The sequence below is a fragment of the Microtus oregoni genome, unplaced genomic scaffold, assembly GCF_018167655.1.
Source record: "Microtus oregoni isolate MIOR12 unplaced genomic scaffold, Mior012 000193F_ref0000305, whole genome shotgun sequence".
Taxonomy (NCBI): domain Eukaryota; kingdom Metazoa; phylum Chordata; class Mammalia; order Rodentia; family Cricetidae; genus Microtus; species Microtus oregoni.
Window position 1 is genome coordinate 125251 of NW_024544852.1, and position 72089 is coordinate 197339.

The 72089-nt window shown below is 41.2% G+C and overlaps 1 protein-coding gene and 2 pseudogenes across 1 annotated transcript; 2 read left to right on the forward strand and 1 right to left on the reverse strand.

Annotated features, from left to right (window-relative positions):
• The first annotated feature begins 22380 nt into the window (after nucleotides 1-22380).
• LOC121445464 (activated RNA polymerase II transcriptional coactivator p15-like) lies at nucleotides 22381-22978 on the forward strand. The gene has a single exon (XM_041647605.1). It carries the CDS (start codon nucleotides 22431-22433, stop codon nucleotides 22812-22814), a length of 384 nt encoding a protein of 127 aa, XP_041503539.1. The 5' UTR covers nucleotides 22381-22430; the 3' UTR covers nucleotides 22815-22978.
• Nucleotides 22979-61565: 38587 nt separating this feature from the next.
• On the reverse strand, nucleotides 61566-63468 carry LOC121445468 (annotated as a pseudogene).
• Nucleotides 63469-70366: 6898 nt separating this feature from the next.
• On the forward strand, nucleotides 70367-70867 carry LOC121445470 (annotated as a pseudogene).
• The last annotated feature ends 1222 nt before the right edge of the window (nucleotides 70868-72089 follow it).

Consider the following 72089-nt stretch of genomic DNA (forward strand, 5'->3'; position numbering starts at 1 on the left):
TCCCAGCACTTGGGAGTCAGAGTCAAAAGATCTCTGAGTTTGAAGCCAGCCTGGTATATAGAGCTACTTTCAGGACAGCTAGGGCTACAAAGAAAAACCTTGTCTCCAAAAATAAACTAACAAAAATGAAAACAGTGGGCTATTAAACCACCTAGGCACCAAATAGCAGCTAATTCTACTGAATCTTGTGTGATTTAATGTTAGAATTTATGATGGTGGGGAAGTTATGACAGCAAAAGAAGAAAGCTGACTGATTAGTTTCAACCACAACATGGTAGGCACAAAGAACAGGAAATGGGTTGAGGCTACAGAAACTCATATTGTGGGATTCCCTTCTGTATGCTGTGATTATCATTGGTTAATACAGGAACTGCTTTGGGCTTAAGCAGAGCTATGGGAAAGAACTTAGCTAGGTGGGGAAAACGAAACTGAATGCTAGGAGAAAGAAGGTGGAGTCAGAGAGAAGACATGAAGCCCCTCCAGAGACAGATGCTGAGATCTTTACGTAAGCCACAGTCACATAGCAATAAACAGATTAATAGAAATTGGTTAAATTAATATGTAACTGTTAGCCAGTAAGAAGCTAGAGCTAAAGGGCAAAGCAGTGATTTATTAATACAGTTTCTGTGTGATTATTTCAGGGCTGAGCAGTTGGGAACTAACAAGTGGCTTCCCACAACAAACTGGTGCTTGTGTGGCCAACTAAAATCCACTTAAAATCTTAGAGGGCTTGGAAAAGGATTCTAGACACTAAAAAAATAAAGTTTAGCCACATTTATTTCCCCAAATGGGGTTTTCTTACTAGTGACATGCTGCGGTTCCTTTAAGAGAGTTTTTTCTGATTTAGAGATAGCAGGAAAAACCTGCACCATTTTGAAATGCCGGCTTTCTGGACTGTGCTGCCACCATGAACTCTGACTTTCTGGAGGACCAGCTATGGGATCTGTGAGCAGATTGCTACTGGCAACTTAGATCCCCTATATGCCTGAAAATGGGGCAATGTACATGGCTCTCAGAGGCAGCAAGCATGCCTCTGCCATGTTGGACTGGATGGAGCAAGCAGGCAGGCTGTATTTGCTCTACCAATGGCACAGCTTAAGTTCCAAAGTGCTTAGCATTTTAAGAAGCGCTCCTAAACAGTAAAGAATTACAGACACACAATAGGACAGATTCATACATAAAAGACCTCTAAATGAGACATGGTGTGTTTAAAAAATGTACATACGCTTGGGAGAGAGAAGAAAAATATAGAAAGTTATAAAAAGAAGTAAATGGTTTATAAAAATGAAACAAAGTCTTTAAAGAAACAGAATATAGACAATCATAAATTAAAGGAGTAAATATAATAAAATAAATATTAAAAAGTAATAGAATAAAATAATAAGCCACATAAACATGGACTATATACAGAGTCTCTGGATTATGTATATTATTGTGTTTTCTTTAATTTTTTTGGCTGTAAAGGAGCTAAGTAACCAACATATATATTTTAAAGGTATCATGTCTTCAGGATTTGGGTCTAAGGATTTGTTGCTTTGCAAAAGAGGTTCTCCTTTTTTTTCCACAAAGGATGAGAACCTGTGGAATCCCTCCAGACTAATGTGGTTTGATGAAGCAAGACCACCCAAAAGGTCACTATGAACACACCCAAAAAATTACTTCACCAAATAAAGAGCAGGAAGCAGTTTGAAGAGAACTATGCCCATATTCCCAAATACTGTTCATAAATGTTTGTTTATATTTAAAAGGGAATATGCTATAGAGATTTGCATTGGTATGGATCTTGGTTTATTGATACTAATTTAAGGTCAATTTTATTATATGCATTTCTGCTCTTGATTAAGGCATTGTGTTTGTCTAGCTCATTTAAAAATGTAATGTATAATTAAAATATAGGTAAATAGAGAGTCATCTAAAATAGTAATAGTTAGTAGCATATTAGTTAGATTTTCTCGATGTATAGAAATGTATTTCAGATAGATAGGGATTCTTCAAATCTTACAGAGACTTTCAGAATATGAACTTTAAAAAGTTTTAAGAGCTTAAGACTTTTCATGACAATGAGACACATCTGCTCCTGGCAGCACCAATCTACTTCAAGAGGATAATCAGCATCGAAGAGGCTCCTTATGGAGTTTGTTAGCCATTGGGGCAAGAAACTGCTCTAGGATGGACTGCTTGATGAACTAGACATGCAGGACTCACAGGGTTCCTGATTCATGAAAGCATCTGCCAGACATTCTGCAGGACACAGAAGAAGGCAACTGATGGACTTTTCCCATTGCAAGGCAGAACAGGTCTTCAAATTTCCTACTTTATGGAAAAGTCTGCTTGATAGTATGGACCTGTGAGCTGAAGATTGGATGCCCCCAACAACACAGAAGAACTTTGGGTGACTGTACAGGCAACAAGATGTCTTTGTCATTTCTAGAGTTTTGGAAGTTGCTTACAATATACTTCCTGTTTACCTAGGTAATATTATATCCTTCTGGAGTCTCTGATGGAGTTGAAGAATTGGGAGGTGATATGGAATTCCTCTCTCTATGCTGTGATTATCATTGTTTAATAAGGGAACTGTTTTGTACCTATAGCAGAGCTATAGGGCAGAACTTAGGTGGGGGGGGGGTAACTAAATTGAATGCTGGGAGGAAGAATGCGGAGTCAGAAAGAAGTTATGTAGCCTTGCCAGAGACAGATTCTGGGAACTTTAGCTGGTAAACCACAGCCACATAGTGTTATACAGATTAATAGAAATGGGTTAAATTAAAATGTAAGAGTTAGCCTTAAATAAGAAGCTAAAGCTAAAAGGCCAAGCAGTGATTTAATTAATACAGTTTCTGTGTGATTATTTCAGGGCTGAGCAGCTGGGAACAAACAAGTAGCCCTCTTTACTACATCATATCACAGCACCAATGAAAGATTCCATCCAGAGAGGCTCCTCCTACTAATAATTTCACAAGCAATCAAATGAAAGTTACCAAGAAGAGGCACATGTTAAAATACATCTTCTTATCTGGGAGGTTTTCATTCAATCAATTAAATTCTAACCTGGGTCACTAGAGGCTTATAGTCATCCAAGAAGAAAATTTAGTCATTTCAATGATACTCATAGTCTGCAATAGCCCCTACACTTTTCAAATGTTAAAAGTCTCTTCTGATGCTCAAAACAATCACTTGACAGTGACTTGTGGACAGAGGTTTCTGTCCTACCTGGTCTCAGTCATTCAATCCCAAAGAAACACACAGAGGTCTACATTAATTATAAACTGGTTGGCCTATTAGCTCAGGCTTTTTATTAACTAATTCTCACATCTTACATGGTTAGCCACATGGTTTGGTACCTTTTATCAGTGAGGCATTCTCATCTTGTTTCCTCTATGTCTGGGTGATGACTGCAGACTTAGCCTTTCCTCTTCCCAGAATTCACCTGTTCTCGTCACCCCACATATCCTTCCTGCCTGGTTACTGGTAATCAGCATTTTATTAAACTAATACAAGTGACAAATCTTTGCAAGGTACAAGACCAGTGTCCCACAGCAAATAACATCTTGTAAAAATCAGAAAACAAGTTACATCTTTCCAACATACAATGGTATAGAATATAGAATACTATTTACATTCCAAAATAGAGAAATGGAGACATAGTGAGAGAAGATTGAACCAAGGCAGGACTGAAGCACAGCAGAACAAATATCAAATCCTGTAGCTCTGTCTCAGATACACAAGGCTTCAGTTTCAAAGGGCTTAGACGGCCCTATCCCTGCATCTATTTTTCATTTTTTTTTTTTGTTTTTTTGAGACAGGGTTTTCCTGTAGCTTTAGAGCCTGTCCTGGAACTAGCTCTTGTAGACCAGGCTGACCTCAAACTCATAGAGATCTACCTGCTCTGCCTCCCGAGTGCTGGGATTAAAGGCATGCACCACTACCACCCAGCCCTGCATCTTTTCATATATCTCTGTGGTTAATTTCACTCCCTATATTCAGCTAGTTCTCCACAGAAGATGTTTTATAGTTTAGGCATCTCAATATCTTGTGGTATCAAAATGCAACCTAGGCTGTATCAAAATACAACCCTGGCTGTTGTGGAATATTATTGTAAGATGTGTTATATTTGTTTATGTTGTGAAACAATTGTTTCAATGATACAAATATGTGTTGCATTCTTTTATGTTGCATGTGTGTAATTCTGTGAAGCTATGATACTGGGCTGGTCTAAAATACCTATTTGGCCTAATGAACAGTCAGTAGCTTGGTAGAAAAGTATAAGAAGGGCTGGCAAGCAGAAAGAATAAACAGGAGGAGAAATCTTGGAGGAAAAAAAGGAAGGATGACCAAGAAAAGGGGAGAAAAGCATGGGCCAGCGACTCAGATGCACAGCAAGCCACAGAATAAGAAGTAAATAAAATTTATACAGAATAGAGAAAGATAAAAACCCAGAGGCAAAAGGTAGATGGGACAATTAGTTTAGAAATGCTGGCTAGAAATAAGACAACCTAAGACCAGAAATTTATAATAATAATAATAATAATAATAATAATAATAATAATAATAATAATAAGCCTCAGTGTATGTCACTTTTTGAGAGCTGGGTGGCAGACTTCCAAAAGAGTAAAAACAAAAACAACAGGTTTTGTCCTCATAGCTTCATGGTATGAACTCTCACAATCTCTTCACTGGGTTTCTGTCTCTGCCAAACATGGATGCCAGTAACAATGCTGAATTGTAACCACAAACTAAAAACCCAGTACCCTAAATTTTGATTCTTTCTTGTTTCCAGGACCAGCACATGATGAGTGGTCCTGAAAAGCTTAACTTCTTAATTGACAGACACTAACACACTTGGACCACAGGCGTAGCAGATTTTGTATGAAATTGCTTCCTGGGATTAGGAATCACTTTGCTTACTCCTTACATAAATTGAAGATTTATGTGGATGGAGTCTTACTCCTGGAGCACCTTGCTAGACTTCCATTCCATGGCAAGGGCCTATCTATAATAGTAATAAACTCCTTGAAAATCCCTGCTTCTTTCAGTAATTGGTTGCCATCCTGAACTACCTTTTCATTTTCATTTATTTCAGCCCCACGTGTTTTCTTTTTACTGTAGACCTGAATGAATCATCAGTAATAACCATCCAACAGATCCAATATTTTATTTAAGGAATCAGCCCATTTTTTTAAATTGTGCTTTACTAAATTTCCAGGTAATAGAAAGATTTTGGAGCCAAAATATCACACAAATGACCTCTAACTTAATCTGTTATGGAGTCTATAATTTCCAACTGAAATCCTATGATCTCAGTCTCTACTTTCTGGCATTCTTCTTAACATTTCTGTCTTCCTGGTCCTATAAGAACAGCCAATTTAGTTCTGTGTACTACTTTCTATATTTTTTTCACCACCTAAAGTCTAGATATCTTCTACACACTTTCAAGAGGCATCATTCCCAGGTTCTGCCTAGCAACAATATTACTTTTGGTTTTCCATTTCTTTGTCCTAACTTGCATTTATGTTGCTCTGATTAAATCCTCTAACCAAAACCAGCTCAGACAATGAGTGGGGTAATCTGACTTCATCATTTTCAGAGCTTAGGATAGAAAATCAAGTTAATAGTTGAATGCAAAAATCCATGGACAAAGATTTTTTCCTGACTTTCGCTCTTGCCTAGTCAGTCACTCTTCATTCATGCTAAGATAGCTCCCTTTTGTAGCCCAAGCCCACTTTCTTAGGGATATTGCCACCCTCATTGGAGGAGCCTTCCCACGCCAATCATCAACACAATCTCTCCCAGATACAGCAGTCTATGGCTTTTATGAACCACACCACTCTGAACACAGTTGAGCAAATGTCCTTGTGGTAGGATCTTTTGGATATATGTCCAAGAGTGGTATAGCTGGGTCTTGAGGTGAATTTACTCACAACTTCCTGAGGACTGCATGTTGATTTCCACATTGGCTGTACAGGTTTGCACTTGTACAATGAATCCCCTTGCTACATGTCCTTGCCAGCATTAGCTGCCCCTTGATTTATGGAGCTTAACAAATCGAACAGGTGTAAAATAAAATCTCAAAGTAGTTTTGATATTCATTTTCCTGATGGCTAAAGATGTTGAACATGTCTTCAAGTGTTTCTCGGTCACTTTAGATTCTTTTACTGAGAATTCTGTTTAGAGGTGTTCCCCATTATGGTTGGATTATTTGCTTTGTTGTTGTCTAGTTTCTTGAATTCTTTAATATCCTAGGTGAGGAAACCCAGAATCACATAGAAAAATATGATATTTACTCACTTATAGGTGAATATTAGCAGTTAAGTAAAGTATAATCACAGTTAATCGCAGTACAATCCACAGACACAGAGAGGCTAAGTAACAACAGCTCTAGGGGAGATGCATGGATCTCCCTTGTAGGCAGAAATAGAACAGATCTTGTAGGTATACTGGAGGCAGGGGGGATGGGAAGAGGAAGGATCAGGTGAGCAAGGAAGGGAGAGATGGGGAGAAGACAGGGAAAGATGATGGGAATAGAGGAGATTTTAACAGGGGATGTGGAAACTGTAGTGAAAACATTCTGGAAACTATAAAGGTGACCCTAGTGACTGTTCCTAGTAATCAAGAATATGGAGGTTGAACTAGCCATCTTCTGTAACCACATAAAGCTCCCAGTGGGACTGGGACACCAAGCCAGCCACAAAATATTCAACCCACTTGTACCACCTGCAAGATATGCTGGGGCACTGGTGACTCTGAGATTTCTTAATGGCCAATAAATGACTGGTCTAACTTGAAGTCCATACTGTGAGAGGAAACCCATAACTGACACTGCCTAGATGGCCAGGAACCAGAACTTGAATGGCTCAGAGAACAGGGGTAGAACCAAATAACAGCTGACCAAGAAAAGATATCAATAAAATGATTCTTAACTATTTCTTGCTATAATCATAGGTTGATACCTGGCCTACTTGTTATTAAACAGGCTTCTTCCAGGGGCTGATGGAAGCCCATCAGAGATCCTTACCCAAACATAAGCTTGAGCTGTATTGATCTTGTAGAAGGAGGGAGTGAGGATTGTAGCATTCAGTGGTTGAGGAAATCAGGAGAACATGGCCCACACAATGAACTACATAGGGCATATAGTGGCTCAAAGAAAACTGATGTAGCAATCACAGAGTCTTCATGGCTCTGTGCCAGGTCCTCTGCATACATGCTATAGTTTAGCTTGGGGTGTTTGTGAAACTCCTAACTGTAGGAGTCATGGCATCTCTGACTCTTTTGTCTGTTCTTAGGACCCTTTTCCTTCTATTGCATTGGCCTTGTCTAGCCTTGAAATAAGAGTCTGTGCCTAGTCTTATTGCACCTTGGTATGATTTATTTTGTTGATTTCCCTGGGAGGTCCGCTCTTTTTTTTTTTTTTTTGAAGGAAAAAGGAAGCAGTGGAGCTGGGACAATGGGATTTGGTGGGGGAGGAACTGGAATGAGTAGAGGAGGGTGAGAATTGAATCAGGATATATAGAATGAGAGAAGAATAAATACAAATAAAAATAAAATGTATTTAGTGTAAGTTCAATGATCCTTATAATCTGTAGCAGCCCAAACATCACAAATGTCCAAAGTCTCTTCTGACATTTTAGACAAGCTCTTGATTGTCACATGTTGTAAAATAAAAAAAAAATAAAGATTTACAACATATAATGGCACAGGGCATATTCCCATTCATAAAAACAGGAATATGACTGTGTTACACCTCCCATCTTAGGCAAACTCATGTGTATGTCACACCAGTGAGAACAGATAGGCAGACCAAAAACCCATGAAATTTCCACACTCCCTACATTCCCACAGACATGATCTTTCAGCAACCCTACAGATGCTACCCCCAAAACCATGTACCCACCCCTATATCAGATGCATAGCCTCTGCTCAAGTGCAGGCCACATCAGCCAAAAAAAAAAAAAAGAAAAAACAGGTAGGAAAACAGAGGTAAAGACTCTCTGCTGGACCAGAACATATGAAAGTCACCAGAAATTCACATGGGTTTCTTGTCTGTGCACCTCCTCCATTCTTTGAATAATCCCACAACACTATCCCCAATCCCACTTCCCTCCTCTTCTCTGTGTTGTAGCCTTGAACTTCAACTATCTGCAAGAAGTCTATGTAGGCCACCTTCCAACTGACCTTCCTCAGTCTCTCAGTCCCCATCAACACTATCTCCAAATTCTCTACGGTCTCCTTTCCTTTCATGCCCAAACATGGGTGGACACCATTTGTAAGATTTCCAGCTCTAACTTGGGATGAGAGCACCTGCTCAACCATAGGCCACATAAAGCAGAAAATTAGAAAGCAAATAGAAACCAAGCAAAAAAATACCCATGCAACAAAGACAAACTGAGAGATGAGTACCTAGATCCACAAATTCCTAAAACCCAGATACTTGGACACCAACATAAAAACACAATCAGCAACAGCCAGAGCAATAAGTCACTACCAGATTCCAGGTATCCTACTGCTGCAAGCTCTGAATATTCCAATAGAGTTGAAGCACAATTAAGTTAAGACCAACTTTATGAAGATGACAGAAGTCCTTAAAGAAGTAAATGAATCCCTTTTTTAAAAAAGGAGAGAAAGGATAAATGAAGTATTGGAGAAAATTAATATATCCCTTAAAGAAAACCAAAAAGCAAATGAAGAAACAGTTGACAGAAATGAAGCTGTTCGAGACCTTAAAATAGAAATAGGAGCAATTAAAAAATATGAACTGAAATAATTATGAAAATGAAAATCTAAGTAATCAAATAAGACATACAGAGGCATATTCACTAAAAGAATACAAGACATTGAACAGAGAATTTCAGACTTTAAAGGCATGATCAAAGAAATGGACATATTGATCAAAGAAAATGTTAAACCAAAAATTTCCTGAAACATAACATCCAGGAAATCTGAAACACTAGAAAAATACCAACCCTAATAATAACAGGAAATGGAGAAGTATCTTACCCCAAAAACACAGAAAATTCAAAAAAATTCATAGTCATAATCTTTTCTAACTAAAACGACACAGGAGAACGCAGGCCACAGAATCAACTAAGTAGGGCTCTTAGGAGCTCACAGAGGCTGAAATAGCAATCATGGAGCCTGTAGGAGTTTGCACCAATTCCTCTATATATATGTTATCATTTGTAGCATGCTATTTTTGTGCAACTCCTAACAGTGGGAGTGAGGAATGTCTCTGTCTCTTTTTCCTGCTCTTGGAACCCTTTTTCTCCTACTAGATTGACCCATGCAGTTTTTGATATGTGCCTAGTCTAATTTCAATTTGCTATGTATGGCTTTATTGATATCTCTTATGTGTCTGCTCTATTCTGAAGGGAAATGAAGACTGAGTGGATCTGGTGGAGAAGGGAGTAGTGGAGAGGACTGAGAGAAATGGAGAATAGAAAAACTGAAGTTGGGATATATTATAAGAAAAGTGATGTGTGATGTCTTTCTGTATAAGTGTTGCTTTTATTGGATAATGAATAAAGCTGCTTTGGCAAGGCAGAATATAGCCAGGTTGGAAGAGATATGAGTAGGCAGGATGTAAGAGAGGCCATGTAGCTGCCAAAGCAGAAAGACGCCCCAGAACCTTATCAGTAGGCCACAGCCTCGTGGTGACACAGAGATTAATAGACATGGGTTAAGATGAAAGAGCAAGTTAATAAGAAGCCTGAGCTAGTAGGCCAAAGAGTGCTGTAATTAATATAGTTTCTCTGTGATTATTCGGGTCTGGGTGCCTGGGAAATGAATAAGCAGCCTGTGTTTACAAGAAGAATAAATTTTGAAAAGAGAGAGAGAGAAATGTGGACACAGTGAGGGAAGATTGGTTCCTGGTAACACTAAAACTCAGTAGGGCAAACAACAAATCCTTTAGCTGTGCCTCAGAGAGGTAAGGATTCATTTTCAAAGAGCTTAGATAGCACTATTCATGAAAAATTATATATATATATATATATATATATATCCATATATACCTCCTATATGTAGTTCTCCATGGCAGATATCTCATAGCTTGGGTATCGCAACACCCTATCATCTAAAAATACAACTCTGTCTTCATCTTCACAACTTCATGTGATAAAGTTTCACAGTCTCCTCAGTGGGTTTCTGACTCTGCCAAACACAGATGGACAAAACCATGTTCAACTGAAACTAAAGAGGAAAAATTTATGACCTATAAATTTTGCTTCTTTCTTTTTTCCAGAAACAATACAACATGGGTCCCTCCACAACACACACAATTTGGCTTCTAAGTTGTTATGGATGCTACTATGCTTGGTTCAGAGTTCCAGCAGCTTCTGCATGAAGTTGCTTTCTAGATTAGGAATCAGGTTGCCTATTCCTTTGAGAAATTGAAGACTTAGATAGATGAAATCTTTCCCTAAGTTACCTTCCTAGGCTTCAAATAATAAGAAGGGCCTTCTCTTTAATGGTTCTAAACTTCTTGAAATTTTGTCCTCTTTCTCACGACAGGACTGCCATTTGAATCTTCCTAGTGTTTTTCTCCACAAAACTGACTTTTTGTTTCTATCCACATCACTCATTTTTTCCACTGTAGACCTAAATAAATCATCAGTAATAAATACCTAACAGAATCAATGCTTTGTCTAAGAAATCACCCAATTACTTTTTAAGTTTGCCTTACCCAACTTCTCAGGGAATGGAGAAAATTGGAATGATTTGGGAAGAAAATATTATACAAATGACCCATAGATAAATTTTTCATGAAGTCTATTTCCCACTGAAATCCAATGAACTCAAGCTCCACTGCGTGCATTACTTTCATTACCCCCATGTTCCTAGTCCTACAGGAATAGTTAATTAAGCTCTGTACAGTTTTCTATGCCTTTTGCCCTCTAAAGTCCTAATATCCTCCACATTCCTCCAAAAGACAACGTTCCCACATTCTACCCAGCAACAAAATCACTTTTGGTGTACCACATTTTGACCTAATTTATTCATTTCTTGCTGTGATTAAATTCTCTAAATAAAAGCATGTGAAGTAATAAACAGGTTTCTTTGACTGATATTTCCAGATCACAACCCAAAACTGTGGAAGCTTAGGATAGAAATTCAAGTTACAAAATGAAGGCAAGAGACACTAAGGAAAAATATTTACTGGTTTTTGCTCTTGCTTAGTCACTCTCTCTTGTTCAGCTAGCCTTCTTATCCCTCTCAGTCCCACTTTCTTAGGGTATTGAAACCATGAGTGGAAGAGAAGAGCCTTCCCACATGAATCATCAATCAACACAATTTTCCCATAGTTAGTAGCAATTTTGATCTGGGCAAAGCCTCAACTGATGTTCTCTCAAGATGACTCTAATCTACATCATGTTGACAGCTGAAGCTAATTATGGTAGAGATGATAATATATGAGAAGATTTTTTAACACAAAATCAATATATTAACCATATCAAACATGAAGAACTGAAAAACACAGATAGGTCAAGAAATGAGAAAAAGTAAGCCTCTAAGATCAAGAAGAGAAAACAAAAACTGTTTCTCCACAGAAACTTACTAAACCAAGAAATGCTCAAGGACCTATAAACACCCGATTTTCAATAAAGGAGCTAAAAGTATACAATGGAAAAAAGAAAGCATCTTCAACAAATTGTGCTGGAATAACTGGATGTCAACCTGTAGAAGAATGAAAATAGATCCATATCTATCACCATGCACAAAACTCAAGTCCAAATGGATCAAAGACCTCAATATCAGTCTGAACACACTGAACCTGACAGAAGAGAAAGTGGGAAGTACTCTACAACATATGGGCACAGGAGACCACTTCCTACATACAACCCCAGCAGCACAGACATTAAGGGCCTCATTGAATAAATGGGATCTCCCAAAACTGAGAAGCTTCTGTAAAGCAAAGGACACTGTCACTAAGACAAAAAGGCAACCCACTGACTGGGAGGAGATCTTCACCAACCCCGCAACAGACAAAGGTCTGATCTCCAAAATATATAAAGAACTCAAGAAACTAAACCATAAAAGGCTAATCAACCCAATTATAAAATGGGGCACTGAGCTGAACAGAGAATTCTCAACAGAAGAACTTCAAACGGCCAAAAGACACTTAAGGTCATGCTCAACTTCCTTAGCGATCAGAGAAATGCAAATCAAGACAACTTTAAGATACCATCTTACACCTGTCAGAATGGCTAAAATAAAAAACACCAATGATAGCCTTTGCTGGAGAGGTTGTGGAGCAAGGGGTACACTCATCCATTGCTGGTGGGAATGCAAACTTGTGCAACCACTCTGGAAAGCAGTGTGGCGGTTTCTCAGGAAATTCGGGATCAACCTACCCCTGGACCCAGCAATACTACTCTTGGGAATATACCCAAGAGATGCCCTATCATACTACAAAAGTATTTGTTCAACTATGTTCATAGCAGCATTATTTGTAATAGCCAGAACCTGGAAACAACCTAGATGCCCTTCAATAGAAGAATGGATGAAGAAAGTGTGGAATATATACATATTAGAGTACTACTCAGTGGTAAAAAAACAATGACTTCTTTTTTTTTTTTTTTTTTTTGGTTTTTAGAGACAGGGTTTCTCTGTGGTTTTGGAGCCTGTCCTGGAACTAGGTCTTGTAGACCAGGCTGGTCTCCAACTCACAGAGATCCTCCTGCCTCTGCCTCCCGAGTGCTGGGATTAAAGTTGTGAGCCACCACCGCCCGGCAACAATGACTTCTTGAATTTTGCATGCAAATGGATGGAAATAGAAAACATTATCCTGAGTGAGGTAACCCAGACCGAAAAAGATGAACATGGGATGTACTCACTCATAATTGGTTTTTAGCCATAAATATAGGACATTGAGCCTATAATTCGCAATTCTAGAGAAGTTAAATAAGAAGGTGAACACAAAGAAAAACATAGAGTTATCCTCCTGGATATTGGAAGCAGTCAATATTGCTGGGCAAAAATTTGGGAAGTGGGGGGTGGGGTGGGATGGGGGAAAGGGGAGATAGGGAGAGAAAAGTGAGAAGGGGAGGATAGGGAGAACTTGGGGGAATGGGATGGTTGGGATAATGGAAGGATGGATATGGGAGCAGGGAAGTATATATCTTAATTAAGGGAGCCATTTAAGGTTGGCAAGAGCCTTGACTCTAGAGGGGTTCCCAGGGCTTCAGAGAGATGTACCCAACTAGGTCCTTGGGCAGCTGAAGAGAGATAGCCTGAAATGACCCTATCCTACAGCCATAGGAAGGAATATCTTGCACATCAACATAGAACCTTCATCTGGCGATGGATGGAGATAGAGACAGAGACACACATTGGAGCAATGGACTGAGCTCCCAAGGTCCAAATGAGGAACAGAACGAGGGAGAACATGAGCAAGGAAGTCAAGTCCGCGAGGAGGGCACCCACCCACTGAGACGGTGGGGTTGATCTATTGGGAGATTACCAAAGCCAGCTGGACTGAGACTGAAAATGCATGGGATAAAACCAGACTCCCTGAATATGGTGGACAATGAGGACTGCTGAGAAGCCAAGGACAATGGCACTGAGTTTTGACCCTACTGCATGTACTGGCTTTGTAGGAGCCTAGCCGGTTTGGATGCTCACCTTCCTAGACCTGGATAGAAGGGGGAGGACCTTGGACTACCCACAGTGCAGGGAACCCTGACTGCTCTTTGGACAGGAGAAGGAGGGGGAGGAGAGTGTCCTGCCTAACCAACTTAACTTAGGGTAGAGTGACTTGATGGTACAGGTATTGTAGAGGTAATTAGTTTGTTTCTTGTTTGTATTATGGTAAAGAAGTCTTGTCTTCTTCCCCTGCTTTTGGATTGGGGTATATAAAGCATATGGAACATAAATGAGGATTCAGTATTCACTGGGTTACCTTCCCAACTCTATTCTATGTCTTTGTGTTTCTCTTTCTTTTTTGTTTTTGTCTAACATTTCTAATCCACATGATCCTACCCTGGTGGAACATATAAACTTGTCAAGACTTGACTCCAACAGATGTCACCCTAACATGGGATCCCAACAACCTGTGTGATTGCATGGACAATGATAATGTTCTATACTTTCTATGTGTTATTAAATTTGTGCACAGAGGCATATATGCTATGTTGATCTCTAATAAAAATATGACACATTTCCAAAAGAAAAGAAATGAGAAAAAGTAAGCCTCTAAGATCAAGACGAGAAAACTAAAACTGTTTCTCCACAGAAACTTCCTAAACCGAGAAATGCTCAGGGACCTCATAATATAGGAAATTTTCTGAAAAAGAATAATGAAAATCTGTCATTTTATAAAGAAACAACAATAAATTTAGATGATAATTAATAAAATCAATAATATAGATGGTATCATAGGTGAAACAAGACACAAAGACAGGCCTACAAATACATATCATAGTTCCTTAAATAAGAATGACAAGATACTAACCAAAATTAAATAACAAGAAATCACTGGCCAGCAGTCATCCTGTGTACAACTTCTCTCCTTTGCTGATAATAGACAACGGATTGGGTGAGGAGAGCTGATCCACCATAATTGGAGAAATTTGCATAAAGCTTTCTAATGTTTTAAATTTATAAAGAGTTTTGATTACTAAAAGGATCCCATTCTCTTATAAAAAGAAAATTATATTGATTAACATCACTTAGGCACCATTTTGTTTCCTATGACTGAAGATTGCCTGTAAGTCTGCATCATAGTGGGGAAATAAAAACTTTTTCAAACCAAATGCAAGATAACAAATTTTTAAAGAAATAGTGTATGATTTGTAATATATACCTAAAGCAACTTGTTTTGCTCTAATTGTTTTATGAGTCACAAGGATTTTTGAAAAGAAGCTTATCCCCACATTTTATATATGTTTATTTGTGAGAAAGAATGTCTTCCATGTATATACAGGTGACATATAAGAAAAGAGGGTGTCAGATCCCCTGAATCTAGAGTAGCAGGAGGTTCTGGGACTCCCAACTCAGATACTGGGATATGAACAGGCCTAATAATTTCAAGTCACCAAAAACTCTTAAAATATAAACTGGTAGGGGCTGGAGAGATGGCTCACTGGTTAAGAGCATTGCCTGCTCTTCCAAAGGTCCTGAGTTCAATTCCCAGCAACCACATGGTGGCTCACAACCATCTGTAGTGAGGTCTGGTGCCCTCTTCTGGCCTGCAGACATACACACAGACAGACTATTGTATACATAATAAATAAATAAATATTATATATATATATATATATATATATATATATATATATATATATATAAACTGGTATAAGCTACGCAGCACTTTAGCTATAACACTCTGGGGAAAAAACCTTTACAAACTTATATAGCTACTATGGAAATCACAATGGCAGTTCCTAAGAAAATTTGGAATAGATATACCTCAGGATTCTGTTGTACCAGTCTTGGGCATATAACCACAGATGATTCATCCTATACTTAGTATTTTACTGTTTGGCTCTTTTGGGAGCCCACCACCCAACTCCCAAATAAATCACATGAAGGATTATTCTTACCTATGAATGCCCAACCTTAGCTTGGTTCTAGTCAACTTTTCTTATTTTAAATTATTCTATCTGCCTTTGCCTTTGGGATTTTACCTTTATTCTATATACCTTTCTTTACTTTTTACTCTGTGGCTAACTGTGAAGCTGGGTGGCTGGTCCCTGACATTCTCCTCCTTCTCTTTTTGGTCCTCAATCCTTCTCTCTTTCTCCTTTTATTTATTCTCTCTGGCTGGCATCCCAACCTATCCCTCTCCTGCCTAGCTATTGGCCATTCAGATCTTTGTTAGACCAATCAGTTGTTTTAGGCAGGCAAAGTAACATGGCTTCAGAGTTAAAAAATGCAACATAAAAGAATGCAACACACTCTTGCATCATTAAACAAATATTTCACAGCATAAACAAATGTAACACACCTTGAATTAATGTTGTACAACATTTCCCCTTTTGTCTAAATAAAAAATGATAGGTTACAACTTTTAACTTTCTCCACAGCTGCCATTTCCTTTCCATTAGCATTAAAAAATTAAAGTTAAAAAACTACTATGCAATCTATATCTAGGTGTCTTAATTACCCCTTTATGTTTATTAAGCATATTTTTAGGGGGCCAGATGAAATATTAACTAATTAATCTTTATCAATAAAAATTGGGAGTCAGATATCAGGGGTAAAAACCTGAAAGATAAGAGAAACAGTGGAAGTCTATTGATATAAATTTAATGTCTATTTTGTTAAATGAATGTCTGCTCTTGTTTAAGGTATTATATTTGTTCAGTTCATTTATGATAATGTATAGTTAAAAATACAAATTAATAGATAGTCATTTATAATAGATAAACTTGTAGTCATGTTAGTTAAGTTTTCTAGATGTACAGAGATATATTTCATATGGATAGGTATTCTTCAAATCTTTCAAAGACATATAGAATATGGCATTTTAAATGTTTTTAAAATTTATGCCTCTTCATGACAGTGAGACATGAATCCTTCTGGTAGCACCAATTATTTCAGAGGGGTTGATGGGCATTGAAGGAACTTATTATGGAATTTGCCTTCAATGTGACTAGGCTAGCCATTTGGGCAAGAAACTGCTCTTGACTGGATTGCTTGACGGTATGTTGTATAAACTGAACATGAAGGACCTACAAAAAAGGACTAATAAAGTAGCCTAAAAAAGGTGAGACAGATCCTGCTTCATGAAAGAGTCTGCTAGACATTCTGCAAGACACAGAAAAAAAGTGACTGAGAAAGTGCCAATATAAGTGGAACTGTCTTTGAAATTTTCTGCTTCATGGAAAAGTCTATCAGACACTATGGGCCTCTAGACTGAAGATGTTACAGAAGAACTTTGGGTGACTGTCCAGGCAGCAAGATGTCTTTGTCAATTCTAGAGTTTTGGAAGTGCTTATAAATAGTTAAGTAATATATATATCCTTCTAGAGTCTTTGGTAGAGTTGAAGAAAGACCATTTTATTATTATAAAAGATAGATTAGATATGGGAGACGGAGAGGGAAAGGGGAGGCAGTGGCGGGGAAGAGACAGAAATCTTTAATAAATAAATAAATTTAAAAAAAATTAAAAAAAACTTTAGACTCAAAAGATAAAATACATGATAGAGTATTTTTCTTAATTTGCCAAATGTAAATGGACTAAATATTGTAACTATAATTCTTGCTTGATATGGTTTTGTTATATGTAACCTTGCTATATCAAAGTTAAAACCTTCCTTTTTATGTAGACAAAATTCCCCTCTGTATGCTGTGAATATGTTCTATTCCCATTGGTTAATAAAGAAACCGCTTTGGGCCTATGGTAGCACAGAATAAAAAAAGGTGAGAATTCCAAGCAGAGATAGAGGAGAAAAGAAGGTTGTTGTAATAGGAGCAGCGGGGATGCGTCCCTGGCACCCGGCCGCCCACATGGCTAGCTTAGCTTATGCCCCGAAATAATTACACAGAAACTGTATTCTTTTAAACACCGCTTGGCCCATTTCTATCTAGCCTCTTCTAGGCTAGCTCCCGCACCTGGACTAGCCCATTTCTAATAATCTGCTGTAGCCCACCAGCTGGCTTACCAGGAATAATCTTAACCTCCGTCTGTCTGGAGTGGGAGAATCATGGCGACTCTCTGACTCAGCTTCTTTCTCCCAGCCTTCCGTTTTGTTTACTCCACCCACCTAAGGGTGGGCCTATCAAATGGGCCTAGCAGTTTCTTTATTGCTTAACCAATGAAATCAACAGATTGATATATGACACTCCCACATCAGAAGGCAGAGTCAGGGAGAATGCCATGTAGCCACTGAAGGAGACAAATACTGGATGGAACCTTACTGGTAGGCCACAGCTATGTGGCAATACACAGATGAATTGGGTTAATTTAAGATGTAAAAGTTATTTAATAAGAAGCCTAAGCTATTGGATATGCAGTCTTATAATTAATATAAGTTCTGTATAATTATTATGGGTGTGGATAGTGAGGAAATGACTAAACAACCTCTGTCTATACCAGGATATAATGAAGTTTGCAAGCTATAAAGCATACACACAATTAATGTCTAAGTTCAAATGTCCTGTTCCTTGACTACTAAGGAATTGTACAAAGAAGCACAAATCAGCCTGAATGCTTCACTGCCTGAGGGAATGCAACAGTCTGTCAGGAACTGGGAGGTATATTGTGACCCAGGAACTATGGGCTTTAACCTGAAAATCCTATGACACATGTCTCTAAAGGCAGTTAGGTCAGGCCAAATCCATGGTTCCCTGAAGAGTCTACTGCCCACTAAAATTCTATGACCTTGACCTCCACTGTCTGCCATTACTCTCAACATTTCCTTTGTCTATGTCCTACAAAAACAGCTGATTAAGCTCTCTTTGTCCAGTTTTCTGATCTCTTCGGCATTCTTATAAGAGTCAACATTTCCAGGTCCTTTGCAGCAACAAAATCCCCTTTGAATCCTATTTTTGTTTCAATTTTCTTCTGCTGCTGTTATTAAATTATGCAATCAAAAGCAACTCAGGTAATGAACATGTTTATTTGGTTGGTAACCCTATTTCACAGTTCCTCCTTATGAGAGCTTAGGATAGATACCCAAGCTGATAACTAAAGGCAAAACATGTGGAATCATTGTTTACTGACTTTCCCTCTTGTTTTGTCACTGTCTTGTGCTCAGAGCTTTGTGCTCAGAGATATTGCCAACTCAGTGTAAGAGCCTACCTATATCAATCAAAACCAACACAATCTCTCTCAGATACCCTAATCAGATATTCTTATCTAGTCATACTCTCAATTGGTATTTTCTGAGATCACTCTAAGCAATACCATTCTGATAGCTGAGGCTAATATGCAGAAAAATTTTAAGATCCAAGGCAACGTACTAATTATATCAATAACTTAAGCAGCAAAAACACAAACAAAGATAGATATGCCAGGAAATGGAAAGAAGAAAAAACCATTTAAGATAAAGAAGATAAAACTAAAACTGTCTCTCCACAGAAACTTTCCAAACAAACAAATACTCAAGGAACTCATAACATGAGAAATCTGAATAAGAAATTGGTGAGACCATTATTTTCCAGAAAATAAACAATATACTTAGATAACAATGAATAAAATCAACAACATAGATTGATAGCACTGACAAAGACACAAAGACATATTATTCTCCTTTAAATAAAAACTACAAGATTCTAATAAAAATCAAACTCTAAGAAATCAGTGACTAGCACTCATCCTATACACTTCTGTTATTTATCCTTTACAAAAAATAGAAAATGGCTTGGGTGAAGAAGGCTGTTCTACCAAAATTGGAGAGATTTACTTGAAACCTTCTCATGTTTTTCATAGAAAATAGTTTTGACTACTTAAAAAAAATCTCATTATCTTATAGTAAAGAAAAGGGTGTCAGTTAGGATCACTTAGACACCATTTTGCTCCCCCTGATTGCTGATTGCTTGTAAGTCTACAATCAAAGTGAGGAAATGAAAATATTTTAAAACAAAATGCAAGATCACAGATTTTTAAAGACTCGGTGGACACCTAGAGCAGCTTGTTTTACTCTAATTGCTTTATAAGTCACAAGCACTTTTGAAAACAAGTTTATTGCTATTTTTTGCATATGTTTGGCAATGAGTGAGAATATCTTCCATATATATACAAGTAACATACAAAAAAGGGTTTCAGATGCCCTGGATCTAAAATGCTAGAGTTATGAGCCTCACAACTTGAGTGTAGGTATCTGAACTCAGGTCACCTCCAAAATGAATATGTGCTGAGCCACCTGCCAACATCCATAATACCTTTTATCCAATAAACCAAAAGTCTCTCACAGATTAACAACAAGAGCAACAAAACCTAAATAAAGAAAGAAGTAAATAAATGATCCTTGGAAACATGATGCGTCAAAACTAAGATGACGTGTATGGTAAATTTGCACCATAAATGAATACAGTGCAATGGCAATTCCCAACGATTTATAACAGGAAAGCTATTACAAAGCTACATTCATATTGTAAGCACACAGAGTAATCATGGGATTATCAAAAAATAGTACACAGATTGACATAATATAACTTCTTTCTGGGTGGAGGTTGTACATACCTTTAATCCCAGCACTCAGGAGGCAGAGACAGCAGGATCTCTGTGAGTTTGAAGCCAGTCTGGTCTACAAAGTGAGTTCCAGGACAGGCTCCAAAGTTACAGAGAAACCCTGTCTCAGGAAAAAAAATTACCACAAAGCTGATCAACCTAGAATGTGTATGATATTTGGGAAAGAATAAAGAGGATGGAGAGAAAAGGCCAAGAGCAAAGTCAGGAAAATATAGTCAGCTATTAATCAAAAGACCAAAGGAAACAGTCAGGAAACGTGTGGTCCTGACCAATGTTACCCAGCTACCTATGATTCTATGTGTATGGAAATTAAATAAAGTCTTCACAATTTTCACAAAATTACTTCAATGTGACCCTTAAACTGTTGTTTCTGACCTTCCAGCTACTGTTATTTCTTCCAGAGAGGCCTCATGCTCTAGAGCCCTCTCTGCAAAAAGAGATGATCTCCTGCTATCGATATGCAGCCCCTTAGACCTCCTTGTGTTTTCAGGTAAACCCAGACACACTGATGCCCAATCCCAAAACAATATAGAATAACATCTGCTTCCTGTCGAATGGATTTTAATGCAAGATATAGATTCTGCTCTATCTACCTGCCCAACACCATAAAAACCTAAGAAACCTCTGTAGCACAGAAACTCCCTTTGTCCCCTAAACAAACTAAACATCACTGAATTACACCATTGCAGCTGGTGGTAGCAGAAAGTTAGAAGCATTTTAATCATGTATTGCTAAAAGACAATCAACATCACCATAGTTCTACCAGCTTTTAAACCATTTGAGACATTTATCAGACAAACTTGAAAGTAGACTGCAATATTCAGAACTTCTAGAAACCAGATTATCAGTTTTCAAATTTTTCTTTCCACTGTACACCAAGAGCATGGCTCTGTATGTACACTGGACAGTGATATTACAAGCACAATATCTGACCATGCCAGGGCTGCAGAATCTCCCTCTCCCCAGGAAATCCATACACGGGGAGGCTCAGAAGACAAGGGGCACTACGCAAGTCATTACACAGAGCAACAGAACCACAGCCTGGCTCATGGTCCATCCAAACCCCAGCAGAAATTACAGCTCTGAACACCCTACACGCACCATGGCATAGGTTGTGGTCTTCCTTACAACTCATTACAACAAAAGTAGAAAAGAATCCTGGAAAGAACCTGCAACCTACCTGCTTGCTAAGATGTCAAGAGTCCCTCACTGGCTAAGGCCAATTCTGCTGGGCCTCAGAATATTTTCAGCTCCCCTAATGGGTGATCAGAGATCACCAGACAGCACAGTACTTCCTATTCTGCCCTTCCAGCCCAGTAGACAGGGTTCTAGACCAGAAAGTTTGTATTTTAGTAGACAGTCATCCACTTTCTTAGCACATATCCCATTCCTCATCCGAAGCACAGGGTCCTTTGAATACACCTTCTATTACACACTCAATGTGCAGTGCAGCCAACCTATCACGTCATACCTGGGAAATCCTGCAGCCAAACATGGGTCACATTTACAACTGTTGTTAATGAAAAATAGGCCATGAATTAGAAGATAATAAGGGGTCATAGTAAAGCTTGGGGACAGGAAAGAGAATGCAGATATGATATAGTTATAATCTCAAAAAAATATTTTGAAAAGTTGAAACAGGATTCATGGCCATGTGCTTCAGAAACTAAAGATTTATATTACAGCACATCAAAGATTTCTCAAACCTTTTATGTCAGGATGTATATTTAAAACCAGTAAAATAACAGTCCTGTTAGGCAGGCTACATTTTACTCAGATCTATTTTGGTTGAACTACTATAACTATAGCAATTTGGTTTTATGAGAAGGTCAGTTCTTTATTTAGATTCTTGATTGCCCTGGCCTGTGGACAACAAGAAATGGCCATCAGGACATTTATGGAGCATCTAAAATTGATTACTGAATTCCTAATTAGGTAATTAGTAAATAGCTAAGCATTGCTAATCTCAACTACCGTTGAAGTAGGAAAGTTCTCAACCACTGTCCTGTCTTTCACTTTCTGCACTGTGAATATACCAGCTTCAAGCTTGACCTACTCAGTTCTTGCACAGATCCCTCTTCATTTATAAGCAAGCACTAAAAGACTGAGATACTGGAGGTCACTCACTAGCTGGTCTATTTTTGCTTTCTCACAAACCAGTCAAGGCCCTGTCCTGAAGGAGTTTCAGGACTATCTACCCAGCACTGGGCAGCAGAGGCAGAATTGGGTATTTAAAGAAATTATCGAGTCCGGAGCGAGCGAGGGAGCGAGCTAGAGGCTGTTGGACGGCAGGAGCGGAGCAATGCCTAAATCAAAGGAACTTGTTTCTTCAAGCTCTTCAGGCAGTGATTCTGACAGTGAGGTTGAAAAAAAGTTAAAGAGGAAAAAGCAAGTGGTTTCAGAAAAGCCTGTGAAGAAGCAAAAGCCTGGTGAGACTTCTAGAGCGTTGGTATCTTCCAAGCAGAGTAGCAGCAGCAGAGATGATAACATGTTTCAGATTGGGAAGATGAGATATGTCAGTGTTCGGGACTTTAAAGGAAAAATTCTAATTGATATTAGAGAATATTGGATGGACTCAGAAGGTGAAATGAAACCAGGGAGAAAAGGTATTTCTTTAAACATGGAACAATGGAGCCAGCTGAAGGAACAGATTTCTGACATAGATGATGCAGTAAGAAAGCTGTAAAATCTGAGCCATATCAAACTGTACTGTTGTAGTTGTTTCAATCTGTCTTTTTACATTGGCTTTTGCTTTCTAAATGTTGTTTTCCAAGCTGTTGTATATTTGGATTGCAGAACAATTTGTAAAGTGAATACTTTTTTTTAATGTGCATTATTAAAATATTCTGAGTGAAACTAAATGTCAACTTTATTAAAGAGGATTGCTTTGTGCCCCCCTACCTAGTGTAAAATAAAGCCAGATCGTTACAATCTTAAAAAAAAAAAAAAAAGAAAGAAAGAAATTATCAATTACATAGCATGGGGCAACAATATTATAAGCTCATAGTCTCCCACACCTGTATGGCAGAGTCTCCCCCTCCCCCTGGGAATCCACACTCAACAAAGCTCAGAGGCCAAGGGCTACTACCCAGATCACCAAACAAACTAACAGAACCTGTCTGGATCATGGTCCATTGCTTTCCAAGCAGCTAATAGCTCAGCCAACCAGCTCTTTCTGGTCTGGGGAAAGTGGCCCCTACATTTACCATTGCATGGCTTTGTGGTCCTCCTTACAGCTCCATTCAGCATAACAAGAGAATCCTGGAAAGAACCTGTAAGCTACCGCCTATGGTGATACTGACTGTCAAGTAGAGTCCTTCATTAGCTAGAACCACCCAGCTGGGCTTCAAGACATTAGCAGTTAACCTACTGGGTGAACAGAGATCAAATGTCTCAGAGAGCAAAACCCCTCCAGGTTTCCTTCCACATTATGGTGAGACAAGACCCTAATTTATAGTTTAGTAAAATCTTCCAGAGCAATTCCTGTTCCTCCTCCAAGGCACATGGTCCTATGTGTACATATTACACACTCAATGTCCAGTGTAGTCAACCCTTTACTTCATAGCAGGGAGGTCTTGTGACCAAACCCAGGTCACATTCAAGCAGTAATTGTTAAACAAAAAGAGGCCATGGATTAGAACACAATAAAGGGTCCATGAGAACAGTTGGAAGCACGAGACAGATAGTGAAAATAATGTAATTACAATATCAAAAGAATACAATTAAAAAGTTCAAACAAGCTTCAGGGTCATGTGCTCCAGAGACTAGGGATCTGTATTAGAGCACACCAAGTACAACTCACATCATTTCTCTCAGGGTATACAGTCATGTTAGGCAGGACCACATGCTTTTACCCAGTTCTTCTAGTTTGCCTGAACTACTGTAACTACAGTAATTTGGTTTAATTATGTTTTTATATAGATTCTTGAATGCAGGGTTTGTGGTGTGTCACTACACATTGCTAATGACAACTACTGCCCCAGCAGGAAATCTTTCACTCTTTTTCTTGCCAATCCCCTTTTCTGTTGTGACTATGTTTGCTTTACAGTTGGTCAATGAACTAAAATCTTACATCGGTCCTACTTCACTTGTAAATTCACAATACAATCTAGAGAAGTTGGAGGGTATTCATTCACTGATCTATTTCTCCTTTCCACAGACCTTTCAAGGTCCATCCTGGTTGGAGTTGCAGGACTATCTTTCTAGCACTGGGTAGCAGAGGCAGGATTAGGTGTTCAAAGCAATTCTCAATTACATAGTGTGAGGAAAGCCTGAGCTACAGGAGACACTGATATAAACCAGTTGCTCTCAATCTTCCTAATGTTGTGACCATTTAAAACAGTTCCTCCTGATGTGTTCAACCCCCAACTATAAAATTATTTTCACTACTACTTCATAACTATATTTTTGCTACTATTATGAATTATAATATAAAATATCCATGCTTTCTGATGGTCTTAGGCCAGTCCTGTGATAGGATCATTTGATCCCCCAAAGGAAGCTGTGACCAACAAGGTTAAGAAACCCTGCTCTAAATTGATATAAATAAATAAACAGCACTTAAGAAAGAATGGAATGAAATTCTTAAACTAGGAAACATTGAAAATATAGCAGTAATTCATCTAAAGAAAATGAATGTTAAAAATGATACCAATAATTGTTGTTTTACAATAATAAAAATAATAGAACACTTATCTATACTAAATTTGTAATGGAGTAGTCCCTTCCCTGAGAGAAAGAGTGCCATTAATAAGAGACTGTATGACTTTGTTCCATGTAAAATGTTAGCTACTAAGTGTTGTGATGTGATGGTGTTACAGTCAATTGCCTGTTTTTCAAACCTTTCAGCTAACTTAACAATGTCAACTAAGATTGTACATATCTGCATAGGAGAGTTCTCTAATGGGAAACTGAATACTTAGTAGTTCAAGCTATCCTCCCTAAATTGTACACCCACCAATTCTGTCTGTCTTCATTCACATGGAAGGAATTAATACCTGCAGGGAAATTACAGAGAAAGTCACTCACCATGCCCCATCAGTCCTTCTTTATAATGGAGACCCCTGCAGAGCAGTCTGTGACCTACCATTATCTAGTCTGTTTCCCCTACAGTGAACACAGAACAATGTTCCTCCTCTTCTGCTCTGAAGGGAGAAGCCATGCTCCACACACAAATCCTTTCCCTATTCTGCAATGGACAGTCCACTATGTGACTCAAACACAATTTTAGAACTGTGTGGTAATTTTAGAACTGTGTGGTGTTGCAGACATGTAATGCAAGGTTTAGAGTGTTTAGTCAAGAGGAGAACATGGACAATGCCTTGTGGGGCTACAGACAGGGTTCTAGCACATCTCAATCAAATTAGGAGACCGTGACTCAAAATAACTTTTCAAAAAGACTAGAAATTAATTATAGAATAAATATACGTTTATGGCACAACAGGACTTAAGGTTAGTTGTGATCCTGTAATGGCCCCTTGAGCAGCATTTAGAAGCCAGTTTTTTAATGGACAGATGGGCATTTGTGCTGGTTGTAAATCAGGCTTGTCTCCTTTGTGATGAGAATGTAGCTGATTAATCCTGGGGAACAAACTTTTATATTTTATCATACTAATCTCTAACAGGTTAGAATACCATTGCCTTTGGGGCATTTGGGATGCAGCTCTCCCTTACCGAAATTCTATTTTGTGACTTAATGTCTCCTAAGAACTGGAAATTCTATTACCATCAATTCTACTCTTCTACAGTTTAGCAGTGGAGTGCTACTCTATACAGGAAATACTGTTTACAAGCTCCACACAATTAACTCCAGATGGATCCTAAACCTAAATATTAAATGTTCCAAGTGAAGAACTTCTGGAAGATACTAAAGGGAACAGAGCTATCTGACTTTGGCAAATCTGTGTTCCACTGAGACAATACAAGCACTAAGGGAGCCCACATGTCACAGTGAAGTCAACAACAAGGGTATTTCAAAGCACAGTCCCACTCCCAAATCTCTGAGCAGACGCAGTAAGGATAGTAAGTTACTCAGAGGCTTCCAGCCAGCTCAGGAATTTCAAACATCATGCAGAATCACACAGGATCACACAGACCCTGCTGGGGCACGCAGGACCAGCAGGACCAGGCAGAAACATGATGAACTCTGCATCTAGTCACCGGCTCCCACCCAGCTTAGAGGAGGATGCACCACACTGTCTCCCATGGCTCAACTAGCCACTTCTCCCGGTCTGAGGATAACCCCAAGCTCACCATATCATGATTTTCCAGCTTGTCCATGCTCCCTGCTCAGCTCCCTGCACTCACAGTAGAACACACAAAACCACTGACGCCGAATTCTCTTCAAAGTCAAGCTTGAAAGTGGACGCGGCCGGAAGCATCCTGTACAACTTCTGACTGGCAGGTCACCTGGAGGGCCTGATTGGCTAGTGAGTCCTGAGTGACAAGAGCACCTCCCATAGAGTTATTCTGTGCTTAAAGATACAGCTCAGCTGGGTGGTCATGGTGGCGGAGCATGCCTTTAATCCCAGCCCTTAGGAAGCAGAGGTACGCGAATCTCCTTGAGTTCTAAACCAGCCTGCCCTTTTTCAGGACAGGCTCCAAAGGTGCAGAGAAACCCTGCCTCGAAAAACTAAAACTAAATTTAAAAAGAAAGAAGAAAGAAAGAAAGAAAGAAAGAGGGAAGGAAGGAAGGAAGGAAGGAATCTGCAAAAGCTAGAAAGAAAGAAAGAAAGAAAGAAAGAAAGAAAGAAAGAAAGAAATCTGCAAAAGCTAGTTCCAGGAAAGGCTCCAAAGCTACAGCGGAATCCTATCTCGAAAAACAATAAATTAATTAATTAACTAACGAGATAAAAATTTAAAAAATAAAAATTAAAGACACAGCTCAGTGGTTCCTGGCCCTGCCTTTCATCCCAAAGACCTTTTCTAGATCAGCAGAAATGTGTTTCCATAGCACGGGCCCTTGGCTCCAATAGCAGACCCTGCTATCTTCCAGCTCTCCACAGGCACTGCCAGTTCTTCTCCTTGACACAATGTGGCTAGCTAGCTTGTGCAGGCCACTGTAATATACTATGTCCCTGTCTCACAGGTGGAAGGATGCCCAGAATATTAACAGCTAAAGGGAGATTTAAAGATACAAAAGGAGATATTTGTTATGTGACACTGAGGTCAGGTGAACTGAAGATAATTTTTACCTGGTTGTCCCAGGGACTTCAGATAACCAGAAAAGAAAAGTAAGAACTAGATCACAGATTAAAAACAGATAATAAGTCTTTCTCCCACCAGAAAGCTGCATGATGGTTCCATTACTTTGGAGTTTCATTCATGAAATTCAGAACAAACTGTTGTCAAATGGATAATAATAAAGATTAGTCTCCAGGGAAAGTTGAATACTTAGAGAATAATAAGACAGGAAAAAAGTGTTCATGAGCACTAATGCCATCACATCTTCCTCAATGGGCAGGTGAAAAAACCCACAGCAGCATTATTCAAAGTTGTCTCCATGAATAGCACTGGTAGAATGAATCTCTCCATGTATATAGAAAGTAGATTTATTAGAATGTCTTACAAGCTATGGTACAGGTAATCCAAAAAATGTCTGCCAAACATAGAAATTTGAAGATTCTAGTAGTTGTTAAGTTCATGAGGCTGGATATCTCAGCTGGTCTTCAGTATATACCAGAATTTCAAGGAAGATGCTTGTAAAGAAATGAGCTTGGTAGCCAGAGCTAGGGCAAGTGGACAAAGAGAGAACTTCCTTCTTCAGCAATAAAAAGTACAGGAATAAGTTGTAGAAATTAAGGGTCCAGTCCAGAAGTGCAAAAATATAAAGTTGTAAGCAAAAACAGATTTTGGAAAGAGAGAGAGAGAGACAGAGAGAGACAGAATAGAGAGAGAGAGGAGAGAGAGAGAGAGAGGACAGAGAGAGGACAGAGAGAGGGAAGAGAGAGAGAGAGAGAGTGAGAAAGAGAGAGAGAGAGCTGCCAGCCACTGTTAACTGCTAACAAACACTTTCTGCCTTAAGAGCAGACATCCTGGCAGCCACTGTGTACAGAGGTAAACTTTTAACAGTCATTTCCTGCCTCCCAGCTTTCCCACTAGGCAGGTACTGGCAAAAAAAAGTTAGCTTCTAGCTATTGCCTCTATGGGACACTCTGCTTATATTCTAATTTTTAACTGTCCCCTTATGTAACTCTACTCTCTGCTTACATTCTCTCAGGCACAGTGAAAAGTGGCTGTGCCAGCCACTTATTTCACAAACACTCTAAGTTAGCATTCTTATGTTCCATAAACAAAAGTTGTAAAACTAACAATGTAAAGTGACTTTAAGCCTGACCTCAAGGTTGTAAAAGCCCTTTGACACACACCTGGTGCTAGATTTTACTGTAGGAAGAGGCTCCAAACCAGCCCTCAGGGCCACAGTTTCAGAAGCCAGCCTCTGGCTGTGATCACAGGTATAGGTGACAAGCTTTGTGTGCCCTGTGGTGGGTTTTTTTTCTTTTTCTGGAATAAAGCTTACTTCTGGTTTAATAGATTTTGGAGGTCTATCCCACCATTATTGTGTGACCACCAAACACAACAAATATTCCTTATACATGTAGGTGACACCAGAAAGTGTGATCCAGATTTAAGGCAGATCTTATTCTTTGTTTGATTGGGTTTTTTTTTTCTTTATTCTTTTTTGGTGTTTTTGAGACAGAGTTTTTCTCTGTAGCCCTGGAATTCATTCTGTAGATAAGGCTGGTCTAAAACCTAGAAAAATCTGACTCCTATAGCCTCCTGAGTGCTGAGGTTAGAGGTGTGCACAGCAACCAAGCATCTGAACATGGATATCACTTCAAATGATCCAGATTAAAGACAGGCCTTTAATTTTAAAACCTTTAGAAAAGTCCCTCATTGGTATACCCCTTGGGTTTTAGTTAATTCCAGATGTAGTCAATTTGACTTCCAAGATTAGCATCACAACAATCAAGACAGAAGAAATAAGAAAAATTGTTACCTCCAGGAGACAGGGAAAGCATGGGAGTTATTTCCAAAACAATGCTTTTCCAAAACAAAGGAAGCATGTGGATTTTACTAAGGGAGTCTACACATTTATGTAGAGTTCTGTCTATTCCTAAGCAGGTTCGGTTAACAAATCCATTTCTGAATATGATGACAATATAAAAGTGGAGATGTTTAGGGACATTCTCACTTCAAAGTCATGTAGAAACATATAAATTATAATAATGGTGGAAAGAAATGCCTCTGATATGTTTATCTTGTACCACAAGTGTTAGTATTCAGGCATCTGTACTGGTCTGCCCTTGGGGTCGTGACAAGATATGTCCTCAGCTTCAGTCACTAAGATCACCTCCTGTGCACATCAAAGGTGGGCCTTGCCCACTTCCTCTCTTTCCCTCTCCCTCTCCCTCCATTTCTACCTTTCTCCCCTTTTCTCTTTCTCTTTCTACTTTTTTGCATGTCTCTGTCTTTTCCCCCATCTCTCTGCCTCTCTCTTCTCTTCTGCTGCTCCTTTACCTAAAGACTGGTCTCCCCACCCTTTTCACATTCCCTTTACCCTAATAAAAAATCCCTCCTTGTGAGCTCTCTTTTTGTGACACTTTTTAAATTTACAACAACAAGGTCTTAGCTGAAAATCAGGTAAACCACACAATGAAAGAAGATTGCTTTGGAGCCTATGTGACCTGTCAATCTTGATGTTTGATCTAAAAGATAACTGTACCAATGCCACAATTCTCACAGATACAAAAGATAGAGAACATAAATAGAAAATACTTCAAGAAAAGGCCACTTAACAGCATTGTGTACTCTGCTCTTAGATGGACGATTATGATGAACTCTATTAACCTCAGAATAAAGCTGCTTTCACCTCTGAGCAGGCTCCCTCAGCAGAAGACCACAACTGTTTCCATGCAAGATCAGGAGTTCATTTTAACTAGCCCTGGCTGCTGTCTCAGGACTGTGACATCACTGTAGAGAATTCTATTCTTTCCTTTTCTAACTTTAAAAAAATAAATAGTTATATGGGTGTTTTGCCAGCATACCTCTGTGCACAGTACCTACAGAGGCCAGAAGAAGGCAGGAGATGCCTGGGACTGAAGTTACAGCAAATGGTTAGCTACCATGTAGGTTCTGGGAATGAAACCTTGGGATCTGTAACAACACCCAGTGCTCTTAATTGCTGAGTCATCTCTCTAGTCCCTCTTTTTATTTAAAACTTATTTCCATAATGGTGAGGGAGGTTCCTTCTGTCTATGTGTTGATTTTATTGGTTAATGAATGAAGAAAACTGGCTTGGTCTATAGCATGGGAGAAGGAAGGCAGAGTTAGTAGAAGCCATGGAGCTGCCAGAGACAGATACTGGTTGGAATCTAGCTGGTAAGCCACAGTCACGTGGCGATACACAGATTAATAAAAATGGGTTAAATTAACATGTAAGAGCTAGCCAATAAAAAGCTAGAGCTAATGAGTCAAACAGTGATTTAATTGATACAGTTTTGTGTAATTATTTTTGGTCTAAGCTAACCGGGTGGCCAGGAACCAAGTAGCAGACTCCATACAGTACCATAAAATGATAATTAAAGATATTGTATCACTTTTCCCTTTTATCTCTTCATTCCCTCCTTTCCCAATCCCTTCCAATTTCTTCCTTGTTAAGTTTGGGTGAATAAGAATGCTGAAACACATGAATACAAACTGAAGAATCCATTTTTGTTGATTGTGCATATATGAATAATTGGCCGATTATGTTGTATTGGATAAACAGGGAGTTCATCCCTGCCTGAGACTTATTTTCCCAAGTAAAGGAGAATTCTTACTTTCTAATCAGCATCAGGTATCTGAGCCTGACTAGGCTGCCTTGGACAGTAAAATCAAAAATAGAAAACTTCGGATAGAAAATACCTTACCTGTTAAGAGCACTGAAGATTCTGTCAGAGCATCCAGATTCTATTCCTGGTACATATAGAAGTTCACTACTATCTGTAACTCTAGTACCAGGGGCTCTGACACCATCTTCTGGCCTCCTTGGCCATGATAAGAACAGGATATGTAGACCATAAAAATTATTTTCAAGCTATCTGTGGTAGTGTATTCTTTTACTGCCAGCAATCTGGACACCAGAGGCAGGAAGATCACTGTGAGTTTTAAAGCCCGTGCTACATAGTCTACACACACACACACACACACACTCAAGCACAAATATGGTCAATCATATGAGCACATGACATTTATCCCAGGTGCTGGAAGAATCTGAACATTTGACAGTGAGCCACCTGAACTGCCCATCATGAGTTGTGTGTTACTGGGCCCACCAAGTCATAAAGTAGGACAGGCACAGCATGTTTCTCTGTGATTATAATGGGAGTCTGGGCAGCCGGGAAACAAACAAGTAGCCTTCCTACAACAGTTAAACATAGAGGGCAGGCAGTGGTGGCACACACATTTAATCCCATCACTTGGGAGGAGGAACAGAAAGAACAGGAGTTCAAGGCTACACTGGGCTACCTGAGATTGAATCAGTATAAAAGAGAAACTGAGCCAGGTGGTGGTAGCCCAAACCTTTAATTCCAGGACTAGGAAGATGGAGACAGGAATATAATGCAGGTGGAAACAGGATCTCAGCTGCCCATTCAATCTGATGACAGGATCTGCTCTATTCAGTCTGAGATTTCATAGAGGTAAGAAGTCTCTGATAACTGGCTGCTCTGCTTCTCTGCTCTTTCAGCTTTCACCCTGGCTTTCATTGATTACTACTCTGGCTTTCATTGATTAAGACTAATAAGGATTCATACTTCATACTGTTGAAGGGAAATTTGTGGAGCAATTGTCTACCCTTTTTGAGGTACTGAGTTCAGTTCCCAGCAGTGAGAAAAAAGTTCTCTTTTACTAGTAAAGCTTTTACTTTGATGAAATAATATTTTCTTTGTTTATTGTGTAGTTATTGCATTTTCTAACACTGATACTATAACTGGTTTTATTCCCTTATGAGTGATTTTAAGAAAATAATAGTCCTTATGTAAAATGTTGATTTTATAAAGTGTTACTGTGATCTGCTGGCATCTCTTTTGAAAGATTTATGAGGGAATGAAAATATTCTACTTTATTAATGAAAAGCTCTCTCACAGGCAGTCTGGGCCCTTGGCAGCATTGCTGGAGATAATACCATGTGCAGAGACTATGTCTTAGACTACAATATCTTCTCCCCTCTTCTGCTATAGGTTTCTTTTCTCTTTCTGAGTAATGTATCCATAAGAAGTATTACACTTTGGGAAGCCATGTTGTGTTTTCCTTGTGTTCTTTTGATTCCATATATTTTCTTGTTACTTTGTTAGGGTGATGTCTCTTATTGAAATTATGAAATATTGCATTAGAATTAATGTTTCTCTTCAAAGAATGAATAATTTAAGAAAAGAATGAATACTTATTTTGGAGAAGAAAGACATCTCTTATCAGGAGTATTATTTTCTTTATAGAGTATTAGAATCTTTTATAATTTACTGTGGTTTCATTATACTGGTGGGTTATTTTATTTTATTTTTTTAAATATTTATTTATTTATTATGTATACAATGTTCTGTCTGTATGCCTACAGGCCAGAAGAGGGCGCCAGACCTCATTATAGATGGTTGTGAGCCACCATGTGGTTGCTGGGAATTGAACTCAGGACCTTTGGAAGAGCAGGCAATGCTCTTAACCTCTGAGCCATTTCTCCAGCCCTGGTAGGTTATTTTAAAGGCAAACTGCTTGAACATGACTCAGAACACAGTATGACCTTTATCTAATCTCCGTAAATGGAAGAGTTTCCCTCCAAAATTTGCTAAGGTAAACAATTGTTTGCTTATTGGAAATCATTAGGAAACAAAATGCTCTTAAAGTAATATAGTAACCAATATTAATGTTTATAGAAAGACGATTTTTGTTTAAAATTTTCAGAGTGTTAGAAAATGTGTTTGGGGGCTGAAGAGATGGCTTAGTGTTTAAGAGCACTGCCTGCTCTTCCAGAGGTCCTGAGTTCAATTACCGGCAACCACATGGTAGTTTATAACCATCTGTAATGATATGTGGCACCCTCTTCTGGTCTGCAGGCATACATGCAGACAGAACACTGTATATATAACAAATAAATAAATAAAATCTTTTTTAAAAAAGAAATTGTATTTTTCTGTAGAGACAATGCTTTTGGTAGTTTTTGTTTTATTATAGGGTAATTTCTAACTGCCGGTAGGAAGCTCTATATCACTCTTAGAACCATAGCAGTTTTTGTTGATAACAGAGTTCTGTAACAGAATTTCTCGCTGTAGTATCTTTGAAAGTTCCTTTACTTCCTTTACTTTATGTGTGTGTACTGTAACAAAGAATTCTAATTTAAGGATTAATACATAGCATTTTTCTTCCTGAAATCATTTTCATTGGGTTCTGACTACCTCAGCTCAGAAAACTGATTAAGTACTAGCCACATTGCCAGAGATCAAAATGTCCTTCAAATGCTTGAAGTGTAAACCACTCTGTAACTCACCGAGTGTCTGCCTGATAGGCTTCTTTAGAGTCTTAATCTTATTTCAGTTTGTTTCTGTTTAGTTTCTAATCATCTTTTCTTTTCTAGGTTTCCTCCCTGTCTGAATATCCTTCCGTGGCTGCTGTTTGTCAGTGACACTGACGTGCTGGCCGATGCCTGCTGGGCCCTCTCATACCTGTCAGACAGACCCAATGATAAAAGTCAAGCAGTCAACGATGCAGGAGTATGTGGAGACTTGTGGAGCTTCTGATGTAAGATGATCTTCAAGAAAGTATGTCTGTGATAAACCACGCCAAAAACAGCTTAGAGGAGGAAGAGGTTTATTTGACTCTCACTTCCAGGTCAAAGTCTATCACTGAGGGAATCGAGGGAAGGAGCGGAAGTAGAAACATCATCTACTAATGGACAACTAGGTTTATTCAAGTTTTTTGCTATAATGAATAAAACAATGATAGACTTGGGACTACAAAAATCTCTATGATAGGGTATGGAGTTCTTTGGGTATATGTGCAGGAGCACAATAGAGGTGTCATATGGTTGTGTACCTGGCTATTTTCATTACTACAAATAGATAGTGTAATTTGAGGTCCGATGCTGTAATACTGCCAGGAAGGTTCTTGCTCCTTAGGATTGCTTTGGTTACTTGTCTTTTTTTCTTTTTGGTTTCATATGAATTCTTGTGTGTGTGTTTTTCTGAAGCTGTGAAACATAAAATGGAAAATTTGTTAGGTATTACATTAATTCTATAAGTTAATTTTAGTAGTATAGCCATTTCCACCACATTCTGTAAATCTAGTAGCATGGCATATGTTTCTATTGTCTAGTATCTTCTGGATTTTCCTTTTTTATTACCTTAAAGTTTTCCTTGTAGAGGTCTTTCACTTCTTTGCCTAAATCGATTCTCAGATACTTAATTTTGGGAGGTTATTTTGAATGGAATATTTTTCATGATTCCTCTGAGAATAGAATGTTGGTATAAATGAATGCCTGTTAGAGTTACACAGTAAGACCCTGTCTCAAAACAACAAAATTAAGACAAAAGAACAAAACCAAATCATAATCATATCTACAAATGGGATAATTTGATTTTTTTCCTTTCTCATAATTACCCCTTTTAAGTCTTTCTCTTGTTTTAACTAAAACTAAATGCCTACATAAAGAAGCTGGAAATATCCCACACTAGTGAATTAACAGAACATTTGAAAACTTTTCAACAAAAAGAAGCAAATTCACCCAAGAGAACTATATGGCAGGAAATAATCTAATTGAGAGCTGAAATCAACCAAATAGAAACAAAGAAAACAATATGAAGACTCAATGAGACAAAGAGTTGGTTCTTTGAGAAAATCAACAAAATAGACAAACTTTTATCCAAAATAACCAAAAGGCAGAGAGCGAATATCCAAATTAACAAAATCAGAAATGAAAGGGGGGACATAACAACAGACATGGAGAAAATACAGAGAATCATCAGGTCATATTTTGAAAACCTGTACTCCAATAAATTGGAAAAATTAAAGGAAATGGACAACTTTCTGGATAAATATTACTTAACAAAATTAAATCAAGACCAGATAAGCAAATTAAACTGACATATAACTGCTGAAGAAATAGAAATAGTCATCAAAAGTCTCTCAACCAAAAAAAAAAAAGCCCAGGACCAGATGGTTTTAGCTCAGAATTCTACAAGATTTTCCAAGAAGAACTAATACCAATACTCCTCAAATTATTCCACAAAATAGAAACAGAACGAACATTGCCAAATACTTTTTATGAGGCTACAATTACCCTGATATCCAAACCACAGAAAGAAATTACTAAGAAAGAGAATTACAGACAAATCTCACTCATGAACATTGATGCAAAAATACTCAATAAAATACTGGCAAATCGAAACCAAGAACACATCAGAACCATCATCCATCACGATCAAGACAGCTTCATCCCAGAGATCTGTCCATATAATCCACCATATAAACAAGCTGACAAATCAAAACCATATTATCATCTCATTAGATGCCAAAAAAGCTTTCAACAAAAAACAACATCCCTTCATGATGAATGTCTTGGAGAGAACAGAGATACAAGGAGCATACCTAACCATAATAAAAGCAATATACAGCAAGCCAACAGGCAAAATCAAACTAAATGAAGTGAAACTCACAGCTATCCCACTGAAACTAAGAACAAGACAAGGTTGTCCATAACCTTCTCCATATCTATGATATATAGTTCTTGAGGTCTTAGCTAGAGCAATAAGACACCAAAAGGAGATCAAGGCCATACAAATCAGAAAAGAAGTCAAACTCTCATTATTGGCTGATGATATGACAGTTTACATAAGCAACCTGAAAAATTCTACCATGGAACTTCTACAAATCATAAACATTTTCAGTAATGTAGCAGGATACAAGATAAACTCAAAAACATTAGTAGCCCTTTGATGGAGAAAGGTCATTGGTTAAATAAAGAAACTGCCTTGGCCCTGATAGATTAAAATTTAGATAGGCGGAGTAAACAGAACAGAATGCTGGGAGGAAGAGGAAGTGACCTCAGACACCATGCTCCCCTCTCCCGGGCAGATGTGATGAAACTCCAACCCAGGATGGACATAGGCTAGAATCTTCCCGGTAAGCGCATCTTGGGGTGCTACACACATTATTAGAAATGGACTAGTCCAGGTGTGAGAATTGGCCAGTGGGGGCTAGAGATAATGGGCCAGGCAGTGTTTAAAAGAATATGATTTGTGTGTTGTTGTTTCGGGGCATAAGCTAGCCAGGCAGTCAGAAGTCAGGCTATGAAAAGAGGCCCGCAGCTCTTACTACAGCCTTCCTGTACAGAGATGATAAATGGGGTTAGAAAAAAAGGAGAGAAAAATTACCCTTCACAATAGCCACAAATAGCATAAAATAGCTCAGAATAACTCTAACCAAACAAGTGGAAGACTTGTATGGCAAGAACTTTAAATCTTTGAAGAAAGAAATTGAATAAGACATCAGAAGATACAACAATCTCCCTTGCTCTTTGGTTAGTAGAATTAACATAGTAAAATGGCAATCTTACCAAAAGCAATCTACAGATTCAATGCAATGCCTATCAAAATCTCAGCAAATTCTTCACAGACCTTGAAAGAATAGTACTATCTTCACAAGGAAAAGCAAAAAACCCAGGATAGCCAAAACAATCTTGTATGATAAAAGAGCTTCTGGAGGCATCATAATCCCTGACTTCAAACTCTACTACAGAGCTACAGTACTGAAAACAGTCTGGTACTGATACAAAAATAGACAGGAGGACCAATGGAACCAAATCAAAGACACGGATATTAATCCACACACCTTTGAACACCTGATTTTTGACAAAGAAGCAAAAGATATCAAATGGGGAAATAGAAAGCATATTTAACAAAGGATGCTGGCATAACTGGATATCAACATGTAGAAGAATGAAAATAGACCTTTATCTATCACCGTGCACAACACTCTGGTCCAAATGGATGAAAGATGTCAACATAAAGCCAGCCACACTGAACCTTATAGAAAAGAAAATGGGAAGTGAACTTGAACGCATTAGCACAAGAGACCACTTTCTAAATAGAACCCCTGCAGCACAGACACTGAGAGAAACAATTAATAAATGGGACCTCCTAAAACTGAAAAGCTTCTTTAAAGCAAAGGACACGGTCAACAAGACAAAACAACAGCTTACAGAATGTGAAAAGATCTTCACTAACCCCACATCAGACAGAGGTCTTATCTCCAAAATATACAAAGCACTCAAGAAATTGCTCATCAAATAATCCAATAAAAAATGGGTACATACCTAAATAGAGAACTCTCAACAGAGGAATCTAAAATGGCTGAAAGACACTTAAGGAAATGTTCAACACCCTTAGTCATCAGAGAAAAGCAAATTAAAACAACTCTGAGATTCCATCTTACACCTGTAAGAATGGCCAAGGTCAAAAACACGGATGACAACTAATGCTGGAGAGGTTTTGGGGTAAAGAGAGCACTCCTGCATTGCCTGTGAAAATGCAAGCTGGTACAGTCCCTTTGGATGTCAGTGTGGTGATTTCTCAGAAAACTAGGAAACACCATTCCTCAAGACCCAGTAATACCACTTTTGGGTATATATCCAAAGGATGCTCAATCATGCCACAAAGACATGTGCTCAACTATGTTCAGAGTAGCATTGTTTGTCATAGCCAGAACCTGGAAACAACCTAAATGCCCCTCGACGGAAGAATGGATAAGGAAGATGTGGTACATTTACACAATGGAGTACTACACAGAAGAAAAAGATAATGACATCTTGATTTTGCAGGCTCCATTTGGTTGGAGCTAGAAAACATTATTTTGAGTGAGGTAACTCAGATACAGAAAGACAATTATCAAATGTACTCACTCATAAGTAGTTTTTAGACATAAAGCAAAGAAAGCCAGCACACAAATCACAGTGCCATAGAAGCCAGACAATAATGAGGACCCTAAGAGAGACATGCATAGATCTAATTTACATGGGAAGTAGAAAAAGACAAGACCTCCTGAGTAAACTGGGAGCATAGGGACAATGTGGGATGGTTGAAGGGGAGCAGAGAGACAGGGTGGGGAGCAGAGAAAAATGTAGGACTCAATAAAAATTAAAAAAGGAAAACATAAATGATCTAGCAGAAGCTGTGATCTCTGTAGGCTTCATTGGTGATGAAAACCTTGCTCTGTGGCATGTGCTATATTGGCTTTTATAAGACAGGATCTCACCTTTTAGTGCTGGTTCTTCTAGAACTCAGAGAAATCTGCCTAGCTCTGTCTCCCAAGTGCTGAGATTAAAGGCCTGTGCCACCACATCCAACAGTGACTTTTGACTGGATTAAAGCCAACCTGTGGGAGGACGCCCACAGCGCAGTTCTCTACAGCTGCCATATTGACCTGATGTAATGTCTAACTGCAGCTGCCAGTGCTCAGGGAAAGGAGAGAAAGGAGCTGTTTCTTGGATCTAGAGCAGTGATTCTCAACCTTCCTAATGCAGAGACTCTTCAATACAGTTTCTCATGTTGTGGTGATTCCTCCCACCATAAAATTATTTTCATTGCTGTTTCATAACTGTAATTTTGCTACTGTTATGAATTGTACTGTAAATATCTGATTTCATGTTATCTTATAATCTACCCCCATGGGGGTAGCAAACCCCAGGTTGAAACCTGTTGGTCTAGTGTCTCCAAATAGGTAAATGTGGAAAGTGACCTTGGTGATGTTTGAAGACCAAATGAATGTGTGTTTCCCTGTACTGGGCTGGACACTTATGATTAAAGTTATATATTTTCTGTTATGTATTTTGTGTGTGTGTGGTCACGAGGGTCTGTTAATTCAGGTGTGTGTATACGTGTCTCTCTGTGTATATGTATGTGTGCAAATGCTGACATTTCTTCATATGCATGCAGAGGCTAGAGTACAAATTGAGGAGCCATTCCTTTATTTTTTGAGACAGGTTTGCTAAGTAAACTGGGCTGGCTAACCACTCTGAGCCGCAGGGACATAACTGTCTCAGCCTCCTTTTACTGGGACACAATTCACTCAGCTCTGTTTGATCTGGCTGCATCTGCCTCTAAGGCTAATATTAAAGGCCATGCCCAGTTCACCAGGCTCTCCATATGGATACTAGGGATCAAGCTCAGAATACAAGTACCCAATAGCAAACACAATATGGACTGAGACATGCTTGTTCCATACACTTATGACTAAAACAACTCTATTTCAATGGTTTAATTATCTGTGAACAACGTAAATCTAAGGACACTCAGCCAGGACAGGTGGAAAGCATGCATTGAGCTTGCTCTCCTAGGGTCTCAGCCTTCAGCATTTGTTCCCTTCTTGTTGTAATAAGGGCAGCGGCGGGGCTGCGTCCCCAACACCCCAGCCGCCTGCCCGGCTAGCTTATGCCCAAAAAATTACACGGAAACTGTATTCATTTAATCACTGCTTGGCCCATTCTCTTCTAGGCTAGTTCTCACATATTAATTTAGCCCATTTCTAATCATCTGTGTGTAGCACCCCAAGGTGCGCTTACCGGGGAGATTCTAGCCTATGTCCATCCTGGGTCGGAGCTTCATGGCGTGCGTCTGCCAGGGAGCAGGGCATGGCGTCTCTCTGAGGCATCTGCTCAGGAGAGCAGAGCTGTGGAGTCTGAGCTCACTTCCTCTTCCTCCCGGCATTTTGTTCTGTTTACTCCACCCACAGGGCCAAGCAGTTTCTTTATTGGCCAATGACCTTCCTCTATCATTTCCCCTTTTTCGGTTTAAACAAAAAAAAAAAAAAGCTTTAACTTTAACATAGCAAAATTACATATAACAAAACAGTTATCAAGTAAAAGTTACAATAATCTTTATCATAACTAAGGAAAACTATAACTATAACTAACTATTCTTAACTCCATCAAAGACTCCAGAAAGATACAATACTACCTAAGCAATCAAGAAAAAAAGCAACTTTTAAAACTCTAGAAATGACAGAGACATCTCGCTGCCTGGACAGTCACCCAAAGTTCCTCTGTACCATTGAGACATCCATCTTCAGCCTTCAGGCCCATGGTATCCAGCAGACATTTCCATAAAGTGGGAAAATTCGAAGTCAATTCAGTCACTATCTGTTGTGTCCTGCAGAATGTCTCACAGACTCTTTCATGAATCAGGAACCCCGAAAGATCATCTCACCTTTAGGCAAGTTCAGTAGTCCTCTCTCTGCGGGTTCTCTGTGTCCAGTTTATGCAATAGTCCAGGCAAGAGCAGTTTCTTGCCCAAATGGCTATCAAACTCCATAACGAGCCTCTTCGATGCCCATCTTCCTCTTGAAGTACATTGGTGCTGCCAGGAGCAGAGTGTCTCATTGTCATGAAAAGTCCTCAGTTATTAAAACATTAAATGTCCTATTCTGTAATCTTTGAAAGACATGAAGAATGTCTATCTAAAATATATCTCTATATATCTAGAAAATCTAACTAACATGACTACAAGCTTTACTATTATCGAAGATTATCCATTAACAACCTATATTTCTTAATTATACAGTACATATTTAAATGAACTACACAATCGCAATACCTTAATCAAAATCAGAAACACTTATACATATAACAAAATTGACCTTAAATCTCTATCAATAAAGCAAAATCTATACTAATGTAAATTATTCATATCTATATCATATCCCCCTTTAAATGTAAAAGAACGTTTATAAACCATATTTATAAACATGGGCGCAGTTTTTTTCTCTCCAAACTGCTTCCTGCTGAATGGGGGTGTCGTTAATTAGGTCTTTCACGGTGTAACCTGTGTGTTAGCTTCATCTCAGTTGGCAGTTGAGCGAAGCAATTTTTTGAAGGTGTTCACACCAACCCTTCAGGAGGGCGTGGTCCATCATACCAAATCGGAATAGAAGAAATGAACAGCGTCTCATCCTCTGTGAAAACAAAATAAGAAACTCCTTTCCAAAGCATCATGTCCTTAGATCCAAATTTCAACGTCAAGGCATCAAAATATCTATGTCGGATTAGTTCAGCAGCATTTATAAATAAATATCTTTTAGCATCTGTTGCTCCTTCCTCAGCATTCAAACAATTCAAAGAGAGCATAATAGCATACAGTATCAAGATTCTCTGTGTATTTTCCATCTTTGTTCGTTTTATTTTAACCTCTATTTTGTTTATTTTTACTTTTAACTCTTTGCTTTTTGAGACAGGTTCTCTGTATCTTTGACCTGAAGTAACTCTGTAGACCAGGCTGTCTTTGAACTCTCAGAGATCCGCCTGTCTCTGCCTCCCAGGCATTGGGATTAAAGGTGTACAGTACTACACCTTGAAGTCACAGAGGTCAATTTCCCTCTGCCTTCCAAGTGTTGGGATTAAAGGTGTGTACTACCACACACAACAACTCTCTTCCTTTTTTTATGTTTTTTACTTTAAGAACTTCAACTTTTAGTCTGCATTTGTTTTTAACACACTGTAAACCATTTAGAAATTTTCTTTGTCTTTGAATCTCTCTTTACTGTATATCTCTCTTTTTCTGACCACACAAGCCTTTAAATTACTGAGCAATATGGGTAGGATTAAAGGCGTGGCTTTGCCAGCTAGATCCAGTCCATTCCTTAGCTTTCCAGCCTCATGGCTGAGGTACCGGCTGTAGGCATGTTTAATGCCACAACAGTATGGCATTTCAAGGTCCCTGCCAGCAAGCGAGCTTCAGCAGCCTATGCTTGCAAACTGCATGAACCGCCTGAGTAAAAGAGTCAGAGTTTGCCCTGGCAGGATAGCCCAGAAAGCCGGCATTTTTAAACGGCGCAGCTTTTTTCCTGCTACGGCTGAAAACCGAAAAGCATGCGTTCAGCTTTTCGTCAACACCGTTTAAGTGTTTCGTGGCAGGACCTCTTAATGAGCTGCAGGCTTTGCAGCTAAAGCTGAGTCAGGAAGCTTCTCTTAGAAGAAAGCGCATGCTTGCCTCAAACAAGCAGAGCAGACCCGAGAACACAGCGAGTCTAGTTGCCATCAAACAAATCGTAGCACTTTATTCCAAATGTTCTATTCAAAAGCTCTGTCTCCTGCAGGAGCCAGACAGAGATCGCAATGGCGGCACAGCCCCAGGAAGTTGCGCTTTAAAATGACACAGTGTTTTTTCTGCTACTGTTGCCGAATCAGGAAATCTCTCTACAGCACACCACCAACAAACAGAAAAATCTGTGTTAAACTCTCGCTCCCTTATTTTTAAGCCTTCTCAGGTTTTTTAAGTGGGTTTAGCTGTCCACGCGTCTGGGCGCCAATCTGTTGTAATAAGGGCGGGGGCGGGGCTGCGTCCCCAACACCCCAGCCGCCTGCCCGGCTAGCTTATGCCCGAAATAATTACACGGAAACTGTATTCATTTAATCACTGCTTGGCCCATTCTCTTCTAGGCTAATTCTCACATATTAATTTAGCCCATTTCTAATCATCTGTGTGTAGCACCCCAAGGTGCGCTTACCGGGGAGATTCTAGCCTATGTCCATCCTGGGTCGGAGCTTCATGGCGTGCGTCTGCCAGGGAGCAGGGCATGGCGTCTCTCTGAGGCATCTGCTCAGGAGAGCAGAGCTGTGGAGTCTGAGCTCACTTCCTCTTCCTCCCGGCATTTTGTTCTGTTTACTCCACCCACAGGGCCAAGCAGTTTCTTTATTGGCCAATGACCTTCCTCCATCACCTTCTCTGTGTGAACTTCGTTCCCTATTCCTCCTCCTCCAGAGAGGATATGCTCACTCCTCATCTCTTCCCAGCAGTCAGCCACCATGCATAGCCCCTCCATTGTCACCTCCGCAGTCACCACAGCTGGACTAGAGGACCAGAGAAATCCTTCACATGTGAACCCGTGAACCACAGTGGCCGCAGCTGTGTTCATAACACCAGTCTATGTGCTGATAATCTTCCTCTGGTGGAAACAAAGGTAAATGGCCCAGGAGAGGGCCTCACCTGAGCTATCCCTCTGAGTTTTCACAGTTGTGGGACATGGAGATGGGAAATGTATTAGTCAGGGTTCTCTAGAGTCACATACATATACATGCTGCATGAAAATAAATTTTTGAAAAGTAGAAAAATACTGAAATATGTAAGGATATTTGTATAATGGTAAATGTTATACAATGACTCCTTACAATGCAAAACAGTCTCAAAGTTCAATGCAATCCTATACAAATCCCAAATGCTTTTTTATAAAGATAAATGGTTTGACTTCTAAAATCAAAAGGATTATAAGAAACAAATATTGGGACACAGTAGGTGACACCCTAATATCAACATTGGGAAGTGCTCAGGGGGAACTAAGAGTACAAGGTCAACTGAAGTTACATGGAAAATTGAAGGTCACCCTGGCTTCCACAAGACCTTGGACACACATAAAACAAAAGCGAAGTGTGGACTGGATTAGGAACAGACTTAAATCCATGGTAAGCAGAAGAGTACATTATAGGAACAGAGATGAGCAGATAGTGGAGTGCTGTGGAAAGCACAGAAATACAGACTTGATCCTGCAGGCCCTGGTTTTCAGAAGGGCTCAGCCCTTCAATAGGTAAGAACAGCCGTGGGAAAAGGTGTCTGCAGCCAAGCCCAATGATGTGAGTTCATTTTGGGGACCCAAATTGTGGAAGTAGAAAACTAACTATGGAAAACGGTCCTCTCCTTCTTAAGCACAGCACTGTCTGTGAGTCCCCAGCTAACAGAACTCCATGAGCCAAAATCTCTCACCAGGGTAGTGAGTTTCCATCAAAGTAGGGCTTGCTGACTACACACCCTGCATCTCACCAGCTTCCTTGTTTCCTGCCTCAGGATCAGAGAGCTGGGCTGCAGGCCTGTGCTGTGAGACACACATCCTTGGACAGGTACAAGGAGAGAACCCCCACATCTGCCGTGTAAACTCTGATTTCCTCTCCTCAGAACCCAGGTCAATCTGTCTGAGTCTGGTCCCGAGATCCCAATTCTGCTGTTTCCTATCTGTCCATGGAGTTAATAACACTTTTTAACAAATGTCTTCCTCCCAACAATGCATCTCATGTCTCTCTTAGTACCCCACATGAAATCTTAGAGAATATCAGACTGTGTCCAGAAGCAGGGACACTGAGAGTGTCAGGGACCATGGACCACAGTGAGAACCACTGCCTGAAAATTCTGGTTCCTCCCTTACTACACAGACGGCATCATCTCAGCTACAGGACCTAAGTCCTCCATGCTCCTCATCAGACCATGGCTTGCTTGGGTTCATATTCAGCTTCCTTTCCTCACTGGCCCATCTACAAACACTCTCTTTCCTTATTTCCTGCCATGATGATATTCTGACATCTGAGGTCTCCTCTAGGACAAGACTTCCTTCCCAACTCCAGTCTGTTTTAACATTTAATAGTCAGTGGGTCAGTTTCTACCAAAGGGCCCACTGGGACATAAGGACAGCATCCATACTGACCAATAAGGACAGCCAGAGGTGGTGCATGGGCATGTGGCAGTGTGGCTGTAGTTGGCCCCCATGTGCCCGTAGGGAGTGGCACTCTTAGGAGGCATAGCTTTGTTGGAATAGGTGAGGCCTTGTTGGAGGAAGTGTGTCATCATGGGGGTTGTTTTTAGGTCTCTTATGCTCAGGCTACACTTATGGTAGATGAAGTTCACTTCCTGATGCCTGTGGATCCAGATGGATGACACTCAGCTCCTGCTCTGGCTCCATGTCTGCCTCAATGCTACCATGTCCCACCATGAAGATAATGGACTAAATCTATGAAACTGTAAGCAACCCCAAATTAATTATTTCCTTTATAAGAGTTTCCATGCTCATGGTGTCTCTTGGAAGCAATAGAAACCCTAAGACAGACATGCAGGATTCAGATTCAACAATCACAGCCCTGCATAGTTGGAGCTTTTATTCCCTCAATGACAAGCCTCTAATTTATATCACTTTGGGTTCTTTGCTGAGTCAGTGAAAAATTGTCCCCTCCTGATCAGACTAGCTGAAGATAGGAGCGATGGAGAAGTCACCAAGTCTTCTCCTGACTAAAGTAGAGTCTTCTGGGGCAGCTGCGAGATGTCTGCTGTGGTGTAACTGGATCCAACCCTCTGAGGCTGAACTTAACATCAGCTGTGGTCACAGTAACCTTGGTATCTGGGGTAGTGACTCCTCTGAGCATCCATGAAGTGTTCATACAAGCAGACTGCCATGATGACTGTCTGTCCAGTCATCTGAAGAAAGGTCCATTCACCATCTCCTCCGTCTAGGTAGCTGGGAACAGAGAAGAGGCCTCATGGATGGTACTCCAACAGTCATGTGACTTGTCATACAAGTTTCCATTATTCAAAAGGGAGGAACAACAAAGGAGCCTATTACAAAGCATTGAACAAGACCAACATTCTCAACAACATTTAGGTCAAATTCCGTCAGGGGGAAGGGAACATGGCTGTTTGAATGGGAGCAGACATGGGGTCTAGCCGGGCTGCCACTCTCTAGGATTTGTGTTCCCCAGCCAGGAATCCGGGCATGGTGCCACAAGCCTGTAATCCCAATGACTGACAGGTAGAGATAGCAAGATTATGAATTGGAAGCTATCATTGGTACCTGTAGAGTATGAAGCCAACCTGGGTTCCATGAGACTCTGTCTTGAGACCAACAAACCAAAGCTAACCAAAACTCCAAACAGTAGAGAGGTCATGGAGGCAGGTCATCCACTAGTTCACTTTGGTTGAAGACAGAAAACTTGAAGATGTAACCAGTTTTTCTTTAGATCACTGAAACAAATTTTGTGACTATTAATAGTTTCATTTAAGCAGTATATAAAGTTGAAGAGGAGATTGAGAGTTTCTCAGTTTCTGTGACCTCAAACTCAATGACATATGATTTCCTTCCTCTGCCTTGGCTACCTGCAGAATCTGGGGGATTTCATATCACAGGAGTAGGTGACAGCCCTCATTACCCTGCCACTCTGGACTTTAGGACATAGTAGAGAGTCTCTTCTGGTGGCTTTCCTCTACAGGGATGGAGAAAGGTGCTCCTGCTGAGATTGAACAGCAGATGACAGAGATGAAGATGATTGTGTCATCCTAAGGGAGAAAGAAGGGTTCAGATGGATCCAGGGCAACTATACTATTGTGAAGTTCTAATTGCAGCCTAAGTATCCAGTCTACACCACCAATCTCCATCCTTCCTCCCACTCTAGCATCTCCTCACCTCTCTTCAGGACCCACTCTGGGCAGCTACTCTGGATTCCTTCTGGGCTGTCTTAGTTGTGACTGGGGAAAAGAATTCAAGGAGTGGGAAAGTAGGTGGTGGGACATATTAGTGGACAGATGGGCAGTTTTCATCTATGAGTTATCTGCTGGGTTAGGGCCCTTCTGCCCTTCACTGTGTGTTATTTGAGGGAAGTTTTTGGAGTTGGATGGGTCAGAGAGAAATAGGAAGGGTTGTGCCTGTTCTCTGCCACCACTGTCATGGGAAACACAGCTGGGTATAAAATCAGAGTCTGAATGTTGGGGATACCATCAGGAACTGAAGTCTGAAGAGTCACAGAGACTGGCCTCGGGAGGCCACCCTTACTCAGGATAAGGACTGGGTAAACATGTGGTGGCACATCAGCTATGGATGTCTCCTTGCATATGTCTGTGTCTGTATTCAGGAGCATATGTGTGCAAGCGTGTGCGCACCAATGTGGAGGTCAGTGGACAACCTTAGGTGTTACTACTCAGGACACATTCCACTTGGATTTGTTTGTTTGGTTTATTTTTTTGAGACAAGATCTGTAGAGCCATTGCTGGCCTGGAACTGGATATATAGACTAGGCTAGCCTTTAACTCACTAAGATCTACTCATGTTTGCCTCTGACTCTGCCTCTGCCTCCCCAAAGGAATGAAAGGCATGCACAACCATGCCTAGCTCACTTTGTTTTAACTTTTAAAATTATGCTTATTTATTCTGTGGGTTCAGGGCACACTTGTGCTATAGCCTGAGCAGCAGCCAGGTTCTAACACTACAGTCTGACACTCCCCATTTTTATATGTATGTAAAAGCCCCATCTGTGCACACTACAGCCCCAGGATGCTCTTCCAAAAAAAGTACCCCTCCCCTGTGAAAGCATCATGGCTGCAGGGCCCAGTCACTGCTATGAGAGGAGACTGGGTTCTAACTGCAGGAATCTGTTTACAGCATCCTGGACAGAAATCACATCCCATAGCAGTGTCCCTATGGGGATCCAGTTGAGTCCAGGTCTTGAAACTGAACAGAGCCCATGACTTGGGATTGAGGGGCCAGCAGGTGGCAGCAGTGAGGCTGAACACAAGGCAAAGCTGGGTTCCTGAAGAACCAACCAGAGCCTGTTGTATAAAAATGCTGGAGACCAACAACTGACATAATACAGGGTCATGGGGGGGGGGGGGGGGCGGGGGCAACCCCTTCTTGAGAAACTTAGCCAACAAGTAACCTTTCCTACAGATCCTAGACTGTAAAGCAAGGCCAGGTGAAACACTGAGGTGAATACTCATGACCAAGAGGGCCCCCTCTCAGTCCCACTAAGACTAAAGGCAAGGCTCGTCTGGTGGCATGCTTACCAGCCTGACATGTACAGAACCCTAGGTTCTATTTCCAGTAGGGGACAAAGGGGCATGATGGGGTGCACCTGTCACCTAGCACATGGGAGGGCAAGAGGAGGATCTGTAGGAATTCAAAGTCATCCTTTGCTACATAACAAGTTCAAGGCCCAGCCTGGGCTACATGAGACCACATCCAATAAAGTGGGACTTTCTGAAAGGTACAATAGGCCCTGTCCCCTCTCCTGACTGATGGACTATTTGGGCCTAAATGATCCCAAAGTTTCTATGCTCTGCATCCAGGACAGGGTGGATGGATATAGAAGTGTGTCCATGTGCAGTTGGCAGTGAGGCCATGAGAATGAGTCCATGACCAGGAGAGCTCAGGTCATGGGATATGAGGACCATGGAAATTGTGAGAAAGCCAGAGAAAGCAGATATGACAGAGGGCAGTCTGAATAGCCACTTGCAGAGAAGCATGTAGAAGACAATCAATGCCAGGAAATCTAAGGGAATGGGAAGCCACCTCTGCCCTTGTCACTCAGAGAGAATGATGCCACTTCCTCCGGTACAATCACATTTTCCTGCCTTTCAGGGAACTGATGGCACCTTGTCAAGGAAAAGGGTAGGGATGACCCTCCTACAGAACCAGCCCTTAGGCCACCACAGCCACCGCTCCATCTCTCATGAACCTACTCAGTTGTGTCCACTCTCAGAGATGTCCCAGGCAATATATCATGAGAGACACATTGCTGTTGTGAGCCTTTTTTGCCCACTTCATCCCAAGAAGGCTCTAAAACAGGCACAGCTAGAAGAAACCACTCAAGTGTTTTGTGGGAACAGCCTCCCAGGGGGCCAGCAGCAGATCTGTAGCCTTTGAGGAGAGTTCAGAGGCTGCACCAAGCAGGCAGCCAGAAGTCAGTGTGGAGTGGAGGAATAAAAAAACTCAATATTACTGAAATGCAGTTACCTGCCATGTGCCAGTCACGTGACATGTGCCAGGGCATCTCTGATCCTTGGTTTCCTCTTCAGAGTGTCTGTTAAGGTTGGTGGGAGGCAGAAAGGTTCCTTCAGAAACTGGAGTAGCTATGAAGTCACTGTTGAGGTGAGGGAAACGATCACCCAAGAAGCCCAGAGAGGTTACAGACTCAGCAGCAGCAAGCATTCAGGGCTAAAGTGTCCACAGGGCAGTGGTTTTCTGAGGGGTGTAGGGCCCGGGTCTACCCTTGTTCTTGGGGTTCATCTTGAGGACAGTCTCTGGTCACCCAGCTAAACATTCTATTTGTTTCTGTGCTCCCTCTGCCCTTCCTGGTGATTAGCTGTAGGGCATTGTTGACTCCATCTTTGGTGTGGTAATTTCCCACCTGCCTGGGTGGAAATCCTTGTGCAGCAGCGAGGTATATAAGGATTTCCCCAAGGTTAAATAAATGGCATTTGGCTGATCTCCTTTCAAATGACCCAGGTCTCTTTGTGTGTTCTTTCAATCTCCAGGCCCTTGCCCAACTCGCATACAGTACAGTGGTGCGAGAACTGTACAGAGGGGGTAACACAGAATTGGGTGTTACAATTGGAGGTCCCTCTGGGATCATCAGCAACTGCAGTCGGAGACCCATCTGTGAGATCGGGAAGTAGGGATCCCTGAGAGGTCGCCCTCAGAAGGCTGGCCAGTAGGTAAGAAATTGAGTGGTGAGGGTGTATTGGTAATGGGTGCAAGTAATTCTGTTTTGGTATTGATGGCTGACTAAAGGGCCAATTGATAGTGCTTTTAGAGAAGCAAGGCAAGGAAGGCACCGGTATTAAAATAAGATAGCACAAGAGTTCCTTAAGACAATTTTCTTTTGTGTAAGGTAGTTTGTTGCCAAATTTTTTGAGAGAGTTTAGTCCCTGGTTTCTACATGCAAGGGGCTTTAATATTACTAACTGGGAGCAGGTAATGGTAAAAGTATTAAAAGTGTGAGTGCCAGAAGGATTTTCCATAGTGATATTTTCACTATGGCATTTAGTCAGAGATGCTCTTCTCAGTGATGATATAAAGTAAAAGAGCAATTAGAGAATTTGAACAAAACCTTTGAGGAGATTCAGGATGCAGAATCTGTGAGTTCTATTAAGAGTTTTGAGAAGCAGGAAGTTTAAGAGTACTGAAAAATATAAAAGAGAAAGAAAAACCTTTTTTAAAAAAAGATTGCACTGTTTAAAAAGTTAGTAAAAGAAGAAAGGCAGCTTTACAGAGCCTGTCTTTTGGGAGGAGATTGTCGTGGAAGGTAAAATGCAGGAGGATTGTAATGCCTTGACATGTTAACTGGTGCAGGACAGTATGCTGGTTTAGCAGCACAGATCACTTATGATCCTGCTGTTTACACTCAGCTGCAGTAAACCCTGGAAAGCTTTACTTAACCAAGGAGCAGGAGAACAGCTTTCTAAGATCCTTCAAGGGCCTTCAAGAACCTTATTCTGAGTTTGTTGACCCGATGGGAAGTCACATTTTTGGGGATGTGGACTCAGCTATGCCAATCATAAAGCAATTGGCCTATTAAAAATACTAACAGATTTTGCAAGAGGTTTTACGCCCCCATAGAAGTGGAAATTTAAATGACTTTATCCGGTTACACATGTGATGTGTCAGGTAATTGTTTCTGCCCTTGGAGGGGTCAAGGTGGAGCTAGATCAAGAAATTGTTTTCAATGCAAAAGGTCAGGACGCATAAAAAAACTGCCCTGCAGGTTAATCAGCCCAGAAAAAAAGCCAGATGTGATGGTGCACACCTTTATCCCAGCTCTGGAGACAGAGACTGGCAAAACTGAGTTCCAGGCCAGCCTGGTCTACAGAGTGAGCTCCTAGAACAGCTAAAAAACAGGATGCATAGTGGCATCCACTTCTCCTTGGAATACTCCTATCTTTGTTATTTAAAAAAAAGTCTCGTAAATGGAAGTTGTTGTGAGATCTTAGAGCAGTAAATGGTTGTATGGACATTCTGCAGGGGAATCCAGACCCAACCTCCTTTTAAGAGTTGATGCCTCAGGCAATCCAATGTATTACTTTAATTGAAGAAAAGCTTGCCTCTGCTCATATTCATTATATTGACTTTAGTCAGCCGCTGCTGTTGATAATTTTCTCTCTCAACATAGTCCTACTGGAGTTTTTTGGCAGAAAGGACCCATCCTATGGGTACATGAACATGTGTCACCTGTAAAAATTGTTATCTCATATCCACGAGCTGTGCTACGTGTTATTCAGAAAGGGTATAAACTTAGTTTACCAACTTTAAAATGTTACCTGATAAGGTTATTACACCATATACCCAGGCAAAAATAACTTGGCTACAGAATTTTGCTAAAGATTGGACCTCGTTTTTATAAGTTGGTCACCTTTTTCAAAAATCATCCAGTATGCTTACTAAAGGGTCTTCCACTGGGACAGCTGTGGTAGCCTCCCCTTCTGATTTTGATATTCAGCCTGTTAATGCTAAATCAGCTCAGGTGGCTGAATTGGTTGCTGTCCAGATGGCCCTAGAGAAATATCCTGATATTCCATTTAATCTTTTTACTAACAGTCAGTATATAAGCAAAATTCTTGCACCTTTGGAAACTGCAGCTTACATTGCCTCTGTATCTTGAGTCCAGATGCAGTTATTGGCTATTCAAACTTTGCTTTGGGCCTGATCTGTTCCCATTTACATAGGACATTTGCAGGCTCATACTGACCTCCCTGGTCCCTTGAGCGAGGGGAATGCATTGTCTGATCAGTTTACTCACCAAATTTGTGCAGTTAGTCAAGAATCTTATGAAGCTGCAGAAAAAAACTCATTATCATTTTCATCTCAATGCTGGGTCTTTAAGACTTCATTTTAAGATATCTTGAGAAAAGGCCACTGATATTGTTTTAAAAAAATGCTCTCTGTGTACAGAACTTTTAACTGTTCCCCATTTGGGAGTTAATCCTCATGGGCTTGCTCCTAATCATTTATGACAAATGGGTGTTACCCATGTTCCTTCTTTTGGGCACATACAATATGTTCACGTAACTGTGGATACATATTCTCATCTTATTTTTGCCTCGGCTCATACAGAAAAAAATTACGGGATATTAGAAGTCACTGTCTCCAGGCTTTTGCATACACGGGAGTTCCAAAAACTGTAAAAACTAATAATGGGCCAGCCTACACCAAAACAAGATTTGCTAAGTTTTGCTCTGAGTTCTCCATTTCTCATAAGACAAAAATACCCTATAATCTTCAAGGACAAGCTATAGTGGAGCGAGCGCATTGTACGCTCAAAGCCTATTTGCATAAAACAAAAAGGAGGAATATGGTTCCAACCCCAGAGACCATTTGTCTTTTATTTTATACATTTTAAATTTTTGGACTGTTGATGCTCAATCTCATACAGCTGCTGACTGGCATTGGTGGCCAGACTCTTCCAGGATGCCTCATGTCAAATGGAAGAATCTAGCAGACAGCACCTGGTATGGTCCAGATCCTGTACTGGTGTGGGGAAGAGGGCTGTTTGTGTTTTCCCGCAGGATGCTGACAATCCAATATAGGTACCTGAGCATCTGGTGCATGCTGTCTTACAAATGAGGTGTATGATATCTGAGGAAGGAACAACTAAGGTTAATCTGTGACACACACAGATACACATGCACGTACCACTATGTGTTTGCAAAAATTTAATAAAAATAAACATTTAGAAAATAAAATATAAAATTAAGAACCAAATAATAATCAATTATCATTAATTGCATTGTCAATTCTCAGGGTGCCAGTGATAAATGGGTTTATGCCCTCCAAGTTGGACCCACCTGCCTCTCCCTGGCCAACCACTCCTCATCTTAACCCCTGTGCTGGTTCAGGATAAAGTCCACAGCCAGAACTGGCCAGGCCACCTTACATCTGTGTTTCCTGTGCCCCCTACACATTTCCCTAAGTGAACTTTTCTGAGATTTCTGTTCTTCTCAGCCTCCTCCCTCTTCCTTCTTTCCTAATTTCTCCTGAACCTTGAGATAACCTGTTAGGTGCTTGACAGAATGATCAATTTAAAGCAGCTGTGCCTGTCTGTGCTTCAGTCAGACACACCATGTTGTTCTTCTTTAGAAGGACTTCAGATGGTCCCCAAGGCCACATGCATGTGAGACCAGGGCTCTGTCATTGAGTTATACCTCATGGTCACCATGGGTTCTTCCATCAGTATTTTTTAAATTAATTCATTAACTGAATATTCCCGCCCATTGTTTTTAAAATGTTAAAATCAATGATAAAAAGACATTTTTTTTCCGTTTTTAAAGATGAGTCTCATACAGCCCAGGCTGTCCTCAAACTTGCTCTGTAGCTGAGGATGATCTTGAACTCCTAATTCTCCAGCCTCCACTTCGCAAGTGCTGGGATCACAAGGGTGTGTCTCCACTCCTGTGTGCAGTTATTAAGATGGGACTCAGAGCCTCATGCATGATAGGCAAGCACTCTACCAACTGATCTACATCCAAAGACTCCCCAAAAGAAATGTGTTTATCTGATCAAAATTCCCACATTTAGTGTAAAGAAATCACAACCAGAGAAATATTTGCAACAAGTATTGAGAAAGAATCCTGCAGTTGGTTTATTATTTTTCACATTTTATTTTTGTAGTCAAATTCAATAATACGTTCCTTTACAATTTTTTCTCTTTGATGTCTAAGCAAAAAGACCCCTGATGACACCCCCCTCTCTCTTTCTCTCAATGAAAATAGATTCTTCTCCCTTCCCCCCGACATTGTCCATCTTTCCTTTCCACCAGATCCACTCCCACTCCACTCTTGTTTGGTCTTCTGAAAAGAGCAGACCTCCAAGAAACCACAGCCAAACAGAACAAAGTGAGATGCAATAAGACAAGGCAAAAGCCCTTCTATTGTGATAGGTTAGACAAGACATCCAATAGGAGGAAGAGTCCCATAAGCAAGTTAAAGAGCCAGAGATACACCACTCCCACTGTAGGAGTCTCCCATAAACACCAAACTAGCAGCCATAATGTATACTTAGGTGCAAATCCTGATCTGGTTTTTAGATACTCTTGTAGAACAGCATGCATTTCTGGCCTGTCTATCCCATCCTGCTCCACTGTCTTCATTTTTAGTTATACTTACTGTTTGTGTGTACACAGGCTTGTGGGCATGGGTGTCTCAATGGGATTCTCAGAGGAATTTTGGAGTTGAATTCTTTCCTTCCAACTTGCTTTGAAGCAGGGTCTCCCCCTGTTGTGTCTCCTCACCACAGAGTGCAAGATGGCTGCTGAGACAGCCTCCCTGTGATTCTCCCACCTCTGCCTCCTGTCTCCCCAAAACAGTGCTGCAGTTGCAGATGCTCATGACATCTGGCTTTTTATGTTGGTTCTGAGGGATCAAACCTCACAGAAGATGTTTTATCTAGTAACTCTGGTTAATTATTTTTATTAATTTTTAATTTATGTGTATGTTATTGTCAGTGTGGTTACATATTTACAAGCAAGTGTCTGTGTGGACATACATGTGGAGACCAGGTAACAACCTTGGAAACCTTTCCCTGGACCCTTTATGCCTTTTCTTCTTTCTTTCTTTCTTTCTTTCTTTCTTTCTTTCTTTTTTTCTCTGGTCTTTCTCTGTCCTGGAACTCACCAAGTGGGCCAAACCAGCTGGCAGTGAGCCCAGGGATTTGCCCATCTTCCCTCTGCAGTGCTGGGATTACAAGTGCATGGCGACAGGCACCAGTCCCTCCAGATGTGACTCAGACCTTTGTGCTTAAAAGGTGTCGTAGATGGAGTTCCTATTTGGGCAAGAAACTGTTCTTGCCTGGACTATTGCATAAACTGGACACAGAGAACCCACAGAGAGAGGACTATTGAACTTGCCTAAAGGTGAGATGATCTTTCGGGGTTCCTGATTCATGAAAGAGTCTGTGAGACATTCTGCAGGACACAACAGATAGTGACTGAACTGATTTTGAAATGTTCTGCTTCATGGAAATGTCTCTGGATACCATGGGCCTGTAGGCCGAAGATGGATGCCCCAACGGTACAGAGAAACTTTGGATGACTGTACAGGCAGCGAGATGTCTCTGTCATTTCTAGAGTTTGAAAGTTGCTCTTTTCTTGTTTGCTTAGGTAATATTGTATCTTTCTGGAGTATTTGATGGAGTTAAGAATAGTTAGTTATAGTTTTCCTTAGTTATGATGAAGATTATTGTAATTTTTACTTGATAACTGTTTTGTTATATGTAATTTTGCTATGTTAAAGTTAAAGCCTTCCTTTGTTTTTGTTTAAACAGAAAAAGGGGAAATGATGGAGGAAGGTCATTGGTTAAAAAAATAAAGAAACTGCTAGGCTGGCCCTCATAGGTTAGAACACAGGTGGGTGGAGAAAACAGAACAGAATGCTGGGAGGAAGAGGAAGTGAGCTCAGATTCGACAGCTCTCCTCTCGGGAGCAGACGCCTCAGAAGAGACGCCATGCAGCTCTCTCCCCAGCAGATGCAATTCAGCTCTGACCCAGGATGGACGTAGGCTAGAATCTTCCCGGTAAGCGCACCCAGCTGTGCTACACAGATTATAAGAAATGGGCTAGTCCAGGTGCGAGAGTTAGCCTAGAAGAGGCTAGATAGAAATGGGCCAAGCAGTGTTTAAATGAATACAATTTGTGTGTTGTTATTTCGGGGCATAAGCTAGCAGGCAGCCGGGGTGCTGGGGATGCAGCCCCACCATTCCTATTACTACAGGGGTCCCCACAACATGACAAACTGTATTAAAGGGTCACAACATCAGGAAGGTTGAGAACCACTGTATAAGCCCTCTCATCAGCAGTCCCCAGGCCTCTTAAGTAGCATTAATCACATTTAAATATGCACACATGCATTTGATTTCTTCATACCAATATGTAATAAATATTAAAAATATTTCATTGGACTAAAAATGAATGAAAATTTTAAGTGGGCACAGGTTTTGCAAGAAAATGAAAAAACAACAGTCTAGATTCCTGGGTCATGCATCGTGTATCTGAGGGATCAGCTATTATGATGATGCCCCCTGAAAAATTCATTTTGTTCCATCTGATCCCCAAATGCAACATGGATGAGAGTGTACTCTCTTTTATTTTTCAAGGAAAATTTTATTCCAACTTATCGGAAAAGCACCTCATGGAAGGGAAAGGAGACTGGGGGGTGGGGAACACAATCCTGTTCTCCATGGAGGTCAGACACAGGACAGACAGACATCTGCATGGCAGGAAGGAGAGCTTAGAGGAGTAAGCAGGTGATGGGGGAAGTGTTTAGATCAGAAAGAGAAAGCAAAATGACAGGTTCTGAGTATTTCAGGAAAGTGGGCAGGCATATGAACCAGTGTGGCTGCACATGGTAAGATGCTGTGCTAGACAGCAGGGTTCTGAGATGGGACAGTGCAGCATTTATTAAAGGTAAAATCATTTGACCTCTAGCATGGCTTAAGGGAACACTTCTTTCTAGGGTGACCCCTTGGCCATGCTGACACTGTCCACCTGGGATATTTGGACTCTACACAGACATTCTATTCTCTTGTTCAGGCAGTGACTCTTCCTTCCTTCTTTCCTTCCTTCCTTTCTTCCTTCCTTCCTTTCTTTGTTTTTTGTTTTGTTTTATTATTCAAGAGAGGGCTTCTATGTAGTATAGTCCTGGCTGTCCTGGAACTTGTTTTGTAGCCCACACTCACACGATAGATCAGTCCATGACAGTCAGGGCAACTCAGCACCAATGGTTCAAGATGGATCTTGGCATAAGACCCGAGAAAGGTCAGCTATTGAGGTGACAAGACCTGGTTTTTTTATATACATTTTTATTGATATTTACTGAGCTTTACATTTTTCTCTGCTCCCCTCCTTGCCTCTCCCTTCCACCTTCAATCCTCCCCAAAGTCTCCATGTTCCCAATTTACTCAGGAGATCTTGTCTTTTTCTACTTTTTTACTTCCCATGTATATTAGATCTATGTAAGTCTCTCTTAGTGTCCTCATTGTTATCTAAGGTCTCTGGGATTGTGGTTTGTAAGCTGGCTTCCTTTGCTTTATATTTACAAACCACTTATGAGTGAGTGCATGTGATAATTGTCTTTCTGTGTCTGGGTTACCTCGCTCAAAATAATGTTTCCTAGCTCCATGCATTTTCCTGCAAAATTCAAGCTGTCCTTATTTTTTTCTGCTATGTAGTACTCCATTGTGTAAATGTACCACATTTTCCTCATTCATTCTTCAGTTGAGGGGCATTTATGTTGTTTCCAGGATCTGGCTATGACAAACAATGCTGCTATGAACATAGTTGAGCACATGTCCTTGTGGCATGATTGAACATCCTTTGGATATATACCCAAAAGTGGTATTACTGGGTCTTGAGGACGGTTGTTTCCTAATTTTCTGAGAAATTGCCACACTGACATCCAAAGGGGCTGTACCAGCTTGCATTCCCACTAGCAGTGCAGGAGTGTTTCCTTTTCCCCATAACCTCTCCAGCATAAGTTGTAATCCGTGTTTTTGGTCTTGGCCATTCTTAAAGGTGTAAGATGGAATCTCAGAGCTGTTTTGGTTTTCATTTCTCTGATGACTAGGGGTGTTGAACATTTCCTTAAGTGTCTTTCAGCCATTTTAGATTCCTCTGTTGGACAAGACCTAGTTTTACACTGTCACCCTCTGATGTAGGTAGGTCATTGGCTAATAAAGGCACTGCCCTGGCCCATTTTATTGGTTAGAGGATAGGTGGGAGGAGTAAACAGAACAAAATGCTGGGAGGAAGAGGAAGTGAGGTCAGAGTCTCGACAGCTCTCGTCTCGGGAGCAGACGCCTGAGAGAGACGCCATGCTCCTGGCTCCTGGGCAGACGCACGCTAAGAAGCTCCGACCCAGGATGGACATAGGCTAAAATCTTCCCGGTAAGCGCACCTAGGGGCGCAACACAGATGATTAGAAATGGGCTAAATTAATATGTGAGAATTAGCCTAGAAGAGGTTAGATAGAAATGGGCCAAGCGGTGTTTAAAAGAATACAATGTCCGTGTAATTATTTCGGGGCATAAGATAGCCGGGCAGGCTGCTGGGGTGTTGGGGACGCAGCCCCGCCACTGCCCTTACTACTTCAACCCTCAGCAGTCTAAGGAGTACCGTAAGTTTTTAGGAATCTTGACTCAGGACAAATTGGGACTTTTTGGTTTTGAAACTGAAAAGAATTTCAGGAGTGGCCATGATAGCAAGGAGTTTTAAATAGGCTTGAGGGTGAGGAGATACCTATCAGTGAGAGCAGTTGCCTGAGGCCCTGCTGCTAGTGCCACCAGCTGAGCCACCACCATGCTGCTCTGATCCTCTGAAAGCCTGAGCCAAAATTAACCTCTACCTCTCTTACACTGAGTCTTGCCATCAATGTGGGAGGAGCCATGGGAGAAGAACTCCAAAGAGATGGCTTCTGGTCAACTGTGATTGGTCCATGGCTCTGTGACCTCACAAGGAACCATTGTGATAAATGAGAGAGGTCCACCCATATTAGTCACCAGCTAGGCCTAGATCTTGTCCTTAGAATGCAGTGAAGCTGTTGGTTGGCTGCAGAGGACTTGACTCAAGACTTAGGTCTTGAGAGACTTTAATATTTATTTTCTGTTTTTGGAACTAAATATCTGTGACCACCACTGACCTGGACATTGTGAGTGTGCTTCCCAGTGGGGTCTGGTTTGTGCCTGAATTTTGACTGATGTGGTTTAGATTTAGTTAGTGCCTGTGCTGCAGTTTATTTTATTATCAATCATTTTCTATTATTCTCTACAATTCATCTTTAACTTTTTGTACATTGGTTTATTTCTTTATGTTAAGTTTTCTTAACTTAGCTGTAAAAGATAAAGGATTTGGTTTGGTCATGTGCTTGGAGCATATACACCTGCCTCGTTACTTCCCTCAGCATTTCCCTGTGGTTGTAAATTCCCTTATCATGTTAAGAGTCTTCTGCCCACCTTGCCACTCATTAAACAAAACATGCTCTGGAAAGTCTTGAGGGATGACAATTTCCTCATGGCCTTGCAGTGTCACAGACAGGTCGCCATCCTTTCGATGCCACAAATATGAGTGTAAGGGAAAGGAACTAAGTGCCATGAGGGTAGAGATGAAGAGGGCTGCAGTAGTTGGAGTCATCAGAGAATTTGAGGGTCTGAGTGAAAAGGGCCATGAGAAAGCTTGTGTGTTCACTATCTAGTCCATAGCCCTGTCTCTAACCCAGGGTAGTCCAAAGCCAACTGAGTCCACTCTTGGTACTGCAGCTGTTATTAAAGTCCAGATGTCCTCAAGGTTTGTGTGGGGGAGGTTTCACATCATCTCACATCTCTGGATTTCCAGTCTCTAACAGGGTTGCTGTTCAGAAGATGGTAAAGCCCTATGGTGGTGGAACCCAGCAGGGGAAATGAAGTCATTAGAGGCAACAGGACATGAAAAAGCCATGTGAGCAGCTGCTTCAGACCCATCTTCCCAAGTCCCAACATGGTTTCCCTGTCCCCTGATTGTCTGAGCCATAGCACAACCTATGGAACAAATGTTGCTCTTTCTCAGAGAATTGGTCATGGCAGTGAGAAAACCAATGCAGTCCTTGGAGACAGAAGGTGAAGATTTTTGTTGCTTTAGTTTTGAATAGCTTTGTTGCTTTAGTTGTGAATAGCTGTGAATGGTTCATTCCCTCCTATGGCCTCACTGGAGCCATTGTGAGAAGTTGCAGGCTCTGCCCACATGAGGCCCTGGCTGGGGTTTCTCACATTGCAGAGGCTGTTGCTGGGTTGGCTGCAGAGTTGTTGAGCTCAGACATTGATTCATGTAAACCTTGATATTACTGATCTACGAAAACAGATGCTGCTCATTTGCATTGACATCCAAACAGTGAGTTTGCTTCCTGTTTTGTTGCTTTTGATTTATGTCTCTGAATTGGTTCTTGATTTAAATTGTGCTATTCATTCAGTTTCTTTTTACTAGTCCCATATTTCAATTCTTAAGCATGATTCCTTGTCATTTTTTAATTTATTTATTTTTTTGGTTTTCAAAGGTTTGTTAGTATGTACAAGCTGTAAAAAGCCAGTTATTTCATGAATATGTGAATGTTTATCACATCTACCTGTGCTATCTATTATCTCATAAACCCTTTGAAGCACTTAAATGCTCATCTATCCTGGTAACTATCTTCCATACTTGCTACGTTGCACCCTAGAGCACTGCCAAAAGGCCAAAGACATGTCATGTGTATCATGAGGTAAGTCCATTTCATTACAGCATCCCAGTGTCAGGGAAGGCTAGCATCCTTTAGATGACCATCTATAGGAGTTTTAGATAAAGGAATTGAATATGTGAAGTGTAGTCAGAATACTTAAAGAACACAGCATCCTAGTGCAAAGGGCATTGGGGCAGACCATAGGTTCATTCTCTAACTAGTCCATACCTGTGTCTCTAACAAAGGTCAGCACAGAGTTGCTGAGTCTGTCCACCTTGTTACTATGGCACTTGTTACCTTGTTATTATGTTACCTGCTTACTATGTTCTTAAAGTCAAAGTGTCCTGCTCAGGTTTGACAGGAATGGTCTCACACCTTATCATGTATATGAATGTCTGGGCTCTAGAAGGGAGGTGTAGTTTGGGGAGGTCATAAAAGCCCAGGGTATCAGGAGTAATTGTGTGACTGGATGCACCAGGGACCTGCCAAAGTCCTGTACCCAAATGCCTTAGACCTATCTTCCCAAGTCCTCTGCTCCTTGTCTTCCATCCTTCCCTGTCCTGTGAGAGCCTGAGAGGAAGGTTATCCTTTGTCATTTAAGTCGTTTCTTGTTGGGAATTTGTTCTGGTGCTCGGTAGAGAATTATCTTTTGGGTTATTTGCTGTTACTGCCCATTCCTTACTGTGACATCACAAAAAGCCTTTGTGAGAAGTTATTGAAAGACTGCAGTTTGTCTTGATGCTACAGAGAAACTTGTTGAATAGAGAGCACCTGGACTTCTACACTTGATCTGATAAACTGTAATCTCCTAATCTCTTGGACTTTGACATTGGGAGATTTCCTCTTTGTTGGTTGAATTCTGTGTTCAGTTTAATTCTTCTTAATACACACACTCAATACTTTTTGTTGAGGCATGGATTTCTGCTTATGTGTTCATTTTGCTTAATTGTTCTGTTTAAAATTTTTTGCCATGTTTTACTTTGGTTTAATTTTTCTTATTTTAAACCTTATCTGTGTGAAATAAGGAATTTTCTATAATACTTCTATAGATGTATACAGTGACCTGGGATTATTTTCATCTGCTCTGTGACATTACAGCTTCCCTTTGTGTCTGCCCCAAAGTCCCCCATTTCAGTTAAGGTTCCAGCTACTGATCCACAGCTCTAGTCACCATTTCTCTGGAACCAGGGGCTTACAGTATGAACCTCATGTCTATTTCTTCTTTAGAGAATGACAAAAGTTGATGTTTTGTGGCTGACTGTGGACTTCTTCAGTTGATCTCCTAACATGCTGGCTAAATAGTTTTCCTATAGAATTGTCCTAGGATTCCCTGTTGAACTCTCTGTAAACAGGAAACATTTCACTGTCATGTCTTGGTTGACTTAGTGTGAAGAAGCAAGAAATCTGATAACAGATGTATAAGTGGATATTCATCAAGGACATTGGAGTACACTCAAGCGTGTGTGTGTGTGTGTTTGTGTGTGTGTGTGTGTGTGTTTGTGTGTGTGTTTGTGTTTGCTGTGGTGGTTGTTGTTGTTTGTATGGTTCAGCCACAGGATTGTGCTGGCTTTCAAGACTATGTTTTGTTTTGTCTTTTTTAACAGAAGTAATCTTTTTATTTCCATGTTTTTCAGATTAAGTTTTCTGAGTTGGTTGCTTTGAGAGGATTAGTCAAAGAGAACAAATCCCATATCCTCATCTGATTCCTTCAACTCTTCCTTGGCTTCAGCCTTGGCTGGGTCTGCAGCAGCAGCAGCAGGAGCAACAGTGGTGGCAGCAGCTGCAGGGGCAGCAGTCACAAATTCAGATGGATCAGCCAAGAAGTCCTTGACCTTTTCAGCAAGTGGGAAGGTGTACTTGGTCTCCACAGACAGAGCCAGATCCCGCTTGTACCCATGGATGCTAGAGTGTGACACTGAAGCAATAGCTGGGTCTGCAGACAAACACTGGCAACATTTCAGACACCCTCTAGAAAGCAAGAGTGCAGAGTCTGCTCTGTGATGTCAGGAACTTCTGGGTTGTAAATACTGCCATTGTCAAACACCTGCTGGATGATCAGCTCAAAGGAGAAGGGGGAGATTTCAGCATGTTCAACAGCGTGGCTTCACTGGCTCCTACTTTGTCTCTAGTTTTTATCAGATGCACATCACTCAGAATTTTAATGGTGCCCCTGGAGATTTTAGTAGTGATGCCTAAAGCCTGGAAAAAAAGAGGTCTTCTTGGGCCCCAGACCAGTGTTCTGGGCTGGCACAGTAGCCTCACATAGGGCGATGGCACCAGCACAGGCAACAGCTGGCACTTTGTTGGCCAGCAGCATGTCCCTAATCTCAGTGAGATTCTCCTACAAAACCCACATTCCCCCAGATATGAGGCAGCAGTTTCTCTAGAGCTGGGTGGTTCTCCAGATGCCCCCGGATGGCCTTCTGCATCATGGTGTTCTTGCCCATCAGCACCACAGTCTTCCTTCATGGGGACATATGGTCTGCTGCATCTGCTTGGAGCCCACATTGTCTGCTCCTACAGTGAAGCATTTTGGATAATCATTCGAAAGCTGGATGATCTTAATCTACGCCTGGACCCAGCAATACCACTCTTGGGAAAATACCCAAGAGAGGCCCTATCATACAACAAAAGTATATGCTCAACTATGTTCATAGCAACATTGTTCGTAATAGCCAGAACCTGGAAACAACCTAGATGCCCTTCAATGGAAGAATGGATGAAGAAAGTATGGAATATATACATATTAGAGTACTACTCAGCAGTAAAAAACAAGGACTTCTTGAATTTTGCATACAAATGGATGGAAATAGAAAACCCTATCCTGAATGAGGTAATCCAGACCCAAAAAAAGAAACATAGGATGTACTCACTCATATTTGTTTTCTAGCCATAAATAAAGGACATTGAGCCTATAATTCGCGATCCTAGAGAAGCTAAAGAAGAAGGTGAATTCAAAGACAAACATATACGCATCCTCCTGAATATTAACCTTCCTCAGGTGGTGAAAGGAGACAGAGACAGAGACCCACATTGGAGCACCGGACTAAAATCTCAAGGTCCAAATCAGGAGCAGAAGGAAAGAGAGCACGAGCAAGGAACTCAGGACCACAAGGGGGTGCACCCACACACTGAGACAATGGGGATGTTCTATCAGGAACCCACTAAGGCCTGCTGGCCTGGGTCTGAAAAAGCATGGGATAAAACTGGACTTGCTGAACAAAGCGGACAATGAGGACTACTGAGAACTCAAGAACAACGGCAATGGGTTTTTGATCCTACTGCATGTACTGGCTTTGGGGGAGCCTAGGCAGTTTGGATGCTCACCTTACTAGACCTGGATGGAGGTGGGTGGTCCTTGGAATCCCACACGTCAGGGAACCCTGATTGCTCTTCGAGCTGATGAGGGAGGGGGACTTGATCGGGGGAGGGGGAGGGACATGGGAGGCGGTGGCGGGGAGGAGGCAGAAATCTTTAATAAATAAATAAATTAATTAATTAATTAAAAAAAAGCTGGATGATCTTAAGGAAGTAGTTCAACTTCCAGGTGGTCCTGTCTTCCCTGGGCATCATGGTAGTGTATCAGGGATTGCCATGCAGGGTTTAAAGACGATGTCACTCTAACAAGGATGCCTGGCAAGCTCAAGACTCTGTTTGCAATGATCTTTCCTTGTGTCTTTTTGATGCTTCTCGAGGAGCAGTGGTCTCCATTATATTGAAAGACCTGTCATGCACTATGTTGGTCCTGAGATGTCCTTGCTAACTGAAGTTGTGTTTCTCTTTTCATCTTATATCTAAATTGATCACTTGCATGTTTTGTAACATCTGGAATTGATCCTCACATCCAGGGTAAAATAGCTGGAAGGCAGCAAGTGGTATATAGGCTTAATAACATCTTAGCAATGCTAGTGTCTCTTTTATGATTCAAGCACTCTCTTGCTTACAGGATTGTCAACTCTCTAGAGTCAGTGCACATCACACACACACACACACTCAGGGTTCCCTAGATCCTACTTGTCCTTCTTTCATACTTCATGTCTTGTCTCACATTTCAAGAATTTGAATCTTCTCTCTGGGTGACACATATCAAGGGTTTGTCAGACTTCATCCTTTCAAATCACCAGATCTTTGTTTTGATCTTTGTTTTTTTTTTGTTTTTTTTTTTTTTTTGGTCCTTGTTTCAAACTCTAAGGGACCACTTATTTCATCTCTGACCTTTCTTATGCTTTCTCATAATTGCTTTGGGTTTGGGTTGGCATTATTTTCTTTTCAACCTCTGACTCTAAGATGTATCATTAGGAGGTTGAAGTAGCTATTATTTTCATGATGTAGACATTGAGAGTCATAAACTTCTCTTCTAGACCTGCTTTTGTCTTTTTCCTTCTAGCATCTTGTGGTGGTCCCATCCCCCACCTGTCACAGTGAGGACATGGAGGAAGAATTTCAGTGTAAAAATCTCTGTGATGGAAAAGTATCAACACCATACAGAGGGAAAGAAAAAATAAGTAACAAGAGCTCCTGTACACCATCCAGCTGTCCAGATTTAAACAAGGGCTAGATATAAGCTGTCCATGTTTTTCTGATCCATGGTTTTATTCTGAGGAGACAGAGAATAAAAGCTCATCTGATAGTGATCATGACAGTGAGACAGATGAGGACTGCCTCTCCTGCCTGGAGGATTCTGACTCAGACATATAGAATGATGGTGGGGATGCTGACATCCAGAAGACCAAGAGTGAAACATCAGAGAATCACCTCTTCTGCATGGAGGATTCTGATTCAGAATTACTGGATGACAGTGGGGAGGATGAAATCCAGAAGACTGGTAGTGAAACATCAGAGAATCACCTCTCTTGCATGGAGGATTCTGACTCAGAGTTACTGGATGACAGTGGGGAGGATGAAATCCAGGAGATGGGCAGCATCATCATGCTCATCCATCACCCCTCAATGTGCTGTTTGTCCTGGAAAACAAGTGTCACCCCATCCTAGGACCACAGGATGATGTTGCGGTTACCAAGACGATCAGCACGTCTAGAGACCTGAATGAATTTCCTCTGGAGTCCAAGAAGCTCTCATATGACACTATCAACACCATGGATGCTCCCCAAGTAGCTAGAGCACGGACCATAAAGACACTGTGGGCCCTCACCCCAGCCAGAGCGCAGACCTTGAAGACACCATTGGCGCTTGCCAGAGCCAGAGGGCAGAATGTAAAGATACTGGGCACTCACCCTAGCCTGAGCATGGACCATGTAGACACCATGGGTGCTCTCCCATGCCAGAGCACAAACTGCAAAGACACCATGGATAACTACTCCTGGAGTGTGGACCATGAAGACAATGTGCATGTCCCTAAGTGACAGAACACTGACTATCAAAACATCAAGATAACCACCTTTGAAGAGTGGCCATCCACCACTAGTGAGGGAAAGCCCCAGGAGGCAGCCATATCTTCCAAGAAGAAGCAGAGAAGACATCTTAAAGAGGTAAGGAGGCAAATCCATCATCTGTGCTGCTGTTTCTCCTGCTGCATCCTAACCCCAAAGGAAGGAGACTCAACCCCAGGTGAGAGATGGGGAAACATGGGAAATGGAGTCCCAGTGAGGCTGGGTAGGCACACCCAGAGACTTGTCCTTGTGTACTTGATCTTTGTTTTTGCCACCGATATGCTGCCCCATTTATAGGACACCAACCCTAGTCTGTGACCCTAGAAGGAGCTTTTCCACTCTACCCTGTAGCGAACTGCGTGGAGTCACACCTGATGAAGATGTATAATCAATTCCTGAGATGGCTAAGGCCTGACCTATGCTATGACCACGCAATGATTATCAGCTGCCTGCAAATGCGTGGACCTATGAGCAGTGCCCACCTGGCAGTTCAGGGTTGGCAGCCCATGCCTACGTAAGGGCTGGGAGAGGTTTGCCCAAGGAGAGAGGAAGGAAAGAGGGGAGAGAGAGAAAATGAATAAGGTCCTGGAATAAACTGCAGTGAAAAGAGCTTTGGTGTGTCGCGCGCCATCCTTGCTGGACGAGGTGGGGCGTGACACTACCCCTTTATGTGGATTCTGAGAAAGTTGAGCCTGAAACAGACAAACAAAGGATGCAACAAAAGGCCATGGAGGAAAGAAGAGGGGTTTGGGCTTGGGGAAAGGTGATCAGGATAGTCAAGAGAAATCATATAGAATGCTATGGGAGAGCAGACTAGCCCAGTGGTGAGTCCTGATGATGTCAGAGTCACTAACAGAGTCCTTTGCTTGGGTCTCCTTTCAAGGTCTGAACAATAGGCCTAGGGGCATGTTCTTAAACCATGGGTCTCATTATGCCCTGGTGTGACCCACCAGCCACAAGAGGAAGCCAGGCCAGAACTTTAAATATAATGTTCCCTGTGAGACACCTCCAGCAACATGGGCACAAGTGCTCTAGCCCTCTTCTCCCTGCAATGGAAGCTGTTAGCTCCCTCAAGGTAAGCTCATTCTTGGCCCAGCACTATGGCTGGACAGAGAAGTCAGACACATGGCCACCCCATCTTAAAGAGCCAGGCATCCAACTTCTGCAATCCACATTATACAACTTCATGTTCCACACAACATGGGGTCTTCACCAAGTCATTCCCTAGTTTTAAAGATCCTTATCAATGACCAGCTATAAAGAAGTTCATGTACTGTGCAGGCCCAGGAGTTAAAGGGGCACAGTGTAGAGAGGAGAGGGGTATGTGGGACAAGGCAAGAGAGAAGAAAATCAATAAGAGATTGAGGAGGACAGGGCATGACCCTGGGGAAGGGGAGGAGAGTCTGCCCATAAGAAATTCCAGTTCCAGCCAGGCAGCTGGAGATGAGAAGAAAGAGATGAGCATGTAGGGCAGAGACAGGGATCTTGGGTGGGCTGATCGGGAGAAACTCTCTGAAGAAGAGATATATGAGGTACAGGACAGGGGTTCCCAGGAGCAGAGGAGCACTCCTTCCTGGGGGGGTTCAAGCCAACCCCTTCCCAGAAGCCTCCTTCTCCTTCTGCTCTAACCAACCTCAGGCTGATCTGGAAGCATCTGTGTCCTTTTCTTCACAGCCTCCTGCCACCAGGGCCCATGCTGCCCTTGCCATGTTCCAGAAATTTAGAAACTGGTAGTATTTTTATCCCAGTGAATGAATCCTTCTCTTTGATTGGCTAAAAGTACAGAACTTTTCTGGCTACTCTGAAAAGGTAACTAGGACTTCAGAGGGCTGTGGAGCATCACTGCTAGATAAGGTTAGCATCTTTGGACTGCTTTGTGTTCAGTGATGACATCCGAGGTCTAGATTGGGGAAACATTCACTGTTGTGGAGCTATGAGGTGTCAGCCAGTGTTATTGTGTACATTCTTGCTGAGTGAGGTGTCTGCAGAATCCTCATAGTCTCCATGCAGGTTGTGAACAGCTCTCTGGGTCAGTGAGGGCTTCCCAGCTGACAGGGAATCCATGGTTCTTGTCTGAAGTGGTTATTTGGATCAGTGGTTCTCAATATTCCTAATGCTGCAACCTTTTAATACAGTTTCTTATGTTGTGAAGATCCCCTTTGCTCCTGCTTCATAAGTATGTTTGTGTCTGTTATGAGTCATAATGAACATGTCTGTGTTTTCTGATGATCTTAGGTGAGCCTGTGAAAGGCTCATGTGACCCCCAAAGAGTCTGAGACCCACAGGTTGAGAAGCACTGATTTAGATGAATTAGTTTGATTTTCTGAGTGTCTCTGTGTGGAAGATGAGTTTCTGAAGCCTGGTCTTGATGGAATCCATCAATGAATTGGGCTTTCTTATGTCTGCTGAGAATGCTGGCATTGGTCTTTCTGAATGTGGGTGTTGTGTCTGCTTAGCAAATTGCAATATACTTCCTTGGCCACCACTGAGGACAGCTTGCACACACAAGTCTCTATGGCAGCCTACAATGCCAAACTCTACTGGTGTTGATGGTGCAGTGGAGGGCTTAACAGTTGTCTACCTGTGTCATGAATCATTTGCCAGATACCCTAGGGCCTTTGAGATAGAAACTTGATGCAGACAGATATCTCTTCTAGCATTCATTTACTGAATTTGTCCATTCCTGCTGTTTCTACTCTATTGCCTTGACAAATCACTGTGGCCAAGGCCATCATGGGTGAAAGCATGTTATTTAGGGGTCCCAGTTACAGATGGGGGACAGCACATGACCATCCTGATAGGAATCTAGCAACAAGTCATGGCATTGAAGCTGGAGGTGATAGCTGACACTGATTCTCAAGCAAGAGGAGGGGGGAGGGAGATTACTTGGAATGGGTTTGGCTTTAGAAACCTTAAAGTTCTGTGGCCCCCTGATGGGGGAGAGTCTTCTGTTTTGTGTTAATTTCATTGGTTAAATAAAGAGACTGCCTTGGTCCTTTAATAGGACAGAAAATTAGGTAGGTGGAGTAGACTGAACAGAATTTTGGGAGAAAGAAAGCGGAATCAGGCAGTCGCCATGATTCTCCCACCTGACACAGACACAGGTTAAGATCTTTCCTGGTAAGCCACACCTCGTGAGGCTACACAGATTATTAAAAATGAGTTAATTGAGATGTGAGAGTTAGCCAATAAGAGGCTGGAACTAATGGGCCAGGCAGTGTTTAAAAGAATACAGTTTCCATGTAATTATTTCGGGTGTAAAGCTATCCCGGTGGAGGGATACAGCCCACAGCTCCTCACTACAGCCCCCTACTGGCACCTTCTGTTTCATATGCAAATATGTTCATGCATGGGGTCCATTCTCATTCAAACTAAGCCACATATTAACTAGGATAAGTAGAGGAAACTCTTGGGTAGTGTCTCCTGAGCTCTGACTGTTGATGTCCCTACCCTTCTGCTCTCCTTGCATTTTCAGAGAGCAGATGGCACCACTGTTTCTCTTGAAAGTTGCAAACCTGAACTTCCATAAAGATGTCTGGAAGACAGAAGAGACCCTTGTACTCCAATTTTATCTACAAAGAAGTTTCTTTTGTGGAGCCCCTCACCTAGAAGAGCACTGTTTGGCTCTCTGCACCCAGTTGGATATTTGATATCACCTCACAAGATCAGAATAAGCTAGATAGTCTCAGAAAAAGAACAAGTAACAGGCACACCTCTCAATTCTCATTGGGAGACAGAACACACAAAACCATCAGTGGTCTGCCTTATGTGACAATGGAAGTCTGACCACAGTGGCAACCTGTCAACCAAGCCATGCCACAGCCTCTGTGCCAACTTGCTGAAAGACGTGGGACATTCAACTTTAGTGTCTTCCAACCCCTGACTATAATAGACACAGCAGTCAATGTGACCATAAGTCCTGGACCAGCGCAGGACACGATGTAATTTAGGGAGTGCCCCGTCAATCAGCTCCTCTTGTTGAGAAAGCCATCTAAACAAGCAAAGGGTGATTTTCAAAGCTTTCTCATGAGGCCTTGGAAAGCAGGGGGAATAGCAAACTGTGTGACTCTAACATCATGATCTGTTTCCTGTCATGGTGAAGCTGAATGGGAGGCAAGAGGGCAGGTGGCCAGAGAATTCAGGCTGAGCACCATGGAAGGTTAGACTGTGACACACATGTCTGGTTAGCTCTCCTCAAGCAAAGGTTGTCTAGCCAGGGACAATGTGAAAGAAACCTGTTTCTAATAGACAAGGTCATAGAATCCTTGAGGGACACCCTCCAATAAAGCCAGGCCACTTCCTTTCAAAGACTTGAAGGCACCAGCCTCATCTGCCCTACTGTCTTACCTCAGAAAAGCATGTGGTTACTTCTCTGCCCCTTTCAGACAGCAAATCCACACTGCTCATCTTCACACAAGTCAAGAAACAATGATTTTTTTGTTTTTGGCCAAACTTCCTGACTCCCCAGGCTGCTCACCATGGCAGGAAATGGATAATAACCTTTGCAGGCACTCATGAACACATTCAACCATGAACTTTTCTTGCTTCCCATAGAGAGCTACAACAGGGGATCAACCACCACACAGGGTCAATTGTTCATTTGTTCTGTTGACGATAGCTCCTGAGAGATATCATAAGATGAGAATGTAACCATCAAATTGCCCTCCTAGTGACAGGAATGATTTACTCCACCAAGTGGTTGGTCTTCAAACATGAAAGCATGAACTCAGAACCAGCTGCCACATAAAAGCCTTGCATGCCAGTGTGAGGATATCATCCTACCTCTATAGAAATGGAAGGGAGAAGTCCCCTTTTCATCCTTGTACAGATCGTCTAGAGTTCTTGACAATTTACCAGTTCAAGGAGAATGTCTCAGGAAGCAAAGTAAGTGTGACACTTGAGAACCCCTCCTACTCACACAGGAGTGAACACTGGCAGTGCTCCAGAAGACATATGAGCCCAGACACACACAACAGCTGGGAGTCATGAAGAAAAGGGAAGAGAGTCAGATCCCGGTAGCAGCTGCAATGGCTCAGTTCTTCTCTAGCTCTCCCTGTCTCCCTTTCACTTCCGGAAACATGGCCTCTGGTGTGGCTGTCTCTAATGGTGTCATCAAGGTGTTCAATGACATGAAAGTGCACAAGTCTTCAACACCAGAAGAAGTGAAGAAACGCAAGAAGGCGGTGCTCTTCTGCCTGAGTGAGGACAAGAAGAACCTCATCCTGGAGGAGGGCAAGGAGATCCTGGTAGGAGATGTGGGGCAGACTGTGGACGATCCCTACACCACTTTTGTCAAGATGCTGACAGACAAGGACTGCCGCTAAGCTCTCTATGATGCCACCTATGAGACCAAGGAGAGCAAGAAGGAGGACTTGGTGTTCCTCTTCTGGGCCACTGAGAGTGCATCCCTTAAGAGCAAAATGATCTACGCCAGCTACAAGGATGCCATCAAGAAGAAGCTGACAGGAATCATGCATGAATTCCAAGCAAACTGTTACGAGGAGGTCAAGGACCACTACACCCTGGCAGAGAAACTAGGTGCCAGTGCTGTCATTTCCCTGGAGGGCAAGCCTTTGTGAGCCACCTCCAGCCCCCTGCCTGGAGCATCTAGCAGCTCCAGACCTGCTCATGGGTGTTTCAGGCTGCCCCTTTCCTGTCAGACAGGGCTGGGGGGATCCCAGCAGGGTGAGGGTAATCCCTTCCCCCCAGTTGCCAAATGTCCCCCCATCCCCTGGACCATCCTTCTCCCTCCACCCTGATGGTTTTGGCCTTTCCAAACTGCTTTTGAGCTTCTGATTCCTCTTGGGTTGAAGCAGACCAAGTCACCCAGCTACCCAGTTTTGGTGGAGCCTGAGCTATATTTTTAATGACACCCTTATTCCTCATCCCCCCCCCCATCCCATGCTGCCAGCTTCTAACCACAATAGTGACTCTGTGCTTGTCTGTTTAATTCTGTGTGTAAATGAAATGTGGAAATGATCCTCCCTTGCCAGCTGGTTGCCCTCCCCTTCCCCTTGTTCTCAGCCACTCATGAAAACAGGACCAGTAAGGGACCTTCAATTTAAAAAAAAATTAAAAAAACAATAAAAAGGCTAATTAACAAAAAAAAAAAAGAAAGAAAAGGGAAGAGAAAAAACATGGGTGAAGGTTTCATCTTTCATAAATGATTGTTCTTATGTTCAGGAACTATTTCTCAACTTGCAATAACTGTGATTTTGTTCACAGCATTCTAGCTAAAAGCTCCTGTGTTTTCAACTTCCTTTTTGTTTCTTCAGATAAGTCTGCTGAAAATCTCGTGTCACTTGAATCTGTGAAGAGCAGCAGGATAACCTGTTGTAAGCTGCCTCTTTGGGACCACAACAGAATGTTAGCTCATAGCTTTGTGTGAAACCCTTTTCCACATTGTCTCAGTACTATGGATCCTATGGCTACTTTTCGCTGGATGTTGACATTATGTTCCACTCTCCAGAGTTGAAACAAAGTTTTCCAAGCCTGACACAGAAATTTCTCTGATTGTTATTTTATTATTATGTATGTTATTAAAGGTTCATTTGATTTTTATCCTGATCCATCTCTTAACATTGATATAAACCTATGATATCCAGTCCCAAGTAAATTGAAATATTTCAGAATAACTTCTCAGTCAGGATTTTTTAATCCTGTTTGATTTCACCATGGCAGGTATTTTTCAGAACTATTCCACACAAAAGCTTTGGCATTGACTCTTGTAGCAGCCTGTGATTCAGGGCACCTATGTCTTATTGGTAGCTGTGTCTGAAGCACACAGACATGTCATGTCTG

Coding starts and splice junctions, on each gene's coding strand:
- LOC121445464 (XM_041647605.1), top strand. CDS start 22,431: ATGCCTAAATCAAAGGAACTTGTTTCTTCAAGCTCTTCAGGCAGTGAT.